The 72,089-nt window shown below is 41.5% G+C and overlaps 1 protein-coding gene across 3 annotated transcripts; it reads left to right on the forward strand.

The window, feature by feature from the left end:
• The first annotated feature begins 26,901 nt into the window (after positions 1-26,901).
• On the forward strand, positions 26,902-60,430 carry CD28 (CD28 molecule). Of its 3 annotated transcripts, XM_059891286.1 has the most exons (5): positions 32,125-32,985; positions 45,814-45,906; positions 53,308-53,661; positions 53,913-54,037; positions 60,086-60,430. In XM_059891286.1, the coding sequence occupies exons 1-5, from the start codon at positions 32,862-32,864 to the stop codon at positions 60,212-60,214; spliced, it is 825 nt and encodes a 274-aa protein (XP_059747269.1). In that variant the 5' UTR covers positions 32,125-32,861; the 3' UTR covers positions 60,215-60,430.
• The last annotated feature ends 11,659 nt before the right edge of the window (positions 60,431-72,089 follow it).

Genomic DNA, 72,089 nt, shown 5'->3' on the forward strand with positions numbered 1-72,089 from the left:
AAATAAAGAAGTCAAGATGGATAAAGGAAAAGAACTGTTTTCACAGCATCACCTTGCATTGAGAGAAGTATATAAAAATATCCTTCCTCCCATACAATTTTTAATCCTTAACAAATTTATTGAGCATCTACCGTGTGCAGGGCCTGTGTTTGTCATGCAGATATGATGGTCAGTAAAATGGACATTGTACTGGCTGTTGCGAAGTGTATAGTCTGATAAAGGAACATGGATAATAATCACTCAGGTATCTAATTCCTAAGTCTATTGAAAGAGACAATGGAGGTAAAAACATGGAAATACAAGGTTTTAGCTGAATATAGTGGTTAGGTTTTTGGATGCATCTCATGTTTTCTTCCCCTCTTCCTCCTATCCTCCTGTAATAATTAAGTTTTTAACTCAAGATTTCTCTAGCAAAAATAGCGTAAATTACTGTTTACTTTAGTTATTTTATTGCTTGACTTGACTCCATGGCTAATGGCAAAACCCATTTTGCGGTAAACACACATCTGATTTACCTCACAGTTGTTTCCCAGTAGTGCTGATGTTTAGTGAGTCAGAAATCCACTTTTGCATGCAAGTTTTGGAGCTCTGAAAAATTACCAACACTCATGATCAGGGGTGGGTGTTCTTGCATATTAAGAAAATGAAAAGACAAATAGAGACAGTGGTAGAAAATATGAGCAGTGGCCACTCGCACAGTTGTCCAAATGTCAGGAGGACCACTCTCAGGGACTTACGAAATAATTATACATAGCACAACATATTTTGTTCTGGCTTAAGACCTAAGAAAATAAAATAACTTTTTAGTATTAGAAAGTGGACACTGTAGGAGCAAACTAACTTCTTTATTACAGCAGGACAACACACTACTGTTCAGCGGATGTTTCATAGTCCTCTTTGAAATTTGTGGATATAAATTAGAAAAAAAATCCCAGAATTCATTTCTTTTCTATTTTTTTCTTGTTTGCCTTCCTTCTGTTTTCTTCTTTTTCCTTTCTTAGTCTCTGTTCACCTCCCCTTACCTTTCCTTCTTTCCTTCCCTTCCCTCTTTTTTCCTGAGTGCTGTCATGTGGACCTCTGAGCTGTGTTGCTAATATTCATGATACACATTCTATAGACAGTAAACAAGTATGAGGGTAAGAGGGCACACAATCCAGGGTAATGGTGTTGGAGAAAACTGTCACAGATGTGTTATTTCTTGGGTTGAGGAAACTGCTAATAATCTGAAAAGGAAAGACTTATTTACTACTGTTGCTTAATGTCATGCTCTTCTCTTTTAAATTTATCTTTATTGAAATACAGTTGATTTACAATGTTGTGCTAGTTCAGGTATATAGCAAAGTGATTCAGTTATGTGTGTGTGTGTGTGTGTGTGTGTGTGTATGTATATGTGTATGTCGGAGAAGGCGATGGCACCCCACTCCAGTACTCTTGCCTGGAAACCCCATGGACGGAGGAGCCTGGTGGGCTGCAGTCCATGGGGTCACTAAGAGTCAGACACGACTGAGAGACTTCACTTTCACTTTTCACTTTCATGCATTGGAGAAGGAAATGGCAACCCACTCCAGTGTTCTTGCCTAGAGAATCCCAGGGACAGCGGAGCCTGGTGGGCTGCCGTCTATGGGGTCGCACAGTCGGACACGACTGAAGCGACTTAGCAGCGTATGTGTATGTATATATGTATATATATATATTCAAGCTCTTCTCTTTCTTTTTTTGACAGAAGACTAACAAATTTTATTCATATCAACTTTTTTTTTGCTATATAGTAGGTCTTTTTTGGTTATCCATTGTAAATATAACAGTGTTGACCCAAAACTCCTTAATTTTCCCTCCCCCATCTTTCCCCCTTGGAGATGCAGAATCTAAAAAAAAATGATACAAATGAACTTTTTTACAAAACAGACACACACTCACAGACTTAGAGAATGAATTTGTGTTGTGCTCTTCTTGATGAAAGTAAGATCTTTTGTCCTAGTCTGACTTTGAATTGCTTACCATTTTAATAAAAATACTAGAGCTGAATTGATAAGAATAAACATAGAAAGTGAAGAAAGATGGAATAAAAGAAATGAAAAAAGAAAAGTGTGAAACACCACTGACATTGTCACCCCTAAAGCAGACACTTCCTCAAACCAATGCCCCACCTCTGTTCACCTCCCTGGCCGCAGATAACAGCCAGATAAGAACTGTATAAAGAAGCCGTGAGTATAACAGTGGTTACCACAGGTGGAGAAAGTGGGCAGATGTTGGTCAAAGTGTATAAACATGTATGTAAGACACATAGTCTAGAGATCTAACGCGCAGCATTACAGCTGTAGTTCATCATACCATATTGAATACTGAAAACTTGCTTAGAGAGTAGATTCAGGTGGTCTTACCACATGCACACAAAAGGTAACTGTGAGGAGATGACATGTTCGTTAGCTTGACACTAGTAATCATTTCAGTATGTATATGTATATCAGACATGTATGCCTTAAATATATATAATTTTTATTAAAAACATATATAAGATGCACTTCATGTGCTCTAAGTCATGTATTCTTGGTGGGATGAGTTCATCCCCAAGGAGTTGATGACTAGTTTACACCGAGTGTATCTATTGTGTTAACAGTTCATGGAGGAGGGGAGTGATTTAAATATGTCTAAAAAGGTCCTTCAGGGGAAGGCAATCGTGAAAACCAGTGCTTGAGAAACACTGCTCTTGATGGTATCTTCATAGAGGAGATAATTTATCTCTGGTGAAATTACTTAAATCTTAAAGAATTTGATATTCATATTACACCATCAACTAGGAAATTACCATGATGGGATGAAGTCAAAATAGTAGCATAGCTGGTAAGTGGTGGATGAGCTTGAGGCAAATTGATAGGCTTCTCAGTAAGCTTGTGTGCATGCATGCTAAGTGGCTTTAGTCCTGTCCAACTTTTTATGACCCTATGGACTGTGGCCCATCAGGCTCCTCTGTCTGTGGGATTCTCCAGGCAATGATACTGGAGTGGATTTCTGTGCTCTCCTCCGGGGGATCTTCTTGACCCAGGGGTCGAACCCCTGTCCCTTAGGTCTCCTGCACTGGCAGGCAGGTTCTTTACCACTAGTGCCACCTGGGAAGCAGTAGCTTTTCTGTAAATCTAACAAGCCAGGACCCAAACAGAGTCTTCACATTGGCCATAAAAATGTGGTAGGAGGTAAATCCATTTTTGCTTATTTACTGAATCTTCAGTTTTCATGTGTACATGTGCAGTAGCCATTCTTTTAATTAACTTGACAGATTGGCAGAGGTTCTCCACACTCTCTGTGATCCATCCTGGCTGAGGTCTGTGGCACTTGGAAAACTCCAGGCTAGTAGGCTACTCCCCATTACAGCTTATGCTTATGTTCTTCCTAGTTGAGTCATATGCTCACCCAGAGTCAACTTGGCTTGTTCCTGAGCCTGTTAATTTATCATTTGCATATGTTACTATCTTAGTTATTACTCAACAAATAGCAGGTAAGCCTAAGAAAGCAAACAGAAAGAGGATTATTGTTTCTACAAGCACCAAGATGAATGCTTTAGAAAGAACCAGTAGAGTCACAAATTTAAGTTGAGAAGAGTCAAGGTGGTTGAAGGCTTGTCCCCAGCCATGTTCGAGTTCAGGTACAAGGAAGGTACAGCTTTGGATTTAGCCAATTTGGGGATTTTATCAGAGGAGTATGAGGGAGGAAAAGAAGATCTAGAGAATTAAAGGTGTATGTGAGTTAGAGAATGTAGTGTTGGACATTAGACTTTAAGATGGCTAAGGAGGAAAATGGGAACATGAAGGCTGCGAGAGACACTGAAAAGAAGGTAGGCTTGGTCATATGCCGGGCATTGAGGGTAGGGGAGTCACCTGAAATATTGGAGGGTGTAATTGGGGAATGGAATGCCTGAAGTGGAGACTACAGAGGAGGTGTCATTCATGGTAATGGCTAGGTAAGATTGGTGGCTGTAGTGTTATAGAGGACAACTCAATAAGGGTGAATAAAAAGGATATGAGAGGCCAGGTTATACTGGGGATGGATATCGAAGCCACCAAGAACTATCCCAGGAATAGGATTGGAGGGGGACAGTGAAGTGGTTCAAGAAATAAAGAGTGACATGCGTAGTTAGTGGCAAATGTATAAAAGACAGAGAAGGTTGTGGGCTGCCATGGCTGGCAGAAGTGTTGTGGAGTAACAGGGTTACCCCTGGGCATTGAAGGCTGAAGAGTCAGGTTGGGATGGACAGAGGGGACAAGGGAAGGTGTTTCAGGCTGTATGGGTCACGGAATAAGCAAAGACCAAATGGCAGGAAGGCACGTAGTAGATTTTTGAGGTCACCGAGTTTAGCAGGAGTGGCAGCTTTGGATTGTGAAAGGTTTGGAATGCTGGACTGAGGATTTTTTGCTTCTCTGCTTTTCACTTTCTCTGTAGAAAAGTAATTATTGTTTGGCTGCCTTTTCAAATTCTCTCAAAGCTCTAATCTTTACTGATGTTATCCTGTGAGTCAGATTCATTCTCACTTCGAAGCTTTGAGCCTGTGAGAAATTGCCTATGCTTGTAACATAGGTAAATAGTCAAACACATTAAAATATAAAAGGCAGGTGGAAATAGATTAGAAAACAAAAATTTAGCGTGTACCCAAGAGGCTATATTTTCAGAAGCTTGTGTCTGGTAAACCTCAAAGTCTTTATCTTTGAACCCTGATCTTAGAACTCTTTATCTTAGAATGCCACCCCTTCAGATTTGTGTGTGTGCTTTTTTTCCATAGAACTAAAAGTAAACTAAGTTAATTCTGCCATTTCCACTTCCCTTTGGCTTTCCATTCACTATTTTTATAAAACACAATAACAATTTACTGATTTGAGAAGAGATATTGAACTTTCATGAGAACTTATACATATATATAGGGACAGTCTGACCAGGGTCTTCTATTTCTTAAGCTAGAACAAGATGGAAAGTCAAGTTACCAGAAAGCTTCTAGCTGAGGTGTAATCAGAATAAGGGTATTTTTTTTTTTTGATAAGACAAATATCTGATGATATCAGGCTATGTTTACACACCTTGTTCATCTCCAAAAAGGTCTTCCTATTACTTGTCATCACTTATTTGAATCAGGGTCCTGGTGGGAAAAAGATGGAACTGTCGGAAGTTTCAATGAAGAGACTAACAAAAGGACTCTTTACAGGGGTGTGGGCAGGGTTAAGGGACTAACAAAAACGACAAAGCACGTAGGGCACAGGCATTGCTGGATGCTATTACTGCTCCTTGGCCTGAAGGGACAAGGAGAGGGAGTGGAGATAGAAAATCCAGTATGAGCAGTAGCCATGGAGAGAAACCACCACCGTAGGTGCTGTGGCCCTGTGTAGAGGAATGTGCCACTGCCAGTACCTTGCAGTCAGGTGGAGCAGGCAGAACAAATACCCTGGTCTCTCTCTCTTCTCACCCTCCAGCCTTGTCCAGTTGGTGGAAGCCAACAGGAAGCCAGAAGTTAAGAGAGCCTAGAGTGGTCAACCTCTTATAGCAAGAAAGAGAAAAGCCAAGAATAGATCTGGAAAGGAAAAGAGAGCAACCAGCACGTGACTTTTTCAACTCTTTGATTCAATTAAAAATCTGGAAAAGTTCTTGTTATGAAGCCACTGGCAGGGTTTAGAAATGGGCTCAATAAGTAGAATATAGTGATGTTAGTCACTCAGTCCTGTCTGATTCTTTGTGACCCTACGGACTGTAGCCCGCCAGACTTCTCTGTCCATGGAATTCTCCAGGCAAGAATATTGCAGTGGGTTGCCATTTCCTTCTCCAGGGGATGTTCCTGACCCAGGGATTGAATCTGGGTTTCCTGCATTGTAGGCAGATTCTTTAATGTTGGAGCCACCAGGGAAGCCAAAATATCGTGTTTGTGATTGGTAAAGTTAGGCTGAAGAAAAGAGCTTGGTGGGAGGACCTATCAGTCTACCAGCCAAGCCCCAAATTTGATTTGTCAGTCTTCTCCACCCCCTCTCAATGGCACCAAATCATGTGAGAGAGAAAGTAGAGAATGTGTTCTTTCTTCCTTTTTAACAAATTTTGGCTGAGTGCAGCTTTCTCTAGTCGCGGTGAGCGGGGGCTCTTCTTTAGTTGCTAGGCACAGGCTTCTCACTGTAGTTGCTTCTCTAGTTGCAGAGCACCGGCTTTAGAGCATGCGGGCTTCAGTAGTTGTGGTACATGGGCCCAGTTGCCCCACAGCATATGGAATCCTCCTGAAACAGGGATCAGACCTGTATTCCCTGCATTTGCAGGTAGATTCCCAACCATTGGACCAGCAATGAACAAGCAAGAACTTGTGCTTTCTGTGGGCATGATGGGGAGCAAAAGGGCAGGCCCACCCACCAGGGCAAAGCTAGGAGCACACAGCCCAGACCAGGCCTGCTGAGGGCAGCTCACACCCAGGAGGAAAAGGGTGAGGCTGGACCACACATGCCTAGTTTCTCTTCCCAAACTTATGAGGCAGAGTCTCTCCACTGCCACACAGCAGAGTGAAGGAAAGGCATGGGACGGGACTGCCTTTTCTCCACCACCATCTCTCATTCATTGGCCCATTCAACTTAGATGCTTTTAGGAGTTAGGCATCCTATAGATGCTGGGGATGCCAAGATGAAAAGTACACGATTTATCCCTAGATGGGAATAATAAGAACAACTAACTGTTACTGAGGATGTTCCTTAAGGCAGGATGTAGTTTTCATTCCTTTCTCGTGAAATATTCACAGCCACCGTATTAGACAGATACTATTACTAAATTAAAATTACATTACAATTTGAAGAAACTGAGGCTTAGCAAAGTTAAGGGACTTGCTTAAAGTCACAGATGAGTTAGGGGTGGAGCTAGCATTTAAATCCTATAGTGTGGCTCCAGAGGTAGTGTTATTAACTCTTTTCCATGTCACAGGCCAGTGCTGGAAACAGGCTTGTGAACAAATAATTACAGTGTAAGGAATGAGGTAAGTGCTAATGGAGGGATGTACAGCGTGCTCGGGGAGCAGAGGAAGGAGTGACTAAACACATCTATGAGTACAACATTTGTGTGATTTCCCTTGTCCATTGCCACAGATGAACATAGTGATGTCTTTATTATTACTATACATGGAGTCAGATACAGAGCGCAATTCATGTGCTCTGCTGCCCCTCCCAAGCATAACAGCACTTAAAATAATTTCTTCCTGACCTCTTGGACCCCTTCCAAGAGTTCTGTTCCAACTTTTGGCCTAGGCAGAAACAGGAAGAGGATGTCCTAATGTTCCCTGACTAGAGACCCAAGTTGGAATTTGAAATAGTTTTGTGATTAATATCATTGCTAAGACTCTGTTGTCCTGTAATATGTATATGTGTGTGTCAGCTATATTATATAACAGCTGTGATACATGTGCTACCAGAAAATCACTAAAATCAGCTGTGAGGTTGGCTAAACTTCTATACTTCTCTCTCTCATAGGTCTCATGTCAAATGAAGATAATTTTCTCTTTATAAAGTGGAATTCTCTCACTTTTTTGCTATGAATTTATAATAATTTTATAGCAATAGATCAAAATGTCTGCTGATAACAGAAGACAAGTTTAATTTTCTGTTTTATACCTCCGACTAGAAATTGTTTCAACTTGACCCCCTTTGGTGAATCATCTCACAGGTCATCTTTGAGACACTGAACCTCCATATCTTTGTGTTTTTTCTTTTTTAATCACTTGATCTTAGAGGAGGTATCATTAGGTTTGTAGGACCAGACTGGATACTGTAAGCAGGTGCTGCCTGCTGCTGCCAAGTGATGGCCTGTTCATGCCAGGATATTAAGCACATCCTGCAATTCAGTGTAAACACCAGGTGGGATTCTAATCCATTCAGCACAGAGTCCCTTACTCTTCCCTCCTAATGAATGAAAGTCTCTGGGAAGTCCCTGCTCAGAAATTCTCCAAAACCTTTGAAGTCACTGAGTCTCACTCTAAAAGGACCCAGGAAGAGGGCTAGATTCAGTGACTCCCAAGCCTTCCCCTTCACCTTGGAGTGACTCAGAAAAACAAAGGAAAGTTCTACATTCACATGTAACCCTCTTTCTTGTACTAGGTCACACAGGGTTTCAGGGTTGGAGAAATCCTCTCTCCTTCCCAAACTTGAAATTGCCTGGGAGTTTTGTACTCCTGACTCAGTGTATTTTCCTTTTAGGGCTAGAGAGAAGACAAAATGTGACAAGCTAATCCTCACAACGATGGGATAACCTCTGAGTCTTAATCAAAGCAGTGTCTGTGGTCTGTAGAATAACTGGTGATGCTACGTAGGCCTACTTAGAGCCATCTTTGGGGAATCTTTCAGGAGGAGGTACAGCCCAGCTTACTGATCTGGTCAGATGTCAGCGCACAAAGGTGCATGGACACCATAGCTCTACTCTCCTGGCTTTTTCTTCCTTGAGCATACCAGTACATCATATAGGCCTAGGTCTGATACCTGGAGTAATTTTGGAAAGGGGCACAATGCAATAGCTTTGGAGGCAAACAGGCTATGTTTTATGATAACCTATCTGTTGTTAAAGGAATAATCCGAAAATTGACCATTTGTGGCAAAACACTGGCTGTCTCCCAATGTTTATTCTCCCCCTGCTTTTTTCCCCATGATTACAGAATCCCCAATATATAGCCAGGAACAGCCTTGAAGTTCTATTGGTAATATGACTAAGTTTTGGCCAGTGAGATACAAGCAGTATGTGTGTTCAGTTGCTAAGTCCTGTTTGACTCTTTGCGACCCCATGGACTACAGCATGCCAGACTTCCCCATCCTTCACCATCTCCCAGGGTTTGCTCAAATTCATGTCTATTGAGTCAGTGATGCCATCCAACCATCTCATGCTCTGTTGATGCTATTTCTGAGTTATGTCCTTAACGTTTAGAGGCAGGCCCTCTTTTTCTCCATCTTGCCTTCTGATTGGCTGGAATGTGAGTGTGAGGGTGATCTCTCCTTGATCACGTGGGTTCAATAATGGCAAAGCTACATGATATTAATAGAAGGCACCTGGGTCGCTGAGCCTCCAGCTGCCACATCAGCCCTGGGCTGCTTACCCCAGCTTTGCTCTTCTCAGAGTTGTGTATCTTCCAATTAGGGTGCTACCTTTTGGAGGGGGTGCGTTTCACAGAGAAAGAAAGGGCCATTAAATTAGGCCTCACATAGAATAGGGAGTGGAGATTTAGATTTCTCACTTAGACTCAAATATCCTGCCTAGAACTGTCACTTATTCCAAATGTGGCATATTTCTCTGGCACACCCCATGATTGATGTCTGTAAGGGCAGAAGTGCCTTCTCAGACATGACTACAGTGTTTGAACTTGTTGCTAGGACATCTATGAAATTTCCATATTCTATCCCAGGAAAAGAAATTTAATTTTTCTTTGATGCCACATGCTTCTTTAGCCAGCGACACAAGAAAACCACTGTTCGCTGTGGCTTTTTGGCAGAACTCTGAAGTGGTGCCTGGATCTGGGAACCCACAATTCAAGAATAAGTCACCATTTACATACAAAATTGTTGAATTTGGGAAGAAACTAGATCCAGCTATGCTTGTGAAGCCACTGTCTTTCAGGGTCAAAAAAGAGCTTATTTTTCAAGTAAGTGTGTTTCACTATTTACTGGCGACTACCAAAATAATTATTTCCTGTGTGGGTCACTGGGAGTGAGGTAATCCCGAAGAAAATGTTCCATTGTGCTTACTGGGCTGGGCAGTGCAGCAGCTCCAGACATTTCCTTAAAGGAACAGTAATTGTGCTGAATGATGAATCTGATGCATGTACCCCTTGGAGGGAGATCCATTTCCTACTTGATACTTTCAGGATCTTATGAGAGGCATAAAATGTGACTGTACACATGCACAGTAACATCTGTGGGTGCCCTTATCATGTTGGTTCATTAAATAGTTTTATAGATGTTTTAGAAGGAGAATTTTTACAAGACCTGAGATAATGCTGTCTGCCCCTATCCATGTAAAAGCAGAAACTTACTTGTACAAGTTGAATTGATTTGCCTGTCTGTCTTGAGCCACTGGAGGGCACGCTTCATTGGCCTTTGTCTTCTCAGCCCACACTAATGGGCCCATCACTGAATGCAATGCTCCCTAACCATCTGTGGGTGAAAGGATAGCTTGCCAAGGAAGTGAATTCCAGGGAAAGGATAACTACCCCGAAACTGATTTCCTTGGTACCATGACACTGAGATGAGAGTCTGCCAGAAGGCATATCTGGCCAGGCATCCCTAACTACCAAACTCCATGGTTCCAGAGGTTAAAACAGTTCTATGCTTTTAACCTCCATCTTCCCTGGAGAGATAGGCACAGAATTTTCCACACAAATGTGCTACAAACTGGCACAGCAAGTAAAGTGAACTGGGGCAGCTGGATCAACAGGAGACAGACAATCAGACAAGGCCAAATGAAATACCAATTCTGGTCCTGAAGCAGAGGAATGCTTTTTTATATATATATAAGATATTCATCTATTTATTTGGCTATGTTGGATCTTAATTGCATCATGTGGGATCTTTTCTTGCTGTGCACGGGCTCTCTAGCTGTGGCACAAGGGCTTCAGTAGTTGTGGCACATGGGCTTAGTTGTCCTGTGGCATGTAGGATCTTAGTTCCACGACCAGGGATCGAGCCCATGTCTTCTGCATTGCAAAGCGGATTCTTAACCACTGGACCATCAGTCCCAGGAATGCTTTTTAATATACACCATCTGATACTTCACCCTGCCTTACCTCCCTTTGCTACTCTGATTTAGGATCACAGCGTGTACATTGCATATTACAGAGCAGCATATCATAAAAGGCAATGCTCATGACGATTAATCCATTCACCACAGTTTTATTGAGTGCCTTCTCTGTGCTAGGCATTGTATTGGGCTGAAGTTTGGGGGTGAGCAAGCTAGGTGTGGTACCTGCCCTTAAGATTTTAGCCTCTAACAGAAGAGATAGACAAAGCACACACACTAAAAAAGAGAGAAAAATTACAGATTGTAGCAATTAAAGAAAAACAAACTGGATATTGAGGTAAGGAATAAAAGAAGCATCCAATTTACATGAAGGGGTCAGAAATGACTCTCAGGAGGAGGAGCAAGGCCTGGGAAGGATATGAAGGGGAAGAACTTTCTAGGCAGAGGAAAGAGCTCACATTAAGGACCTAATACCTAAAAGAAACTGGTGTTTTAGAGGATAAAAAAAACAATGCTCATGAGTTTGCAGCAGAGTGGGTGACAGGGAGAGGTGGCAGAAGTCCTTCAAAGACTTTTGGATTTACTACCATGGAGGACAGGATGTCAGGTAGAGGGTGTAGAGAATTTACAGGGAAGTCAAGAGGCTTGACATCACCAACCAGAGCTTGAGATCTGAGCCTGAGTGTGGTCCTTCCACTACATGTTCAAAGTCTTGTCTCAGCTACTGTATGTCTCATCCTGTTGAGTAATGGTGAACAGAATGGAAAATTGGAGTTCATCTGAAATGCAGGAGAAAAGCAAGTGCAGGCAGACCTGCAGAGCTTAGGATTGTCACCTGAGTATAAGATTAAAATGAGCCACCAAGTCAGGTCAGTGTTTGAAACTAGAGGCTAAACAGAAAACTGACATTGAGATCTACAATGTTACCTGCTCTTTCTGCTCCTTGATCTTATGTATATATCTGTCCAGGGTATAGACATGTGTGCTGTGCTGTGCTTAGTTGGTCAGTCATGCCCAGCTCTTTGTGACCCCATGGACTGTAGCCCGCCGGGCTCCTCTGTCCACGGGGATTCTCTAGGCAAGAATACTGGAGTGGGTTGCCATGACCTCCTCCAGGGGATCTTTCCAACCCAGGGATCGAACCCAGGTCTCCCACATTGCAGATGGATTCTTTACTGTCTGAGCCACCAGGAAAGCCCAAGAATACTGGAGTGGGTGGCCTATCCCCTTTCCAGGGGATCTTCCTGACCCAGGGATTGAACCAGGGTCTCCTGTATTGCAGGCAAATTCTTTACAAGATGAGCTACCAGGGAAGCCAGAAACATGTGGGAGGCGTCCTTTATAGGTGTCATTAAGATGCTGTCAGATTCTAATACTGAGATTTCAGGGCATGCATTGCTTCGGGGGTGTGTGTGTGTGTGTGTGTGTGTGTGTGTTCCATGTGTAGACTGATGAGATGCTGATGGCTGACTTAAGCAGGGTTCTTGACCAGGAATCTGATGTAATCTTGGACAGGAAAAAAATGATATGTTCATTTTCACTAACCTCTCTAACTGAAATTTACCATTTCAGCAATGTATTGAAGCAACCAATCACAGTAATTTTAGCAGTACTGGTGACTTTGCCATTAATAGAAATCACAGATATTTTCATATCATGGAGTTGTTGCAGGTATCTCAAAATATCACTTACACTTATCATTACTTCAAAATTACAGTTACCACACCATCGCTAGATCTTTTCATTTAATGTATTAATAAAGCAAAATTTTTACTATATCACATTTAAAAAAATATTAAAAAACTGCATTTCAATAATTTTGGGTTTTTTTTTTGCAGTCCTATGTGGTTTTGTTTTTGTTTTTGTTTTGCATTTCAGAATAGGATTGTGAGAAGAGGTTTTTAGGCTCCCAGACTGCCAAAGGGGTCCCTGACACAAAAAAAGATTAAGAATTGCCAGACTTATTAGATGATCCTGCGAGCTGGGTAAAGTAATAGGAATGTTGGGGACAAAATGGCCACATACCCACTTTCACATGAGGCATTTTTGCATTTAGACTGAGTAGAAAAGGGAAAGAGAAAATAAGTACTTGCCAGTCCTGTGTCTGTGCAGAAACGCATACGTGGCTTTGTTTGTTTTTTGGCCATGCCATGTGGCATGTGAGGTTTTAGTTTCCTGACCAGGGATCAAACCTGTGCCCTCTACAGTTGGACGTACAGAGCCCTAATCACCAGACCACCAGGGAATTCCCAGCACATACATATTTTTATGAAGCTTGTAGACCAACTCAGAGACTGAACTTCTCAGAAATAAAAAGACAGTTATAGACCCAGGGAGAACAGGCTTAGATCCGACAGAACACACCCACCATCTTGGCTACACAGGGTACATTTCCACAAATCTTTCCTAAGCAGAGATCTGGGAAAACAGACATCATTTTCATGAAACTCTGACCTCCAGGGCCTGGCAACAGTCCATTCAGTCAGCCTCAGCCCTCTCTATTCCTTTGGACTGAAGCCTCAGGTACATAGAGATGGCTGAGACAAGGCCAGTGCGCCTCAAGAGCCAGTTGCCACCGCATACTGCTCTCTCACCTGACGGAGGCTATTCTTAGGAAGTCTAATTTCTCAGCAGAGACATAGCACCAGCAGTGAAGCCCTGAGAAGTCAACCCAGTTTCCCAAAAGTCTGAGGTGGCATCCAGAGAAATGAAAATGCTGACATTAAAACGCTTCTACTGAAATTACACGCGTCTACTTCTGTATCTTGAAAGGAGGAAGAGAAAGAGAGGGAAGAAGAGATGTTTGTTCCCTTCTTCAGCGATTTTAAAAACTGAATTGAAACTTAATCACTCCAACCCTCAGGCTCCATCACAAAAAATGAATGATCATTTCTGCAGATGCCTGATTAATTCATGCAGTCTAGTGGAAGCTCCTTCTGAAGTGGCAGTTTATTGTCAAAGAGCAAGGAGTCAGACTCAAGGAGTTTGTCTCCCCTTTCCCAAGAGAACTGTCTCAGAACTGAAAGAAGTGTGTTTCAGTCCTTTTCTGTTACTTACTAGGTCTTCTCATCCATCAAATGTACCAAAAATAATGGCTCCTATAGAAGATTTTTATGAGATAATGTGCGTGACTTGAAACGTGCCTGGCCCACGTTAGTTAATCTCAACTAACTTCCATTTTCCTGGACAAGTGGGATGACCTCAAAGTAGTTTCCTTCTTTTTCATCAATGCTAAGGTGTTAGCTTATGTCCTAGGTGTATTCCTATCATCTCCTCCACTCTCCCCCTCCACACACAGATTATCCTCTCCCTCCTATTTCTTCAGCCTTTCTCTCTGTGATGTCTTCCATGCCTGAGCATGAAAACATGCTTCCCTCTGTCTTCTCACAAACAAACCCTACCTTGACTTTTCCTCTTCCTCTGGTTCCTGTTGCCTCCCACCCCTGTTTTTGAGACCTGCTTTCCTGCAGGGAGATGGTGTTCTGATCTGGGCGTCATGGTAGCTGAATGGTAAAGACTCTGCCCTTGTGGGTGGAGGCTGTGGATTTCTAGCGATGCCTATGATTGGTGGGTAAGTCTGTGTGAGTCTGGGGTGTTAGTTATGGCCACACACTTAGCCACATTCTCCAGTAGTACTTTATTGGGGATCTAAGCATTTCCACCATCATGACTCCTTTGTCTTTCCTAGTCTCTCTGATTTGATTTATAACTGAATTATCGAGGGCGTGGATGTGTGCAAAGTCCCTTCAGTCATGTCTGACTCTATAGCCCACCAGTCTCCTCTATCCATGGGTATTCTCCAGGCAAGAATACTGGAGTGAGTTGCCATGCCCTCCTCCAGCGGATCTTCCCAACCCAGGGATTGGACTCAGGTCTCCCACATTGCAGACAGATTTTTTACTGTCTGAGCCACCAGGGAAGCCCAAGAATACTGAGGTGGGTAGCTTAACCCTTCTCCAGGGGATCTTGCCGACCCAAGGATGGAACCCAAGTCTCTGATGTCTTCTGCATTGGCAGAAAGATTCTTTACCACTAGTGTCACCTGTGAAGCCCCAAATTAGCAAGTAGAAGGGTGTACTTTGTGAGCCTCCTCAAATCTCAATGATGGAAAAATGCCAAGATTCAAGGGACAGGTGGGGAAGAGCAGCCTGCAATCTGATCCACAGTCATGCTCAGGGAGCCAGAGAGCTTTTCCTGTCCTCCCCCATGTCTTTGCCATGCTCCCATCAAACTGGTATGAGGGCTCAGAAATCCCATTCACTGTGATTTGGGCAGTCGAGATCAATCAGTTGGAGTTAATGAGAGAGATTAAACCTATTTGAAAACCGGGATCCCATATGCTGATGTCTCCTAAATCGGTAATACCATTCCTAACCTGCTCTCTGACCCATACAGTGAGGGGTCCTCATTGTCCTTAGTACAAAGGGCAAACTTCTTACCATGGCTTGGCCAGCCTGACTGCCTGTCACCTCCCTTGCCTTTCCTCTTTGTTGTTTCGACTCCAGCCATACCGTGCTCCCTGTGTTTCCCTCGGCAAACCATGCATACACTGTTGTTCAGGTGCCCAGTTGTGTCTGACTCTTTGTGACTCATTGTGACCCCATGGACTGCAGCATGCCAGGCCTCCCTGTCCATCACCATCTCCCAGAGTTTGCCCAAATTCATGTCCATTGCATCTTGAGACTCCCTTGGACAGCAGGGAGATTAAACCCAAAAATCTTAAAGGAAATCAACTTTGACTACTCATTGGAAGGACTGATGCTGAAGCTGAAGCTCCAATACTTTGGTTACCTCATGCGAACAACCGACTTATTGGAAGAGACCCTGATGCTGGGAAAGATTGAAGGCAGGAGAAGAGGGTAACAGAGGATGAGATGGCTGGATGACATCATCAATGCAAACCATGCATATGGGCTTTTGCAAATAGTGTATGCTTGGCCTGGAAGCAAAGTCCCATTTCCCCCCACTGCTGGTCTGGCCAGTTTTGCTCACCCTGCACATCATAGCATTCCTGCCCTGAAAGCCGCTCCTGGTAAGGTAGGGGCTTCTTCCTCAGTGCTTTTCCAGACTTGGGTTCCCTGGGGACAAGGATGCTGCTTTTATCTCCCCTGACTCCTCAGGGTGCAGAACAAGGTCTTCCCTATCATGGGCCTGGAACCCAGGTTTCTTGGATGAATGAGTTCATTTTCAAGGGTGCTGTAGACTTTCCTCCTCTTGTTAGTTCTGCTTTAAAGCCCGCTAAACAATTTCAGTTTTTTTAGAAGGTCCTTTTTAACAATTTTGCATAGCAAAACTGGGAAAATTTCATACAGTGAAACCAGAATAAATTAGATTTCTGATGTGGATGAGATTTCCTTGTGTTTCCGATGTCGATTCTGGTCCCTCAGTGAAGTAGATTTTAGTTGCCCCAATCCTGAGCAGTCTATATTATGCTGTTGTGGTTGAGTTACTAAGTTGTATCCGACTCTTTTTGACCCCATGGACTGTAGCACCCCAGTCTCCTCTGTCCTCCACTATCTCCTGGAGTTTGCTCAAGCCTGTATTATAACAGAAACTAAATGCTCTGAGGACAAGTTCAGTCTAGAATTTTCCTTAAGACCGTGAATATAAGACATGACATGCACTGCGGTGTTAATGGATGCTTCTGGATGAATTTCTAGACAAATCCTAGATTTGTGGGGATGGTGGGCCATAGCCTCTGTACTCTTGTTCTGTACTCTTACTACTGGGCTTCTTGTAATATCCCAGTTATAGTTTTTCCCCTTCGCTCCTTAACTTTCTTTTTTTCCCTTCCAATATTTCCAGGAGAAAATACAAAATCCTCAATTTCATTGCCTCTACACATAGGAGGTTAGTAAAGGTTTTCAGTCTCTCACTCTTGTGTGTATTAAGATGTGCAAGTAGAGAAAGAGAGAAAAATACTACTTTTCCCAAAACTTACAAGAAAAATTAAGGCCTAAACCTTGGGTTGCATCTAACTTTGTTCTTTATCTTTAATATAGCAGATGCTTAATAAAATTTAGCTGCAGTTCTCTTTATAATTATCAGTATTATTTTTAGTAGTAATAGGATCCAGGATTTGGAAGCAGGTTGTCTTTATAACAAAGCAAGTGTGGGGAACATATTGCCCTGGACCTACCTTCTCAATAGGAAGTGGAGATTGTATATATTAGCTGGAGTTCACCCAAGCTACTTTTGGGACAAACAGATCATGTGTTCTGAACAGAGGTCAACAGCTGTTTCTCCTCTGTGGCTTCCAGAAATGGGGACAGATGTATTCAGACTGACCTTCCTTATTCACTGAGTGTGGGAACGGTTGGAAAGGGTAGGGGGGAGGGAGATAAAACAAGAGGGAGGGTGGGAAGATTCCCATGGGGGCCCAGTAATATGAGAGAGCATTGAAAGCAATGTTCAAGTTAACAGTTCTATTTCCTGGAGGGTCTGTGCTAAAACACATGTGAGGGGGAGGAAGGTCCTTACATTTTTTCCGAAAGGAGGAAAACCAGGCATGACAGTTTTCCCAAGGCCCAGACAAGCTCGCACTTCCTGGAGAGGTCAGAGGTCATCTCCTTACCATCCCCCTGATTGCACAGCAGGGAATAGAAGAGGGTCAGATCAGGTTCAAAACAAGATGTGAAGTGAAATACATTCCTCACCTTGCCCTCCCAACCCCAGTCGTGTTTAATTAACATTCCCCTTTCTAGAAAATATCCAAAATGTCCCAGTGGCTTCCAAAAAAATTAAAAATTCGGCCGACTCAGGGCCCTAGGTAACTTTGTATAACGACTGCCATACACAGGCGCTGGTCTGCTGAGGTCGAAGGAACATGGCCCCATGAGACCATTAGATTTCCAGAATGAGAGGATTGGCACAGTAGACTTCCCTGATAACAATATCTTTGGATCCTAAGACTGTCAATTGTCACACTGTCACAGTGGTTTAGCCTGGGTCTGATTGGTAATAGTCTCTCAATCTTTAGTGACAGTGACGATGCTTTCAGTAGCTACCCCTCCGCTTCTGCTTTTTTTCAGATGACCAAGTGGATGAGCTTGTTGTCACAGAACCGTCCTAAAGCTCAGATCAGCATTGCCTGGGCTTGTGATGTATCCTTGTTGACAGCACACAAATTCCAGGTCTCATCAGGATTAAATCCTCTAGGATGATGTCACAACTACAAAAAATTTGTTTTTTCCTCTTGATTGGGTGTGCTTGAATATAGGATCAGCAGAGAAATATGGGCTTCCCTGGTGGGAGTTGGTGATGGACAGGGAGGCCTGGCGTGCTGCAATTCATGGGGTCGCAAAGAGTCGGACACGACTGAGTGACTGAACTGAACTGAACTGGTGGCTTAGATGGTAAAGAGTCCATCTGCAATGTGGGAGACCTGGGTTTGCTCCCTGGGTTGGGAAGATCCCCTGGAGGAGGGCATGGAAACCCACTCCACTATTCTTGCCTGGAGAATCCCCATGGACAGAGGAGCCTGGTAGGCTACAGTCCATGGGGGTCACAAAGAGTCGGATATGACTGAGCAACTAAGCACAGAGAAATATGAGAACCCCGTACTGCTGACTGAAGGAAGGCTCTGCACATCCTGTAGAATTCTTGCTGAATTTTTATGAAGTTGGTGCTGAAGCATAGATGTGTCCATCAGGAAGATGCATGCCTCTTTACAAACCTTGCTCTTAGCCACTGCCCTGTCAGTAATAGATTCAAGCTGTTGGTTTTTCTATTTGGGATGGTGTCTTCCTTTCCCATGATGTTCGAATCTAGTTCAAATCCCAGCTTTGCTACTTACTGTGTGATTATGGGTAGATTACTTAACCTCTCTAAACTTCTGTTTCCTCACCTATAAAATGGAGATATTTTATATCTCCATTTATAACAACACCTTGGGTTGTTGTGGAGATTGAGGGAGATAATGAGTACATGATGCTGAGCACATACCTGCTAGCAGGCAGCTCCCAGGAAATGTCATTCTAGCTACTGCTTTTACACGTGGAGAGACAGGACTGCCTCTGTTACTGGTCAAAAGATTCTTTTAAACTTTTTATTTTTATTGGAGTATAGGCGATTAACAATGCTATAATAGCTTCAGGTGAACAGTGAAGGGACTTAGCCATACATATATATGTATCCATTCTCCTCCAAACCCCCCTCCCACCCAGGCCAAGTGGTCAAAAGATTTCTGTTGTTGTTGTTTAGTCATTAAGCCATTTCTGATTCTTTAGCGACCCCATGGACTCCTCTGTCCATGAGGCAAGAATACTGGAGTGGGTTGCCACTTCCTCCTCCAGGGAATCTTCTTGACCCAGGGGTTGAACCTGCATCTCCTGCATTGGCAGGCAGGTTCTTTACCACTGAGTCACCAGAGAAGCCCCTAAAAGATTTTTAGGTAATTGTTTTTCTTTCTATCTTTAGAGTTTTTTGATGTAGACCATTTTTAAAGTGAATTTATTACTAGATTGTTTTCTGTTCTCTATTTTGGTTTTTTGACTGGGAGCCATGTAGAATCTTAGTTCTCTGACCAGGGATTGAACCTGCACCCCCTGCTTTGGAAGGTTAAATCTTAACCACTAGACTGCCAGGGAAGTCCCTAGATAATTGTTTAAAGTTACTTTTCACTGTATTTTTCATGAAATCCTTGATAAAGCCCCCCAGATTCTTTCTGCAAATATATCATTCTTAATATTTCTTTACTTGGGATTAGTCCATCAATACAGCAATTATTTCTTGGTTTTTGTTTCTTTTAGTGTTTTTTAATTTCTTCTAGTGGCAGTATAATTTTTTTTCAGGTTTTGGTTCTGGTGGCTTGTGGTAATATACAGGTTTTTAAACCTCATTTTTATCTGCTTTTTTGAATAAGATTTTCATACAAATAGCTGGAGTGATACCCCATAGCTCAAAGGGAGAATCTCAGGCCTCATTACTTCCCTACAACCACCACGTGAGCATTTGAACCTCTGTGAGGCAGAGGTTTGGGAAAAATTAGAAACTAATATGAAAGACAAGCTTCTAGCAGGAATTCAGATCAAAGAAGATATTATCTTGGTAGGCTTGCTTTATATGAGTTAGAGATGGCCAAGGGTTTCCCACTGACTGACTTGGCAACTCTGATTCTTGAAGACTCTTCAATGATAATTCATATAGTTTATATCGGTTTATGTTATTGTTAAAGAATTGCCTGGCTAAGAGGAGTACTATGCTGATTTCTGAAATGATTCTGGTAGCACTGTTGCTATGAAGTAAAGTGAATCCACAGAAGTAGATCAAACAAACATTCAATGATCTTTTGGTTGATCCAATAAATATTTCTTCATCCCTTGTAATAAACATGACATGGAGGTTCATTAAATCTTATTTCTATCTTTAGAGTGGGCTCTCCAGATGGCTCAGATGGTAAAGAATCTTCCTGCAACGTGGGAGACCTGGGTTCGATCCCTGGGCCGGGAAGATCCCCTATAGAAGGGAATGGTTACCCACTCCAGTATTCTTGCCTGGAGAATTCCATGGACAGAGAGGAGCCTGATGGGCTTAAGAGTGGAGAGATTCACTCATTGTGCGACATATGCACCCTATTGAGGGAGGCACTTTGATCCTCATTATACACATGAGGAATTGACATTATGACTTTCTAAGATTATATGGCTACAAGGTGACTCAGATGGAGTTTGACTCCTACGACTGTGGGACTTCATGTCCTTTGCTTTTTGCCATTGGAGTTCCCAAATATGTGATTCTTGTCCCCCCAACTCCCAGCAGGGTGTCCTACAATTCAACTCAGTTCTGACACTATTTACCTGGAGTTAGTGTCAGATCCATCGGAGAAGGCAACGGCACCCCACTCCAGTACTCTTGCCTGGAAAATCCCATGGACAGAGGAGCCTGGTGGGCTGCAGTCGATGGGTTCACTACGAGTCGGACACGACTGAGTGACTTCACTTTCACTTTTCACTTTGATGCATTGGAGAAGGAAATGGCAATCCACTCCAGTGTTCTTGCCTGGAGAATCCCAGGGATGGGAGAGCCTGGTGGACTGCCGTCTCTGGGGTTGCACAGGGTCAGACACGACTGAAGCGACTTAGCAGCAGCAGCAGCAGCAGTGTCAGATCCATAGGTTAAGGGCTCAGTCCAGTAAGACCACCTCCATTTCAGAAAAGTGAAAGTGAAGTCGCTCAGCTGTGTCCGACTCTTTTTGACCCCACGGACTGTCGGAAGGCAACTGCAAGTCCCTGGTTGTCACTTGTTCTTCTGACCAACGGGCTACAAATTTGGTTCCCACAACCCCCCTTGGGTTCAATAATGTGCTAGAGTGGCTCACAGATCTCAGAAAAATACTCATGCTTCCTGAGTGTTTATTACACAATAAAGGACTTGATAACTGAACAGCCATGGGAGGAAATAGATGTAGAGTGAGTTCTGGATTCCAAGTGCTGGAGCTTCTGTCCCATGAAATTGGGGTGCCCTACACTCCCTGCTTATGATGTGTTCACCAACCCAGAAACTCCCCAAAACCTGTAGTTCAGGGATTTTATAAAGTTTTTTTTTAATCACTTAGGCATGATTAACTTTTAACTCAATCTCCAGCCCTTCTCTCCTCCCCAGAGAATAGGGGATGAGACTAAAAGTTCCAAGCTTCTGATCATAGCTTGAACTTTTTGGTCGCCAGCTCACTTCCGAAAGCTCTCCAGGGACCTAGCAAGAGTTACCTCATTAGAAAAAAAAATGTTCCTATTATCCAGGAAATTCCAAGGGATTTAGGAGCTCTGTGTCAGGAACTGGGGCCAAAGACCACATATTAAAACAAAAGATCCTCCTAGCATTTTTATTGGAGAAGGCAATGGCACCCCACTCCAGTACTCTTGCCTGGAGAATACCATGGGTGGAGGAACCGGGTGGGCTGCGGTCCAGGGGGTCGAGAAGAGTCGGACACGACTGAGCGACTTGACTTTCACTTTTCACTTTCATGCATTGGAGAAGGAGGTGGCAACCCACTCCAGTGTTCTTGCCTGGAGAATCCCAGGGACGGGGGAGCCTGGTTGGTTTCCGTCTATGGGGTCGCATAGAGTCAGACACGACTGAAGCGACTTAGCAGTAGCAGCAGCATTTTTATTGATTAGGGAATTGAAAAAGTTTTAGGAGATCTTGGTAGGAGCCAGGGATGAAGACCAAAATACATATTTCTTATTATATCACAGTATTACATACCCTGAGACTTTTTTTTTTTTTTTTTTTAAAGGATCTTACCTCTAGGGTTAGTTCCTATTATGTTTCAAACAGCCTATAGAATTTGGTCACTTGTATTTTTCTCTGACGAGCCATGTAGTGTGGACTTCAGTATACCTGTTGATTTATTAAGGTCATTTGTTCCATCATAGAGCGTATGTCCTTGAATTGTAAGAGTGTATGTGGGTTTAAGGAATCTGGAATTTCTTCAGAAAAATACAGGTGAATGTTTATGAAACACTGTTTAATTAAGTCTTCCCAGTGCCATCTTGGGTCACTATTCTCTTTCTTCTCCACCCTCTGGTCACACATGTCTAATAAGACATCTTGTTACTATTTTTCTAGATTCTCTATATATGTATTAATGTATGATATTTGTTTTTCTGACTTCACTCTGTATAATAGGCTCTAGGTTCACTCACCTCGATACAATGGACTCAAACTTGGTTTTTTTTAATGGCTGAGTAATATTCCATTGTATTTATATATCGCATCTTCTTTAAGTCTTTCTAGGTGGCTCAGTGGGTAAAGAATCTGCCTGCAATGTAGGAGATAGAGGAGAATCGGGTTCAATTCTTGGTTTGGGAAGATCCCCTGGAGGAGGAAATGGCAACCCACTCCACTATTCTTGCCTGGAGAATCCCATGGACAGAGGAGTCTGGCAGTCTATAGTTCATGGGGTCACAAAGAATCAGACACAGCTGAAGCAACTGAGCGTGCACACACCAGAAAGGCAATGCATATTCCCTATCCTTAGTTCTGAAGGAGTTTACAGTCCTGGAGAGGGCTGACAGTAGGGAGGCAGTACGGGGCTGTGATTATGGCATGGTAGTTCAAGTTAGAAAGGTCTAGCTTCTAATCTTGGCTCCACCACTTCCTGAGACTTATTAACCTGCTCTCAGGGTCAGTCTTCTTATCTGTACAATGGGGATATAAAAGCATGTTTCTTATATAGATTGTGTAAGTATACTTTGAGATCAGGTGTGTAAAGTGCTTGGTTCATGAATGCCATTATTATTATGGGAAATGTCATCCAATCCTTTGGCCACCTGAGGGGAAGAGCCAACTCACTGGAAAAGACCCTGATGCTGGGAAAGATTGAGGGCAGGAGGAGAAGGTGGTAACAGAGGGTGAGATGGTTGGATGGCATCACTAACCCAATGGCCATGAGTGTGAGCAAACTCCAGGAGACAGTGAAGGACAGGGAAACCTGGTGTGCTGCAGTCCATGGGGTCACAAAGATTTGGACACGACTTGGTGACTGAACACGGAGAAGGCAATGGCATCCCACTCCAGTACTCTTGCCTGGAAAATCCCATGGATGGAGGAGCCTGGTGGGCTGCAGTCCATGGGGTCTGGAAGAGTCGGACACGATTGAGCGACTTCACGTTCACTTTTCACTTTCATGCATTGGAGAAGGAAATAGCAACCCACTCCAGTGTTCTTGCCTGGAGAATCCCAGGGACGGGGGAGCCTGGTGGGCTGTCGTCTATGGGGTCGCACAGAGTAGGGCACGACTGAAGTGACTTAGCAGCAGCAGCAATAGCAGTGACTGAACAACAACAGCAAGAAGGATGGTCTCAGTACTCCATGCATTGATAGATTGAAAGTCTCTTATTTCATCTCTATCATTTCTCCTTCTTAGGGTATGTGAATGCCATTGAATTTCAAGAGTAAATGTGAAAGGTCTGTAATGAATTGATTTGTTTCTTTAGTATGTTAAAAAAGGAAGGCAAATGCCAAAGTTTGTGTTTCTTTATATTCTAAAGAGTGAACATCAAATACCCTTAGTCAAGTAATAAAATCAAGTGTACTTAACTACTGTTTTGTGGGTTTGTGTAAATCAGCTAACCTCTCTGGGCATCAACATCCTCTTTCACAAAATAAAGGAGCTAGTCTATATCACTGCACTCCTTTCCGACTAAGGTTGATTCAATTAAGCGCTACCACATACATGATATCAACTAGATGCTCTATGCTTGAAGCATATTTCTTTTCTATGCTGCTATTAATTTGCTCTTTAGTCTTTTGTTATTAATCACAGAAAATATGGGGGAGTCTTTGTTTCTACTGTACATATTCTTAATCTCTATGGTGAATTTTAGAGTCCCTTGTTCTAGATCTGGGTGGTGTGGGGACTCCAGAATAGGGGTAAGCTTTCAGAGAAGGATATCTTGACTTATTTATTTATTTGACTGTGCTGGATCCCAGTTGTGGCACTGGGATCTTCAGTCTTTTTTTGCAGCATGCACACTCTCAGTTGCAGCATATGGAATCTAGTTCCCTGACCAGGGATTGAAATGAGGCCCCCTCCATTGGGAAGGCAGAGTCTTAGCCACTGGACCACCAGGGAAGTCCTATCCTGCCTTTTACAAATTGTTGCTAGAAAGACAGTAGGGTAAGATAGAAGTTCCTCTATATCTTCGAGGAACTAGGAATACTGGGTCAAATTTGAGAAATGAATCTTCTCTAGAAGATGTCCCCCTCATGACTGGGGACATGACTTCATCATTTTCCTTTAGTTCAAAGGTGTAAGTGAATCATTTCCAAGGACAGATTACTCCAAAGGGCAGAAAGATATATTGGTATAGGAGAGCGGAGGTCATAAAAACTGTGTGAGAAAATTAAAATATGGACAAAGAGGGTCTACTAGAATGGGAAATATTTTTGATTTGTCATTTGCCAGACAAGAAGAATGGAGGACATGAAGTCTTCTTGCACTTATAGCTAAATCATGAAAGATGTTCAATATAGTACTTGGAAATAGCAGAAATTTGTTAATTCCATCAGGGGATTGTTAGACAACTTATGGGCTTCCCAGGTAGCTCAGATGGTAAAGAATCTGCCTGCAGTGTGGGAGACCTGGGTTCAATCCCTGGGTTGGGACGATCCCCTGGAGAAGGGTGGCAACCCCCTCCAGTATTCTTGCCTGGAGAATTCCATGGACAGAGGAGTCTGGCAGGCTACAGTCCACAGGTTGCAAAGAGTTGGACATGACTGAGCAACTAACACTCACAGACAACTTATGAGGTGATTATAGAATGAAATATTATTTATCAGTTTCAAATAATGTTTATAAAGAATGCTTACAGGTCATGGAAAAAATGCTCAGGATATAACCGATAATAGTATAGATCTGTTGAAAACTATAAATAAAACCAGATATTAAATATGTAAAAATCTTAATAAAAAAGGACCAGAATGTTAACAGTGTTTATATCAGAGTGGTAAGATCATAGATGAATTTTGTTTTAGTGATTCTTTTGACATTTAAAAAAGTAAAAGTATCTTTTTCTAAATTTTCTATATGAAATATGTCCTCTTTTTATCGTTGTTGTTGTTAAGTCACTCAGTCGTGTCTGACTCTTTGTGACCCTATGGACTGCAGCATGCCAGGCTTCCCTATCCTTCACCATCTCCCGGAGCTTGCTCAAACTCGTGTCCATTGAGTCAGTGATGCCATCCAACCATCTCATCCTCCGGCATCCCCTTCTCCTCCTGCCTTCAATCTTTTCCAGCATCAGGGTCTTTTCCAATGAATCAGCACTTCGCATCATGTGGCCAAATTATTGGAGCTTCAACTTCAGCATCAGTCCTTCCAATGAATATTCAGGATTAATTTCCTTTAGGATCGATTGGTTTGATCACTTATAGTTAGAATAAAAATCAATATACAAAACATTATTATTATTTTTTAAGACATATACATAAACTTCAAACTAAGTTAATCACATAAAGCTTAGATTTTTCAAGAAACCAGAAAAAAGTTACTGGAAGGTTTTTGAACAAGCTGTGGAGTACAAGATCCTGAGACCCAGGCTCCCAAAGAGGATAGTGGGGCTGGCCATGACAGGGGAAGGCCCCTAAACACAGAAGACTTTCTCAGAAGGTAAGGCCTGCAGAGGCGTGACTCCAAGCAGCCTCCTTTCATGCCTGTCACTTAACCTCTAATTTCCTTGAGGAACATACAGACCACGAGACACCAAGAGGCTTTTGTCACCTCACTGCCCCCTAAAGACACAGGATACTTTCGACTCCCCCTTTGCTTAGGGAACCTCCTCCAGATATTCAGTAGGTGGGGTGCTTGCAAGTGAGGTGTCTCTCTCAAAGTTCCTTGAAGTGAGTTGGGAAAAGTTTGGCATAAACTAAACAGTTTATGTTCCACGCTCCATGGGGCTGCCTACATCCAACACAAACGTTCAATTCCTCATATTTATAAGTTTCAATGCTGATAACAAGTATTTCCCAAATCTTCAATATAATCTTTTTAAAAAAATTATTTACTTATTATTTTTGGCCATGCTGTGTCTTCATTGCTGTGATTGGGCTTTCTCTAGTTGCAGTGAGCAGGGGCTACTCTTCAGTATGGTGTGAGTTTCAGTAGTTGCGGTGTGTGGGCTCAGAAGTTGTGGCACACAGGCTTAGTTTCTCCACGGCGTGTGAGATCTTCCTGGACCAGGGATCAAAACCATGTCCCCTGCCACGGCAGGCAGATTCTTAACCTCTGGACCAGGGGGGAAGTCCCTCAGTATAATTCTTATTGGTGTCTTTTGGACACAGTCTATCCCCATCTTATGAAAAGCTCTCCTCTTTTAGAATCGTCTCATCTGTCTACCCTTACATTTTAGATTTCAAGCACAGCACCCGTTTTTCACAGCCCTGACACCCCTCTACAGAGCATGATTTCCATGAGACCATCATAGAGTGACTGATACTCTTTCAGTGACAAGAAAAGGTTTGCCTTTAAAAGAAGAGGAAAAGTCAGAAGTCATCAAAACAATGTAATATCCTGTGTGATATGTTTGAGGTTTGAGTCCCTTGATCATGTGCCCTGAGACAAGTAAGTTGGCGGTGGTGGCCGCGGATGACGAGTCGAGTCACTCAAGTGTGTCTTCGGTTCCCCTCACACTTGGGCTTCTCAGGGAGGAGGGGCTGGAGCCGTGGCCCACCGTCAGCACCATGATCCTCAGGCTGCTCCTGGCTCTCAACTTCTTCCCCTCAATTCAAGTAGCAGGTAAACAGTTTTGATTTCTTTCTTCCTCCAGCGTTTTCTTTTGAGGCTTTCGGTTCATTTTATTTCATTTATTTTTCAGGAAAAAATGTTTTAAAATCATGCACTCTCTATTTGGTATATTTCAAAAGGTGCAATACTTTTCTTCATTTATCAGTAAATGGTTCATTTTAAATTTCGAAGAACTCAGGACATTTGGGCATTTGAAGTGTAGTTTTTGCTATGAAATGGCAACCTGTTATTGAAGAAACTCATTGATTCTCAGACTAGAGCCAGCAAAATACTTAAATAAGCATTCTTTGGAATGAAATCAGATTTATTTAACTATTAGTTGGTAATGTCCCAAGAATTTTTAGCATTTGTATATACATATATATTTTTAAATGTAAGAAAATTGCTGTATATGCAGGTTGGTTCTGAAAGCCCTGGATTTAGACTACCTGGGTTCATATCACAGATCTATTTCTTGATAACTGAGCTTAGACTAGTATTTAAACTCTCTAAGCCTCAGTTTCCTTATCTGTAAAAAGGGAATGATAATAACTTCATCTCAAGGTCATTGTGAGGATAAAATGAAACAACCATGTGAAATGTTTAGCACAGTCAATGCTTGGCCGGCAAGATAAATGTTGGCTATAATTACCATGTCTTGTTGTTTAGTCACTAAGTCCTGTCCGACTGTTTTGCCATGTCTACCTGAACTGAAAGGGTGCCAGAATGAATTCTGGAGCTGTCACACAAGCTGGTGCCATACAGATGCTAATAAATTAGTTTCTTTAAACAACTGGTTGATATCTATTTCAAGTGGTTGAAATTCTTTAAGTTTTCAGTGATGATGGGGATGAAGATGAAAAGCTTGATGTGATCACAGTTAACCCCATTTCAGATAAAGATTTGGGGGAAGGAATGTTAATTTGGCTAAAGATCTATATGTAGGAGTTGTTGGAACCAGGGTCTGAACCACCTTTGTCTGACTCTAGGGCCTGTGCTCTTATGCTACTCCATCTAATAGGATGTGTTTTATAATGTATTAGCTCCAGATATGTCCAGGGTTAGATCATCTTTGGTAAATCACAGTTCCCAACAGAAAGAGTTTGTTGCTTACTTGGGTGGGCTGGAGTCAGGTGTTCATTCAACTTGTTCTCAGAGTTAGAAAATGGTCCTACTTGGCTCGAAAATTGGACAGATAGGGGTTAATTGGCATATTGAAGTAAGGGTAGTTATTTTTCCATATAAGATACAATGAAAGGCCAGCATCTTCCATTTTCTTTCTCACTTATGTTGGTAGTATGGGGATTGCATGATTTCTTGCTGTCCTTTAAATACCACGTTCCAAAGAGTGTAATTACCCAACCTGTGCAATACACCCATCCATTGCATTGTTGAGGTGCCAGTGAGCACCTTAAAAATTCTGTGTACTTATAAAAGGTGTTGATATAATAAAAGACATGAGCTAGTGATGAGATAGGTTAATACCCAGCACTATGAGCTAACAAACATACTTTAAAAGAATCTTCAATGTCTGTTTTTTAAGGGATCTCTAAAATTTATTTTTAAAGACTATTTAAAATCTCATAATTTATTAGGCCGTAAAGAATGGGCAGAAAGGAGAGAGAAGCCTCACTCCAACAGAAAACTATTTAAAACCGGGAACTGTGCACAGCCACCATCATCAATTCATTCACTCCCTTTTGGAGACAAGTTTTGTAAGACTCAAGGCTTTATATGTTTCCTTTAGCACATTTACTAAAAGGGGGATAGCGAGAGAAGCAATGAAAAGATCACACACATGGAAACTGTCTTTGACTTGAGGTACATCTATGTTTCAAATGCCAGTTCATCCCCCATAATCACTTTTAAGATTTGGTGCTGAGTGGCCATCTAATGAAGTAGGAAAGGGGTAGAGAAGGCAATTTCTTTCTTTCTCTCTCTCTTTTTTTTTTTTTTTTTTGAGAAGGCACTTTCAAAATGCCTCTTTCAGTAAGAAAACTTATGAGAAAAAATAATTACAGGATATGAAAATGTCTGGTCCCTTCTAATCAGTGGTGCAAAATCTTCCGTGTGCTTTTTGTTTCTCTCCTCTTTACCCTCCATGAAAAAGTTACAGTTAAGGAAATTCTCTGGTCAAAGTGGAGCCATCCTCTTGAGGACTGTGAAAGACTAATGCTATCTCTGTGTTGAGATGTGTGCCTGCGTCTATGTGTGAAGGACAGTTTTTTTGACCAATTTAACAGTTCTAACTCTTCGTCCCAAAGCATAGCTTTAAATATTTATCCTATGAAGGTCAAAGCTGAACCTGATTCTTCATGATTTTAATGACATTATAAAAGATCTTTAGAGTAAAATTAAAAAAGAGTGACTCAGGAAGCATAAGAAAACCTTAACTGACACAATTCCTTTACTAACATGACATGTCTTTTTTTACTGGATAATTATGCAGTTGAGATCCGAAACAGAGGATTTTGTTGACTTTGTAATATGAATCCAGCTTAGAACTGGAGGCCCTTGAAAGGGAAATAATTTGTGGTTGATGATAGAAGGAGGGTACCTATAATACATAGTATTGTTCATTGATGATTTTTCAGTCAATATTGGTTATTTTTTCCAGCAAGCTAATCATCCAACATGAAGGCAAAAATCAGGACAACACATTTTTTTTTTTCAACGAGAGCTTTTCTTTTCATTTCTTCCCAAACCTTAGCAAGGAAACTGTCCAAAATGGCCAATTTGAACACGATTGATTTCTCTGGTGCTGCTCTATTCCCCACAGCATTTCTTTTTCTGACTGAGGCACAGAAGGCAGGAAAATGATTGATATTTAATGAAAAACCATCAGCAAAGCAAGGTAATTAAAGGCTTTATTTTTAGTTCAGCAAATGACCCCTCTGAGGTAGCTGTACACAAAAGTCATTGACTTCTCTCAGGAAAGTGTTGCTCTGAGGCTGGGCTTGGGGAAGTTAGGTAGAAAGATGGACATGGAAAATGCAGGGTTGCTATGTCTACAGGACAACCAATACACAGTAGCCAGTTATTCTGTTAAAAATTGACTGGGTTTTTTGTCATTTCAAGTAAAATTAATGGACATTTCCAAAGTGCAATTAAGAATTTGCTTTAAATTGAGAGAGTAGCACTGAAATATACACATTGCTGCTAAGTTGCTTCAGTCGTGTCTGACTCTGTGCGACCCCAGAGACAGCAGCCCACCAGGCTCCCCCCTCCCTGGGATTCTCCAGGCAAGAACACTGGAGTGGGTTGCCATTTCTTTCTCCAATGCAGGAAAGTGAAAAGTGAAAGTGAAGTCGCTCAGTCGTGTCTGACTCTTAGCGACCGCGTGGACTGCAGCCTAACAGGCTCCTCCGTCCATGGGATTTTCCAGGCAAGAGTACTGGATTGGGGTGCCATTGCCTTCTCCGGAAATATACACATTACCATGTATAAAATAGATAGCTAGTAGGAAGCTGCTGTATAACACAGGCAGCTCAGTCCGCTGTGACCACCTAGAGGAGTAGGATGTGAGGTGGGGTGAGAAGGAGGTTCTAGAGGAAGGGGACACATGTATACTTGTAGCTGATTCATGTTGGTGTACAGCAGAAACCAACGCACCATTGTAAAGCAATTAGCTTCCAATTAAATTTTTTTAAAAGTAAGAATTTGTTTTACTCTGTTCTTACACCCAAAGATACTCCTTTTATTTATTTATTTTTTAAAGGCAACCATCCAGAAAGAACTTTTACAGCAAAGATTGTAAAATTAATGCCAATATATCAATACCAGGAAATAGGATGAGTCATTTTCACAGGTAGATTAGAAAAAGAAATGAATCTGTAATGGTTATTCTGAAGCTCCCACATTCAAACCTTTACTATGGGGAGGGGGAGGACCTCACTGTCTCTCCTTTAAACATACACCATCCTCTTTTTTAATATCCTTATTCTATTCTCGTGTCAAAATGCCACATGGCTACCATTCAGCTTTTATCATGTATGGCTATCTTTCTCCAAGTATTTCCTGCTGGCAATGTGCTGACATTTACAAAATGAAAATTATTATGCCACCAACATCCCAGAAGAAAACGCCGTTTGTGGTTTATCATCTTTAAAACAATAGCTCTTTATTCACATGTATTGGCTTTGATAACAATACACAATTTTCACTGCAGACTTTCTTGTCTAAAAATCAGAGGGCAGGCCCTCTGAAAGCACAGTTATTTATCCTTTTTCCTTTACATCTTGGTTCAATTTTTGTTTGCCTTTTTCTAAAAGAAATTTCTTGTTTATGAAAGTTCACAGAGGCTGGGACTTCTCTTCTTAGTAGATGGTTAAGCTAAACTTGAGAAAAAAAATTAACAGCTAGGTGGCTATGTGACAGACTGAAGGGGTCTCTGGTTTTCTAAGATGTGTTAAGGAATCTGTGTCTCTTTTGGTAATTTCTTTGACTCTTTTTTGGTCAATGACATGGTGTGGTCATAAAAAAAAAATGTACCCAGAGTTTTCGGTCTGAGAATCATTGTATTGGTCCCTGAAGCCGGAGGTAAGGTAACCCAGGCCCCACGGAAAGTAGGTACCTAATTGCTTGTTTGTTAAATTCTCATTTTGATGACTCTTAGCACTAGAAGAGAGGTGGGCTGGATATGTTCAAGGGCTACTCAGCCGCTTGTTACAGGATATGAGAAAGAGTTTAGACTTCTTGGACATTAGGATTTCAATACTAATTTCCTAGGCATCTTAATTAAGTCTATGTGTGACCATTCAGGTTATTTTAGCTTAAATTTTCATTGTCTAAAGAGAAGTGAGTGGTTGTGGTAAATTTCTTACTTAACTGAGCTGTGACTTTATCTCTGCATCACCATTACCGTCATCTTTTTCATGTGTCATCATCTTCATTATCTTGGGGACTCTGGTTGCCAGGGTAACCAGGTTTATAGTTCCTGATGGTGTCATAAGAGTCACCCACTCACAATTTACTCTGATCTCTAATCTAATCATGAGCCCCTTTCTGCATATCTGAGTCACCTTGTTGGGTCACAATCTACCATGTAATGTATTGATTATAAGAGTAACTGCTAGTCATTACCCACTCACTCAAACAGGAATATACATTACGGACATATCTTACATTTTTAACAGTGACTTAGATTCCCCTGCTAAGAGCTTAGGTGGGTGATTTTTTTTTTAACTTGAAAAGATAGACAGTTGTGCTTTTCATTGCTTAGGGATATTTGACGTGTGCATTACTTTGCCAACAAAGGTCTGTCTAGTCAAGGCTATGGTTTTTCCAGTAGTATGTATGGATGTGAGAGTTGGACTGTGAAGAAAGCTGAGCACCGAAGAATTGATGCTTTTAAACTGTGGTGTTGGAGAAGACTCTTGAGAGTCCCCTGGACTGTAAGAAGATTCAACCAGTCCATTCTAAAGGAGATCAGCCCTGGGTGTTCTTTGGAAGGACTGATGCTAAAGCTGAAACTCCAATACTTTGGCACCTCATGTGAAGAGTTGACTCATTGGAAAAGACTCTGATGCTGGGAGGGATTAGGGGCAGGAGCAAAAGGGGACGACAGAGGATGAGATGGCTGGATGGCATCACGGACTCAATGGACCTGAGTTTGAGTGAACTCCGGGAGTTGGTGTTGGACAGGGAGGCCTGGCGTGCTGCAGTTCATGGGGTCGCAAAAAGTCGGACACGACTGAGCGACTGAACTGAACTGAGCTGAACTGAAATGTCAGAACATCACTGTGGCTGTATTTGCAGCTTCTGTGTAACCCCGATGACTTGCTTTGAAATTGAACAGGACTAATAATAAGGGTACATAATTTAGACCAGCTTCAGGAATGTTGAGTCCAGGAGGATTCCGTTTCTGATTCACAGACTCTATCCTATAGAAAGTGGGTCAGAATGGAATCTTAGGAGAAGAATGTTTCCTCCCACCACGAGGTTCTTGGGGACACTAAAAAGGGTGTTAGTAAGTTACTCTTCTCTGAAGTGCCTGCTCCTTCTTATGCCTTGGGAAGACAGATCTTCATGTCATCATTCAACAGGTATTTATTAACATCTTCTATGGCTTCCCTGGTGACCCAGGGGTAAAGAATTCGCCTGCCAGTGCAGGAGACATGGGTTTGATTCCTGGGTTGGATTGATGCCCTGGAAAAGGAAATGGCAAGCCACTACTGTATTCTTCCCTGGGAAACCCCAGGGACAGAGGAGCCTGGTAGGCTACCGTCACGCGGTAGCAAAAGGTTGGAAACAACTTAGGGACTAAACAATAACAACACATGTTTTAGGTTCTGTGACTGATACAAAACCCAGTTTGAGCTTCAGTGAAGTTACAAATGAGAATTGTGAAATCTTTCCAGAATTTTTTTTTCTCTTTCAATTTAGGAACACTGTGAATGATTTCCTATCTATACTAATTGATTTTAAGGAAAACAGTTATAAGCTGAAGCATCCATAGAATTGCTGAATTCAACCACAGACATTTTTTAAAGATGGGAGGAAACTTAGACATCTCTGAATTTATAGAAAAGGAAGTTGTGTTGATGGTTCCTAGAAGATGCTACTAGAAGATGACATTGCAATGTTTTCTGGCACTTTGGGATGCTTTTAGCCTGGACCCATTTTACTTACCTAATCTATCTATCTCCTTTCACACCCTAATATAAGATCCTTAACCCTTTCTTATATTGTGGCTTTCTTCACTGTCTCACACACCTGTACTCATGTTTATGACCTTTCTGATGCTGTTTCCATTTTGGATTCCCTCTTCCTTTCCATGGGTGTCTTAGGTGGAAAAGGCAACCCACTCCAGTATTCTTGCCTGGGAAATCCCATGGACAGAGGAGCCTGGTGGGCTATGGTCAGTGGGATTGCAGACAGTCAGAAGCGACTTAGCGACTGAGCATGCATGCCTCCTTTCCATGCATCCAAACCCTAATCGACTTTCACTTTAAGTCTTTAGTGTAAGATCCATCTCCCCAAGGAAGCATTCCCTTGGTATTCAGTCTTTCCTATGATCTTATAAGAGGAGTCCCAGTGGGAGTGTAACTCCATCTAACATATCTATTAAACTTCTCTTATATTTCAGCTTCTATTGGGATCTGAAGGAATATAAAAACAGGAAAAGAGATATAGACTTAATTAGCACACAAGAATTGCTTCTGTAATTAAGTAGTTCTCTGTGCTTTTAGAGACTTCAGCTCTAGTTGGAAAGACTATATATAACAGGATATAACAGCTGGAAACAGATAAATAAAACTTGGCAGTTTCCTACTTCATCATGCTATTTTGATGCTATAATGGATTTGCATATATTATTTTTGTAATCCATTATGTTCCCTACTCCTCTCACCTAAGAAGTTCTTCTCTGAGACCCTACATGGCAAACTGAGGGACTTCTTTCCTCATCAGGATTCCTAAAATTATTATTGTGTGCTGGTACATCCGTTTTTTTCCTCTAGACTGTGAGCTCCTTACAGACAGGATTGTATCGTATCCATCCTTATAACCTCGAAACTATGTGTAGTGCAGGATGTGTTGTGGATGTTGGGCAAATATTTGTTGAAGAAGGAAATGAATGAACTAAAAAGAGGAAGTGTAAAATAATTAGTAACGTTAATATAGAAGCTTTTATGGAAATCTGGGAGTTAAGCTGGACTTTAAAGCTAGATGAGATGTGAATGCATGATGTTATAATAATAATTGCTAGCTAATATTTATTTTACACTTATATACACTGTTTTATCTGGCATTCCCTGTATTAAATCATTTATTCTTTCCCTAAATCCTTTGAAGTAGTTACAGTGATTATCTTGTCCGTAAGATGGGAAAACTGAAGCATAGAGCGGATAGAACAACTTATCTGTGGTCACACAGTCAGTGAGTCAGTCCAGGTGCTCTTGCTCCAGGGTTCATGTTCTTACCAATGTTATGTTGCCTCAGGATGGAGAAGAAATACAAATGAAGAAATTATACCAGGATTATCATCCCATGTTCTTGGAATAGATGGCCAGTCTGAAGGTATAGAGGCTTGGAGTGATGGGTTTGAGTCAGGTCAAAAGGATTGAATGCTCATAATGGAAATTGAAACTTCATTTTCAAGACATTGGGAAGCAGCTGAAAGTTTGCAGAAGCAGGATGATCTAGAATGTGTGGAGACTAGTGACCAGGAGATCATGTCACTCTGTCACTTTGTCAGGAAGAGGGTCATAGGATTTGGGCAAAGGTGGAAATAGAAAGAAGTGACTATTCTGAGAGATGTTTTGAAAATAGATCTTTCAGGGCTTAGTCCCTGGCTTGTGAAAGGGAAGGAGGGAGAAAGAATGATGTCAAGATTTTGGCTTAAGAGGAATGCTGGTATCACCACCTGAAACCAAGATTTTGTTATTCAACTGAGTTTTGGAGGAAAACAGTGTTTAAGTTTAGATGTACTGAGTTTGAAGTAAAGACTTGAGATGTCAGAAAAATGTCCAGTACATAGCTGAAGATATGGGAACCAGGTAAGAAGAAAACATTTAGGAATCCTCAACTTTGGAATAAAAGTGAAGTGATGGAAATTGATGGCTAGTAGAAAGGAGAGGGAACAACTATAGAAAGGCAGAGAGTTGAATGAAGTTTGGAAAATAGGTCTAGTTAGGACTTAGCTGAAGAAGAGGCTGAGCTAGTGAAGGGGACACAGAGTGTGTTGGAGAGAGAAGAGGGGAACGAGGCTCATGGAATGTCACCAGAGCCAGAAGAAGAGTTTCAGAAAGAGGCAATGGCTAATAGCATTGATTGTGTAAGGGAAGGAAGAGTGCATGTGCACACACACACATGCACAAAGTCATTGTTGTTGCTTAGTTGCTAAGTCATGTCAGACTCTTTTGTGACCCCATGGACTGTAGCCTGCTAGGCTCCTCTGTCCGTGGGATTTCCCAGGCAAGAATACTGGAGTGGGTTGCCATGTTCTTCTCCAGGGGATCCTCCTGAGCCTGGGATTGAACCTATGTCTCCTGAATTGGCAGGTGGATTCTTTACCACTGAGCCACCAGGGAAGCCCTGGAAAGATTATTGATTTTGGCTGAAAGGAGACCATTTGGGGTTTTTCGAGTTTAGGCAAATTGGTGAAGGAAGATAACTCTTCAAAGGGTTGAGAAAAGATGGAGGGGGGATAAAAATGAGATAGTGCAAAGGAGAGGAAATTTCTAGATAAAGTGAAGACCATGAGGGACTTATATCACCTATAGAGTTTATCATAGTAATTTGTACATAGTCCCCATGTAATGTTTGCAAGCCAAGTGACTTAATTACATTTGACATGTGGAAGGAGCCACGTGTTGGTCTTGAGTGTGTGTGTGTATTGCATGGGTAGTAGGGAGAGAGGGCTATTAAGAAAGAAAAGAGGAAGAGAGAGAGAAACAAGAGAATGGAGGCAATTTTCTTTGAGGAGATGGGGATGGAGATTTGGAGAATGGGAGTATCAGAAAGAGGAGAAGAAAGAAGAATGGACTAAGAAGAATGGTCTAAGAAGAATGGGAGGAAGGGAAGAGATTTATAGAGGTAGAGATGTGTTAGGATGAAGCCAGGGTAGATGAGTGATTCCACACTGGCAAACCTGACATGGAAAACGTTTGTGAAATAGATATATGTGTGTGTGTGTGTGTATAAATATAATTTATATATATATATATATATATATATATATATATATATATATTTGATTTCTTTCAAGATAGGTCATTGTGTTAAACCTATCTCAACAATGGTGAACAATGGTGACTGGGACAGTACATACCTTAACTTTGAAGAGTTAGTTGGTTTGTACCATAAATTTGCTTGAGTCTTCAAAACTGTACATGTGGCTAGACTTGGCCTCAGCTCACAGCTTTGATAACAGTATCACAAGGTTCAGACCAAGCCTGCCCAGCATCATGGGCAGGGCTCCAGTTTCCAGTCAGGGATGTTAATCTTGGCCTCTGCATTTTGTTTGTTTGTTTGTTTGTTTTTTTCAGAGGAAGGACATGGTGGGTTGCCCTTGGCTTTAGGGAGAATGTGACTGTTATTCTTTTTCCAAACTCAAAAGCTAAAACCCATGATTTATCAAGAGAGGGGAATATGATGAAGCGTTTTAATTTGTTACACTATGACTTAACTTTTCTGGCCTTCATTTCTTCATCTGATATAAAACGGGATTGGGACGAGAAGACATCTCAGGTCTATTTCTGGGTTAAAAAATGCTTCTTAAATGGGATAAAACGTTTAGCTTTCATCAGCTCTAGCAAGGCAACCAGATCACCCCACCCATTTGTGGATGCTCTTATAATAGAGAAAACACAAGAACTGCAACCAGTCACCTTGGAAATTGGAGAGATTGTGAACCAGGGTCTTAGATGCTAATATGCTTAGAAATGACTGCAGGGTTTTGGGGAACAATATTGCCTTTGTTCTCCCCATCTTCCTATATAATGTTAAGGTTTAACACTAATTATTTTTCTAACTTCCAGGTGATGACTTACCTAGAAGATTCTGAATGAGTCAAGGTGACCTTAAGCAGACTTCTCAAAGGTGTAGACTTCCTGGGTGGCACAGTGGTAAAGAACCCGCCTGCCAGCGCAGGAGACACTAGAGATGTGGGCTTGATCCCTGGGTCGGGAAGACCCCCTGGAGTAGGAAATGGCAACCCACTCCAGTATTCTTGCCTGGAAAATTCCCATGGACAGAAGAGCCTGGTGAGCTCCGGTCCATGGGGTCACAAAGAGTTGGACACAACTGAGCACACACACCCAAAGATTTAGGGAGAAAGAAACAGGAAAAATATACTGTTGTCTTCTTTACAGAGTTGTTTTGAATGAGGACTCAGAATGACGGTGGCTCAGGAGGAAAACAAGTTTCCGAGATTTGGTTACCGGGTTAAAATATGTATTTAGAATACAATATATTAATACAGCCAGCATTGACACCTATGGGCATCTGTTAACTGAATTACTGCCATAATATTTATGTAGAAAGTTATAAAATCCTGGTTCCTACCACTTGAACTATAAGCAACCTTTTGGGGTAACAGAATTTGACTTTTAGATTGGTCTGGTGGCTTTTCCAGTTGTGCAGCTTCATGGACTGCAGCCCACCAGGCTCCTCTATCCATGGAATTTTCCAGACGAGAATACCGGAGTGGTAGCCATTTCCTACTCCAGGGAAGCTTCCTGACCCAGGAATTGAAACTGTGTCTCAAACACTGTATTGGCAGGTGGGTTCTTTACCACTGAGCCACTGGGAAGCTCCAGCTTTTGTTATAGGTAACTCTTTCATATAAATTAAGATGCTCTGTCATGTTCTCTTAGATGATCTTTCCAGCATTAGGAGCTGAGAGGATAATGCAAAGCCTTGATGGTGGGGCCTGAGTCCCACCATACTCAAGTTTTTTCTTTTTTAAGATTTTTTGGTGTTGACCATTTTTAAGCGTCTTCATTGAACTTGTTACAGTATTGCTTTTGTTTCACGTTTTGGATTTTTGGCTGCGAGGCATGTGGGATCTTAGCATTCCGACCGGGGATTGAACCCACACCCCCTTGCATTGGAAGGTGAAGTCTTAACCACTGGACTGCCAGAAAAGTCCCACCACTCAAATTTCTGTTGCTTTGTATGTATATGGCTGGGTAGTGTCTCTGAATGGTAGGGATGGATTATGGTACAGGCAGTGTTTTCTTTAGCAGGTTTAATAACAACTATTGCCCTAATATAGATGACATTTCAATGTATGTGTCTATCTCTGATTTTCTTGAGGTCTAGTCCAACTAGTCAAACTCCTGGACTTTTCCTCTATGATGTCTTACCTACCCTTCAAACACAACATATGTAAAACCCAACAGCTTTTTTCCAAACAAATTTCCTCTCTTCATTTAGCTAATTTTGTCCCTGGTCTCCCCTCTAGTCCATGAGCTACACGTCATTTTGATTCCTGCTCACCATCACCAAGCATAACCCAACACCAACACCTCGCCCATCCTTTCTATCCCAGCTGCTGCCTCTGAGCCTCAGACCCTAGGAGCTCACAGGGATGCTGTTGGCTCAGATCTTACCTGTCTCTCCCTCAGCCCCACCCTCACTCCTAGCTAACGCGTTCCCTGCTATTGTGCTAACCTTGCCAAAGGAGAGCTTACTACCTTAGTATCAGCTCAGGTGTTTTCAGTGCCTCCCATTGCCTTTCTAGTAAAATCTATGTGCCTTTTTCTTGGCATCAAAAGCTCACCATGAGGCACCAGGCATCTTCACTTACTTTCCTTCTATGTAGATACAATGTTCAGCTGATCCCCAATAAACCCCTACACTAAAGGGCATTTCCTTCACCTTAGCCTGTCTAAATCTGCCCAGAAGTTCAGGGCCCAGTTAAAGCCCAGTCTTCACAAAAGCAGACTCATGTCTGGAAACAAGGGCTCTTCCCGCACAAGTGTCAGTAACCCTCTACAGGCCTCACACACCATACCTGGCTTTGGAGCATAGCTAATTGTGAGCCTGCCTTAGGATCTCTCCTAGAAGGAAGAGACTGCATCTTTTACATCTTCCCATCTCCCAGAAACCTAGTACAGTAGGCCTCATTACTTAATTGCTGAGTGAAAGCTTGACATTGTCAAGGTAGAAGTCGGAATACCAAAGAGTAATTTTCTGACACATCAAAATTTCTTTTCAGAAAGTATTCATTGATCGTATTGATAATTTTTCTCTCTCAAGAATTAGTGCCTTAGATCTAGGTGCTTGGATGGGACTTTTTGTCCCTCTCTGACCTCTGAGTTACTTTCTGACAATTGCCTGGAGCATAGCAAGTTTTTAAAAGGCCAAGGACTATTGTCCTCTACAGTACAGTGTCTGGCTGTGTGAAAACACAGATCAAGGCTAAAGGTGGTGCTTAGACTGGTGAGGGCCAATAGAAGCTTCTATTTCTGTTGCTATTATTATCTGTCATTGTAGGTACTTGTTTGAACTAAGGTCTCTTTAGGTTTTGTTTGAAAGTCACACTTGCTCTTGGTAAGACTTAATGTACATATATAACTTGACAGTGATGCTTACACAATCCTGGGCAGGGCTGGTGGCTTGACTTGACTGTTTTTCCCTACAGAAGTCATTGCTTCTGTCATGGTGGCCTCCTTTACATGACTCTCTTTTCCTTCTGATTCTGGGAACCTTGCCCTCCCCTTGTCCCTTTAGATCTGGGGGTGGTTATAACTCTGCTGCTTTTAGCTACGGTTTCTAGTATTGGGTTGGCCAAAAAGTTCATTTGGGTTTTTCTGTAAGCTGTGAACATTTTGGCCAAACTGATATATATCTTGTGCTTCCAAACCTTTGCCAACAGTCTTTTTCTATTATTATTGTAAATAACTCACCTCCTATTGCCCAGTTTTGAGTGTGCTGTTCTCTGAATGAGACAAAGCATACATACATGGACTATGCTTTCTCAAAGCCCTTTTGATGGGAGGGGCTTCCCATCAATATTTATTCCTTATGAAAATGAGGAGAGTTTCAAGATGACAGTCAATAGAAAACTAGATGAAATGACACCAAAGTTATTTTGAAAACATCGTGTGAATTACCCCTTTTTTAATTTCCCTGTTTTAATATGGATTTCAGAGAGTCTGGAGCCTTTCAAAGTTTGATAGCTTTGTTTTCCTCTTTGTTTTCACTGAAAAGGATGGTGAGAGACGCTGTAGCCTGAATGTTTTGTGTTCTTTCTCACATCTGTGTGACACCAAGCCACCAGCTAGAGTTACCAGAGCCTAAGATGGCTGGGTGTCCCTGACCTCCAAGGAAGCACAGTTTGTCTTCTAAGTTCCTGAGCAAACACTGGGCTGGACTGTGAGCCACCTGCCCCGTGTGGAGCCTGAAAAAGGAGTCAGTGGTCAGATGGCCACGTGTGGAAGGGTATCCCAGGCGTGAACAGGAAATGTGCTTAGAGGAAAGTTACGGTAACTTCGTCAGCTCTGTGTGCCAGGGGAACCAGCGTCACCTTCATAGTTTGTTCACAAACATCGCAGGGCAAGATGGTTGAGAAGAGAAGGATTTCATTTTTTTTTTTTTTGGTTCCCGCCTAACATGCTAAATTCTGTCCAGTTAGAATTTTTAAAAAGGAAACAAGGTGATTAAGATCTTTACAATCTGATTGTTAAATGGCAGAAGAAATTCTGATTGTGATGTTCAGAAGAAAAGTATTAGTTGCTCAGTCATGTCTGACTCTTTGTGACCCCATGGACTATAGCCCACCAGGCTCCTCTGTCCATGGGATTTTCCAGGCAAGAATATTGAAGTAGGTTGCCATTTCCTTCTCCAGCGGATCTTCCTGACAGAAATGGGCCCCAATGAAGTTCTTAAGAAGTTCTGAAGAAAAATGATGTTGGTAAAGAAACATGTATGCTGTATAGCACAGGGAGCTCAGCTCTGTGCTCTTTGAAAACCTATAGGGATGAGATTGCAGTGGGAAAGGGGGGAAGCTGGGAGATAGGGAGGCTCCAGAGGGAGGGGATATATGTATACATATAGCTGATGTGGTTTGTTGTGCAGCAGAAATTAACACAACATTGTGAAGCATTTATACACCAACAAAAAAAAAGTGAAAAGAATGCACTATTTACAAACGACCAAAAAAGAAAAAACCCAACATGTATTCTATCTTCTTTAGTGCTTCCTTAACTTCAGTTAAGGAATACAGCCTTCAGTCTTAAGTGCTGTCTGCAACCCACTCCAGTGTTCTTGCCTGGAGAATCCCAGGGACAGGGGAGCCTGGTGGGCTGCTGTCTATGGGATCGCACAGAGTCGGACACGACTGCAGCAGCCTTTATTCCCATTTTGGTTCACCAGCCTCTGCATGCCATTGGATTTCTCTATGGTGCTATGGTAAAGAAATGGGAAGATGGAATATTGTAAATTAAACATGACAAATAAGTATAATTCACAAAGGCCTTGAAGTTAGGATTTGCCCAGTGACGTATAGACTGAAAGTGACTTTGTGTATTGACCGATGTTTGTCTTCAAACTCTCTTGGACATTTGAGCAAGCTGAAATGGAATTGTTTCAATGGTATAATTATCGCTTGTGGATCTGAAATAACTGATAAGAGATATTTCAGTGACAATCCTGTCTGTAGGCCTTATCTGGGCTCTATCTATGACCTTTAGGAAGTCTCTGACATTGTAAGCAAGATCTTTTGTGTAGAGACAAAGTGAGTTTGGTGACAGACTTTTTCTAAATATGACCATAAAATCAAGTAAATCTTGCTAAATGTACAAAATTGGTTTTCTATTCATTCATGATTTAATACATTACTCCTAGAATCCTGAATACGTAAATTATATCTTAGCTCTTCTAGAATTTGTGTGACCTTGTTTATAAAGCCATTTCCTTCCTTGGTTTTCAGTTGCCTCTTCTGAAAATAAGGGGTTGGCTGAGATCACCTCCAACTTTCCTTCCAGCTGAACACTTTTTGTAGGATGGTGCTCCGGGAAAATAGGGTAGAAAATGAAACTTATCTTGGTCCTGTCCTCTTCCCACTCCACCGACTCCTCTACTCAACAGTATTCTCCTCCCTAATTCTCACTTATGTGCCATCCAACTATCAAGTCCAACTTTGAGAAGGTCTAGAAACAATCACTGGAGAAGGCAATGGCACCCCACTCCAGTACTCTTGCCTGGCAAATCCTATGGATGGAGGAGCCTGGTAGGCTGCAGTCCATGGGGTCACAAAGGGTTGGACATGACTGTGTGACTTCACTTTCACTTTTCACTTTCATGCTTTGGAGAAGGAAATGGCAACCCACTCCAGTGTTCTTGCCTGGAGAATCCCAGGGACGGCGGAGCCTGGTGGGCTGCTGTCTATGGGGTTGCACAGACTGAAGTGACTTAGCAGCAGCAGCAGCAGCAGAAACAATCACTGAAATTATGTTGAAATTTTGATGCAAACTAGTGGAGGGAATAGAACATGGAAATTTACAAATCCATATGTAAAATAGATTGCCAGTGGGAATTTGCTGTATGACTCAGGGAACTCAACAGGGGCTCTGTTACAGGCTGAAGGGTGGGATGGGGAGGGAGATGGGAAGGAGGTTTGGGAGGGAGGGAACATGGCTGCTATAGCTGACAAGAATCCTATAGCTGATTCTTGTTGATGTATGACAGAAAACCAGAAAATTCTGTAAAGCAATTATCCTTCAATTAAGAAAAAAAAGAACACTAGAAGTCATGAGGCATGAGCCAAGTCCTCAGGGTCACATACTTGTCCGGAAAACTTGGGGAAGAATTAGACCTTCTGGACCTGTTTCCTCATCTATGAAATGGGTGTAAAGATGACTGTCCTGTATTTCACAGGTTAATGTGGAGCTCATATGAGATAAAATAGGAGAAAGCACTTTGTAGTTGTATGAATATAGACCCTAGGTACTAATTTGTCAATATGTTTCTCACATTGCATTTTAGGCTTCACTTTATTTTGAAATCAAAGCATTAACTGAACAGTGGGGAGTGTCCTTTTAGGGTCAGGGTTCCTTCCCTGGTGTTTGGAACCACACCTTAGAGATGGTTATCCACTCCACCTGTTCAGAGCATTGTTTATTTTTATAGTAATTGGCCCATTTACAATAGGCCAAAAGGGAAAGTTTTGTTTTGTTTGTTTTTGGTAACCAAGCTCCCTTCCTCTCTTTCTCATGGAAGCACAAGCAACTTTCAATTTTCCAGAAGTCAGCTATATCACAAAATTCACAGATTATCTGTGGGAAATCTTTCAATTCTCACTGCCTTGCTCATAAGCAGCAGATAAGTACCTTCTCACCTCCCATCTTAACTCTTCATGTTGCCTGTTGTCAAGGAGGAGTTGTGAGGGAAAGAGGTTTGAGGTTACTGCTTCCTGTCTCCACACCTTTAGCTGGGTTAGCTGCTAGGAAAGGCTTTGAAAAGCAAAGCATTAAATTCATCATCAAAACAACTTGCCAATTCAATTAGAGACATGTCAGTCAAGCCAATCTTTTGAGATCAGAAGCCAATACAACTGATGGATTGACAATGTCTCTCTTTTAATCTAGTAGGTTTGACCTAGGTAGACCTTATCTAACTACTCACAAGATGGAAGACCAACTATTTCCAGGGAAAAGGGTGGGTCTGCTAAGAAAAAATTAATCTGAGAAGGATGTTTTCCACTCCTAGCACTAACTGGAAAGCAAAGAGGAATCAAACAGAACTTAGTGTGGGGAAGCTAAATATTTCTCTGGTTTCTTCTTCTGAGTCTAGATAGGTCCTTGAATTTTATAATATGTCCTAAATTATTTGAAGTACTGTGGAATCCCTAAAACTCAGAGAATCAAAATGTGTATCAAATCCAAATGTCATTTGGGGTTCTGGTTTTTGGTTGCTTTGATGGATCCATGTTATTACTTTAGTATCACAGAGTAAGGCGTGTGCATTTTTTACACATGCTCCATTTTAAGAAAAAAGTAAGAGGAATCAGAATTATTGTGTCTACGGGAAGTCATAGTGATGACATATATTCAATATTACTTAGAACAACTGATTATCTTTTTCTAGCACCAAAAGTAATCTCCTTCCTTTAGTGTTTCTCTAAAGCAGATGTAGATTTTGAAGTCCTATGAACTGGTTTCTCACTTAGGCTTCTCTGAATGATGGACATGAATAAACCAAGGTGGGACGAAGTACTATAAGACTATACATATTGAAAAACAAGAGGTTCTGTTGGCCAGAATGAATTCAACCTGAACCTTAAACTGGGAGGCTGTTGTCCACACTAGTACATATTAAATGAACTACTTCAAGCATAGCTGCTAATTTTAAAAAGATATGTGCTGATATGGAAGAGAGAGGAAAGTAAACCTTGACAGATAAATTGGATAGCTCTTTTCCCTCAAATGGCCATTTAACCATTTTTTGAGCTTTTTCTCAACAAAATATTGGTAGAAAGGGTCATGCAAGAAGGCACTTTTCCATCCCTTGCTCAATTGCTGGATAAGCCATTAGCCAGGAGAATACTGATGGTAACAGCCAGCCTAAATACTAGGATCTTGGGTTGCTCTTCCTTAAGTAGTACTGGAGGAGAGTGGGCTCAGGAGAAATCTGATTGATCAGTAATAACACCGCTGAGGTCTGAATTGGAGGTTTCATGATGAACAGAAAGAAAATATATCTTTCAGTTCTCTCACTGTATTATGCTTTGTGAAGGAAAGCAGAGGATGACCACTGCTCCTCCCTTCTGAAAAAAGAGCAAATACTGACTAAGCTCCATGGAGTTGACTGTGGGCCTGGGAAGCTTTGAGGTAATTTGCTTTTTCTTTGCAACGATCCCCTAGGCTGGAAGAATGTCTTCCTCACAGCCCACATGTCCAAAGGTCCCCTCAGTTTCTGAGTTGTCTATTCTGGTCATGTAATGAATGAAGACATAGGCAAAAGGAAAACAGGGTTACTTACTGGTTGGTCTGTGTGGTCTGAGGACAGCATTTTTAACTCCCTCACTCACCACATCTAAACCCATGCTGAGTTCTGCCAATTTTAGCCTGTAAGTGTTTCTTGAGTTCATCCACTTCTTTGTAACCATAGTTCAGACCCTTATCATCTCTTGCCTGCTGCTGCTGCTGCTAAGTCGCTTCAGTCGTGTCCGACTCTGTGTGACTCCATAGACAGCAGCCCACCAGGCTCCCCCGTCCCTGGGATTCTCCAGGCAAGAACACTGGAGTGGGTTGCCATTTCCTTCTCCAATGCAGGAAAATGATCCTAGACTACTGCAATTGCATCCTAACTGGTCTCCATATTTTCACTCTTGTTCTCTTAAATTTACCTTCCACATTTACGCTACAGGGATCTATATAAAATGAAAACTTGTATGTATGACTCTTCTGCTTAAACTCCTTCAGCAGGTCCTCATCATCTGCAGGAGAGAGCCCAAGCTTTGAACTGTGCTCACTTTGCCAACCTTGTCTTTAACAACTCAGGTGCAGCAAATGGGGGTAGGTGCAATTCCCAACACCTGCCTTCCTCTGTATTTTTCTCTTTGTCTTTATCTTTCCCACAGTCCCCTACCTCCTCCCTAAAACAAAGACTCAGCTAGGAAACTTTTACTTAATAAAAATGTGCTGAATCAACATATGCATAATCCTTAGAAGACTCAGGTCAGCAGTCACCTCGTCCAGAAATCTTTAGCTGGCTCCCTCGTTGCCCCCACTAATGCAGATCACTGTGCCACTGTTTTTAGAGTAGCTGTCTGTTCATAGCGAACGGACTTGTGGACACAGTAGGGGAAAGAGGGGGTGGGATGAATTGAAAGTAGTATTGACATATACACTCTACCATGTGTAAAATACAGCAGCTAGTGGGAAGCTGCTGTACAGGACAGGGAGCTCAGCTTTGTACTCTGTGACAACCTAGAGGAGTGGGATGGAAGGTGGAGTGAGAAGGAGGCGCTAGAGGAAGGAGATATATGTATACTTAGAGCTGATTCACATTGTTGTACGGCAGAAACCAACACAACATTGTAAAGCAACTATCCTCCAATTAAAAAAAAAAAAAGGAGCTGTCTGTTTATGTATCTTTTGTTCCCCACCAGATTCTGAGCTGTCCAAGGACAGAAGCTGAGCCCTGCTCCCCTTTGGGAAATTGGTTTCTCTCTCCCAGTGCATCTTGGATGGGTGTCACACCTGGGTTATCAAGATGCACTAAGCAACTCCTGGAGTGTAGATGCTTGAGCTTCTCTTCCTGCTTCCCTCTCCATGTCACTGTGGGTGCTGGAGGAGGAAGCCAAACTGACCAATGACCCAGGATTTCTCTTTAGCCTTACTCAGTTTTCTTGCCCATGCGCCCACCTCTGCACCCTCCTTTTAAAAAAATCTCTGCAAAGAAATTATATTCTCATGTTTTTTTCTTACATCAGCTTTCAAAGGAATATCAGGAAGAATATGAATGCTCATTAGAACAAAATTCAAGTAATTAGTCATGGAACCACACTTTCTGGGGTCCTCAATAGGCAGAAATACAGATACCTAACCTGAAAAGGAGTGGCAATGCTAGCATTTCTTGCTGGGGTTGATTCTTCCAGTCAGAACCAACCCAGTGATTCTTTCTAAATAAGCAAAGAAAAAGGCCATGGAAAATAAAACAAAAGATGAGTTGGATTTCCCAGTCAAGACAAGCTGAACTTTTGGAGTCTTAACATGTTAACTTCTCAGTGCTTTTAGAGAGTATTTGTTAGGGTGAATAATAAATGAAGTTAAAGTTGCTGTTGAGACAGATTTTGAATAAGGACTTAATGAGATGCTAGGCAGAGTTAGCTGCTAAGAATGGTACAGTCCTATCACCGTCTTTCACTTGTCAATTATTTAATGAGACTCCCTTATTCAGACAGTATTGTACAAAAAAGTGTAACCTCTTGTCCTTGCTCAAAGGAGACTTGGAAACTAGGGGTGTAGAGAAAATACATGCAGATCAAAAGCTAAACAACTGGAAGCCTCTGAAACCAGAGATATTCAAAATGTAGAAAAGAGAGTAATAGTTTGGAGACCTAAGAAGGGAGAGACACTGTAGGCCAAGGAGTCACTGAGCAAAGTACACAGAGAGTCCTGGGAAGACACACTACTCACAGTGTGTCCTGGGGAGGTACCTTAGATGATCTGGCTAACCTGGAGGGTTTTGGTTTGAGGAAATGAGGTTGGAAAAGCTTGTGGAAGCCCATGAATTGGGGGTAAGAAATGAGTTTCAACTGTTAAGCCACTGGTTCTTCAACTTGACTGCACATTAGAATCTCCTGAGAAATTTAAAATATACTGATGTCTGGGTCCTATACCCAAAGATTCTGATTTAATTGGCCCAAGAATCAAGAGTTTCTTAAGCGCCCAGGTGACTAATGTGCTGTCAGCTTGAGAACTCTGTTAGGCTATAGCGGTTTTCAATCCTGACTGAATATTAGAATCACCTGGGGGAATTATTAAACTAATACCAAAGGCGACACAGAATCAGGAGAAAATATTTGCAAATCACATATCTTGATAAAGGACGTGCATCAAAAACGTAAAAAACTCCGACAACTCAATACTAACAAGATAATGCAGGTAAATGGGCAAATGATCTGAATAGACGTTTCACTAAAAAGGATATACAGATGGCTAACAAGTACATGAAAATATGCTCAGCATCATTAGTCATCAGGGAAATGCAAATCAAACCATAAAGAAATACCACTTCACAACTCTAAGATGGCTATAATAAAAAAAGATGGACAGCAACAAGTGTTGGCAAGCATGTGGAGAAATTGGAACCCTTATACGGTGCTGGTGGGAATGTAAAATGGTGCAGTTGTTTTAGAAAACATTTTGGCAGTTCCTTAACAAGTTAAATATAGAGTTTCCATAATGACCATCAGTCCCACTCCTGGCATACACCCAAGAGAATTGTTAAGGTTCATCCACACAGAAACTTGTGCATGTTCACAGCAGCCTTATATAAGATAGCCAATTAGTGGGAACAACTGATCCATGAAAAAACAAAATGTGGTATATCCATACAGTGGGATATCATTTGGCCACGAAAAGGAATGAAATTCTGATACATGGTACAACAGAGATCAACCTTGAAAACATGCTATGTGAAAGAAGCTAGACATAAAAGAACACAGACCGTATGATCCCATTTATATGAAATTCCAGAATACGTAAACCATAGAGATAGAAAATAGATTAGTGATTGCCAAGGGCTGGAAAAAAGAAGGAATGCAGAGGGGTGGCTAATGGGTATGAGATTTTTGGGGGGAGTAATGAAGTATTTTGGAATCAGTGATGATCCATTCACAACTTTGTGACTGTAATAAGTCATTGAATTGTATACTTAAAAGGGTGAACTTTTAAAAAAGGTGAGTTTTATGGTATATGAACTATATCTTGAACATGAAAGTCGCTCAGTCATGCCCAACTCTTTTCAACCCCATAGACTGTTCAGTTCAGTTCAGTTGCTCAGTTGTCTCCGACTCTTTGCAACCCCATGAATTGCAGCACCCAAGGCCTCCCTGTCCAACACCAACTCCTGGAGTTCACCCAAACTCATGTCCATCGAGTCGGTGATGCCACCTGGCCATCTCATCCTCTGTCTCCCCTTCTCCTCCTGCCCCCAATCCCTCCCAGCATCAGAGTCTTTTGCAATGAGTCAACTCTTCGCATGAGGTGGCTAAAGTATTGGAGTTTCAGCTTTAGCATCATTTCTTCCAATGAACACCCAAGACTGATCTCCTTTGGGATGGACTGGTTGGATCTCCTTGCAGTCCAAGGGACTCTCAAGAGTCTTCTCCAACACCACAGTTCGAAAGCATCAATTCTTCGGCGCTCAGCTTTCTTCACAGTCCAACTCTCACATCCATACATGACCACTGGAAAAACCATAGCCTTGACTAGACAGACCTTTGTTGGCAAAGTAATGTCTCTGCTTTTGAATATGCTATCTAGGTTGATCATAACTTTCCTTCCAAGGAGTAAGCGTCTTTTAATTTCATGGCTGCAATCACCATCTGTAGTGATTTTGGAGCCCAGAAAAATAAAGTCTGACACCGTTTCCACTGTTTCCCCATCTATTTCTCATGAAGTGATGGGACCAGATGCCATGATCTTCGTTTTCTGAATGTTGAGCTTTAAGCCAACGTTTTCACTCTCCTCTTTCACTTTCATCAAGAGGCTTTTTAGTTCCTCTTCACTTTCTGCCATAAGGGTGGTGTCATCTGCATATCTGAGGTTATTGATATTTCTCCTGGCAATCTTGATTCCAGCTTGTGCTTCTTCCAGCCCAGCATTTCTCATGATGTACTCTGCATATAAGTTAAATAAGCAGAGTGACAATATACAGCCTTGACATACTCCTTTTCCTATTTGGAACCAGTTTGTTGTTCCATGTCCAGTTCTAACTGTTGCTTCCAGACCTGTATATAGGTTTCTCAAGAGGCAGGTCCATAGACTGCAGTCCATGGAATTCTAAAGGCCAGAATACTGGAGTGGGTAACCTTTCCCTTCTCTAGGGTATCTTCCCAACCCAGGGATCAAACCCATGTCTCCTGCATTGCAGGCAGATTCTTTACCAGCTGAGCCACAAGGGAATTCTAAGAATACCGGAGTGGGTAGCCTATTCCTTCTCCAGTGGATCTTCCTGACCCAGGAATTGAACCAGGGTCTCCTGAATTGCAGGTGGATTCTTTACCAACTGAGCTATCAGGGAAGCTGAATTATATCTAAATAAGTTATAAAAAATAAAACATGAAAAGAATCAATCCATCCCCCACCAGCATTAGCCAATTAAATTAGAATTTCTGGGAATGGGAGTCAGGCACGTGTTTTTCTTCTTTTGTGACAAATTTTATTTTTTTGTTTATTTGGCTGTGTTGGGTCTTAGTTGGGCAGGTGAGATCTTCCATGCATCATGGAAGATCTTTCCTTGCAGCGCATGGACTCTTTAGTGGTGGCGTGTAGGCTTCGGGGCACTTGGGTTCAGTTGTTCCTCAGCATGTGGGATCTTAGTTCCCCAGCCAGGGATCAAACCAGAGTCCCCTGCATTGCAAGGCAGATTCTCAACCACTTCTCCCTGGGAAGTCCCCAGGGACAGGTTCTAGGTGTACAACTAGGACTGAGAACAATGTAGTGGCACAGTGGTAAAGAATCCATCTGCCAATGCAGGAGATGCAGGTTCAATCCCTGGGTTGGGAAGACCTCTGGGAGTAGGAAATGGCAGCCTACTTCATTATTCTTGCCTGGAAAATTTCATGGACAGAGGAGCCTGGTAGGCTATATAGTCCATGGGGGTCACAAAAAGTCGGCCATGACTGAGCGTGCAGACATGTGCAGGAGATGAAAATATATTAGTGATCTATGCAGCTTTGTTTTCCCCAAAGCAGAAACAAAATACTTGAGTTCAGTTCAGTTCAGTTCAGTTCATTTTAGTTGCTCAGTCGTGTCCAACTCTTTGCGACCCCCTGAATTGCAGCACCCAAGGTCTCCCTGTCCAACACCAACTCCTGGAATTCACCCAAACTCATGTCCATCGAGTCAGTGATGCCATCCAGCCATCTCATCCTCTGTCGTCCCCTTCTCCTCCTGTTCCCAATCCCTCCCAGCATCAGAGTCTTTTGCAATGAGTCAGCTCTTCGCATGAGGTGGCCAAAGTATTGGAGTTTCAGCTTTAGCATCAGTCCTTCCAATGAACACCCAGGACTGATCTCCTTTGGGATGGACTGGTTGGATCTCCTTGCAGTCCAAGGCAATCTCAAGAGTCCTCTCCAACACCACAGTTCAAAAGCATCAATTCTTCGGCGCTCAGCTTTCTTCACAGTCCAACTCTCACATCCATACATGACCACTGGAAAAACCATAGCCTTGACTAGACGGACCTTTGTTGGCAAAGTAATGTCTCTGCTTTTGAATATGCTATCTAGGTTGGTCATAACTTTCATGGATTCAAATCCAGTTTCAACTGTAAATTTCATTTTAAGAGATTATTTTATTGACCCTTCAGTATGGATATGTGGGTGTATTGCTTCAAATAACCCTTTTCAAAAAATGCAAATAGGTAGACAATTGTTAGTATACCTCAAAGCAATAGGAAAAAAAATGTATTTTGTGTTGAATTTTAAATCAAAGACACCAAGTGATTTATGACTTTAGATAATTTTGGAAAGTCTTGGTTGCAAAGTTGACTCTCAGTGCTTCAGTGGCCTCTTTTTCAAGTGATAGTAATTTACTTGGGATTTAGTCTTCACTTTGCTCACCATCTGCTCAGTGATACCAGGTAGATCATCCAATGTTTCTAGGCCTCATATAGTCACTACTAAAAAAGGGAATATAATGTCATGTGCTAGGGAATGGGGATATAGTGGGGAAAAAAACAAGCTAGAATAGATATGCTTTCTTTCCTTAAGCAGATTTCAGGTTCTTTGCTTAAAAGAGACAGAACTAGGCGGTCTCCAAATTCTTTGATCATTTACTGAGGATAACATAAAGGTAGAAGACAGACTAGAGAAATAACTCTTGTGGGCCTCTTGGGCCTCTTCCATCTTCTGTGATTTAAAGAAATAAATATGCAAGTGTCTTGGAAGGTTGCCTTCAGAATTTGCTATAGAGGATAAATTCGTTGGGTGACATTTTTGTTACCTCCTTATCCTATTCTTGGAATGGACAATAAAATAAAAATGTTTCAAAACACTTACATTCCTTCATAAAAGGATGAATCATAGCTTAAAATATCAATACAAATCTACTTGTTTATCTATATCAGGTGTTAAAAGCCACTTTCAAGTAAACCACTTGATTAGTAAATTAATACAATTAAGCATGATTAACATGTTGGAAATCTCAGCATAGATTCAAAAATTCCAAATGCATAGCTGTGGTGTTCAATACCAACAGAAGGCCACTTTCTGCCTTCCAAGTGCCTTCCAACATACTCCACTGTTCCATTCAAAGGAGAATGAAAATAATATCAAAATGTAAACATTCAGTGTAATTATCTCCCAAAGAGCTCCTGTGTCTTTGTCTGCCAAGAGAAAGTCTTTGTTGGAGATCTGTTTGTTAATTAACGTATCTTGATTTCAGGAAAAAAAAAAAGTTCTTATATTCTTTTTTCTGTGTGTGTTCCATTACTTTAATTACTTACAAATTAGAAAGTTAGCATGGTTTGTTAGAGTCAGAGCTAGTCTTTAAGTCCCAATTCTACTACAAAGTAGCCCTGGTTTTCAGTTTCATCTTATGATACATGCCCTCCTTCCTTATGGACCTGAAGGAAGAAAAAAATGAGATGTTATATTGAAAAGTGCTTCAAAATCTAAGAAATCACACAAAGATACTATTATTAATTATTAATACTGGTTATATATGTTACCTATATTAACTTTTGAGTAACCTTAACACCCCATTTCTCACCCATTTTTCACTTAGAGAAAGTTAATAAACCTAGAATTTTTATTTTGCTCAGCAGTCACCATGTATTAAAAAATTGAGGCTAAAGAGAGGAAGCAACTTATGAAACAAGCTGTTGTTGTTTATTCGCTAAGTCATGTCTGATTCTTTTTCAACCGTGTGGACTGTAGCCTGCCTATGGGATTTCCCAGGCAAGAATAGTGGAGTGGATTGACATTTCTTTCTCCAGGGGATCTTCCCAACCCAGGGATCAAACCTGCATCTCCTGTGTTGGTAAGTGTATTCTTTACCACGGAGCCACCTGAGAAGCCCATGAAGCAAGCCAGTGACAAATAGAACTTAGGATGGAGTCCAAACTATCCATGCTTTCTTCTCCCCTTCTGTCTCTCCTCCCATCCCCATCTCTCTCTCCCTCTTTATCTTTCTTAAGTCTTTATACTCTTTTTTTAAACAAATGATTTTCTGCCCCTCCAGAAAACAAGATTTTGGTGAAGCAGTCGCCCATGCTTGTGGTAAACGACAATGAGGTCAACCTCAGCTGCAAGTACACGTACAACCTCTTCTCAAAGGAGTTCCGGGCATCCCTTTATAAGGGAGCAGATAGCGCTGTGGAGGTCTGTGCTGTGAATGGAAACCACTCCCATCCACTTCAGTCAACAAATAAGGAATTCAACTGCACCGTGAAAGTAGGCAATGAAACGGTGACTTTCTACCTCCAGGATCTGTATGTCAACCAAACAGATATTTATTTCTGCAAACTTGAGGTTCTTTATCCTCCTCCTTACATAGACAATGAGAAGAGTAATGGGACCATTATCCATGTGAAAGGTAATGTACCACTTGGCCAATGTCTGCTCTCAAGTAACGGTTTTCAACTACAGTCTTGAAAACTAGGTCATGATCAGTGGTGGGGGTTGGCTAACTCCCAAAGAGGAAAACCAGAGAGGAGGTCTACACATGTTAAGCTAGTGATATTTTGCGTATTTTGTTTCCTCTCACATTCTGCCCTGGGAAGAAGGAAGGAAATGTACTCAAATGCCATTCCCATATCATTTAATGTACTCTATTCTATTTTTCAGAGAAACATCTTTGTCCATCTCCCCGGTCTCCTGAGTCTTCTAAGCCATTTTGGGCCTTGGTGGTGGTAAACGGAGTCCTAGTTTTCTATAGCTTGCTAGTAACAGTGGCTCTTTCTAACTGCTGGGTAAGAGAAGCAACATTGCTTTCATGTAACTTTTCTATTGCATAAGCAATTGGACATATTCAAGAATTTTGCCTATGTGGCTTATTTTCCATTTAACATGTGATTATTTTCTTTTTCTCTGCTAGGTTTGAGTAGGTTCCCTGCTAGATTCTCTTTTAGACTATTCAGTTTTACCTGAAATAAAAATCTGATGTGAGTTTTATGTTCCAGAAGCCATTGATTAGGTGGCCAGGCAAGTAAGAAGCTAAACAGGCAAATTAGGGTGGGGGACAAATTAAGGTAGAAAGTTACTTTTCTTTGCCATTTTGCAATGTCATTATGACATATAAAATATGTATAAAAACATAAGTGACTTGGGAATCTAAGCAACTGAAGCTAATGAACAATTTTTGTTCATAGTCAAAAATCATGAGAAATTTGACTACTGAAATTACACATTCAAACCTAGCAAAGAAACTAGGTCTGTTTATCTGAGTCATATTTTTATCTCTTCTGAAGCAGTTAAATTTTGTGAGGCCAAGTATGGTGCTGTCATTATGAAACTATAATGGGAGTTAGACTGTTCTGAGCTCTCACTGCTGAATTGGAGTTTACAAACTTTTGCAATTGTTCATGCAATTAACTTACAGTGTTTTTCTCTACCTTCAATATTGAAGTTTTGGCCTAGGTTTGAACACATATTGATAACCATATATACTGTGAATCAGGGACCTCCTTATTTTCTTTCCTTTTCTTACTCAGAAGCTTGCTGTTCTTGTGTACATGGGGGCACTATTCCATATTGTCTTTGAATTTTTTTTTCTAGAAGTCAGATGCATGCATGAATCATTTCCTCAACAAGAGATGTATGTTCCTCAAGGATAAAGACTATTTCTCTTGATATTCACCATCCATCTGGTAGTAAATACATTTAGTTTAGTGTTTCTAGAATATCTATGAATTGATAACTCCTAGAGAGGCCAAACTAAGGACTTAAATGAGTATGCCTGGAGCACCATACTCTTCTCGAAGGCACAGTCCATACATCTGATTTGTTCATGGACCAGTGATTTCTGGGAGTCATGTCACGTTGAAGCCACCCTGTTTACTATAGCCTTGGTGCTGGGCAGGCATGAGTAGAGGGGGAGGACAGTTGGGTTCACAGTCATGCCCAGGATGAATTCAGCCTGTAATCCTTTTAAACTCTTGTTGGTCTGTGGCCAAAGTTTGCCTCTCCCTTGTTTCCCACATGCTTCTCCCATTTGGGGAGACTAAGGGGCAGATGGACATTTGTCAGGCAGCCTGTTGCCTAACCTGTACCTCCAGCAAGATCTGTAAGCACCAAAGTGGCTGCTTGTTCCTGGAAATCCTTTATACCAGATATTATCTTGAGAATTTGCCTGCCTTGCCTTCTGCAACTTGCCCAGCCCTGATGGGGGCCTTTTATGTAGTAAAATATTGCTCAGGTTCTTCCTCTGATGTTAGTTGAGTCCCTTCATCTTTGTGGATCTTGCTATCTTCATCCAAGATACCTTCCATCTTTGAACCTCTGTGGAGTTTGTCAGCAATATAATTTAGAAACTCAGTTCCTGTTTTTATCTTGATCCCCTTAAAATAACAACTTCTTAATTAAAATCCAGGTGCAGTGTCTTTGGGGGTACATTTTCAGGACAGGTACTCCCCTGTACCATGCTGACCTAGGTCAATGTACTTTCCTAGCTTTGTGAAAAGTAATTTTGGAAACTGTTTTAACTTTTTGAGGCCAGAAGGGTATTGCTCACCATTTAAAATGTATTGTCAATATGCAGTAGAGTATAACCAGGTTATATATTATATAACTAATTATATAACTATAATATATAAAAGTTATATATTATATAACTATAATATAATTATATATTATAATTATATTATATAACTAATATACTAAGTGGCTTGAATTACTCAAAGGGACAAAAGTGGCTTCTCATTTTTAATGTGTTTAAAAAGTAGATTTTCAACTTGGAAATATCATAATGCAATACATTTTTCTTTGGCAGCACTACTAATTCCTAGGGCTTCCCTGGTGGCTCAGATGATAAAGAATCTGCCTGCAATGTGGGAGACCTGGGTTTGATCTCTGGGTCAGGAGGATCCCCTGGAAAACGGAATGGCTACCCAGTCCAGTATTCTTGCCTGGGAATTCCATGGACAGAGGAAACTGATGGGCTACAGTCCATGTGGTTACACAGAGTCAGACATGACTGAGTGCCTAACACTAACTCCTAGTGAGGTTCATCTTGCTTTGTCTTGAGCAAACTTATTCTGGTCTCTTTCTGTCTCATGAGCTCCCTGAAAATTGGGAAGTCTCGGTGCTTGGTATACCTTATCTTCTTCTGTGGCCTCTTGTGGTTAATGAGGTTACTCCATAAGAAGTAACTTTTATTTGCATCTCAAACATAGGTGTTTGTACTTTCTGACCAAAAGGGGATGAAATAAATATATCTGTATACTTTATTGAATAACACAGGATTTTTCCCTGGTCTTGTCTTTTCCCAATACTGTTACTGTTCAAGTAACCAGCACCTTACTGAGACAGGCAGGCGGATCATTAGGAGTCCCTAGAGTTTAGCCATTTCGGGGGCACTTTTCTAGGATCCTACTTTTGGCTGGTCTGCACTGTGCCTTGGTGTAAGCTGCTGTTTTCCAGAACTTCCCGAGGACCTGTGATGTACTGCCTTAAGCAGTTCTAGGCTGAGTGGGTTTTTGGGAGCAGCTGCAAATGCTATCTCAGTTCTTGACCTGTTGCTGACATTTGAGTCAACAAAGAGCTCCCCTCTGCCAGGCAGCCACAGACCAGCACCTGTTACCCTCACTCAATCCTCCATTTGCTCCATGGAGCTGGTAAGCCCATTCTCCTTCTTAGTCTAAAGGAACATTTGAAAAACAGTTTTCTCCTCTATAAATCACACTGTGGGGAATGTGGGGAATGTGTGTACAGGTAGTATCTGTCTTTAAATCCAGTGGGTGTGCTTTTAAAAATCAATTATTAATAATGAATTAATTTGGCTGCAACGGCTCTTAGTTGCATCATGTAGGGTCTTACATTGCCGCACATGGATCTGTAGTTTGGGCTTCAGTACTTGCTGCACCTGGGCTTAGTTGCTCAGCAGTATGTGGGATCTTCAGTCCCTGACCAGGGATCAAACCTGTATCCCCTGAATTGCAAGGTGGATTCTTAACCACTGGGCCACCAGGGAAGTCCCTCCAGTGGGTTCTTGAAGACCATGTCTTTTAAATACATTGTCTTATGTTTACCTGTGTCTTTCTGCTGCTTCCAAGAAATGAATGTGTAAGGATTGGGTAGGAGGAAGAGAAAGGGAGGAGTGGTCCTGAAATCAAAATCACATGTCTGTGGCAGAGAGTGAATGGTGAAGTGTTGAATGACTTAGTCACCCAGGCATGTAAAGTCAGTGCTCTGCACACATTTACACATATGCTACATGCTCATGGACACTGTGGGTTCTGTTTACTGTTCCCAGCCATGCATGTGTCATTTCTATCCCACTGTTGTATTTACAGTTAGGGTGAAAATGACTAAATCTGCTATCTGATAACAGCAAGAGGGTAAGCATGGGAGCGGACTGCAGCAGATTTTTCATAATTTTGGTGCACTCCAGAGAACTTCAGAATCAAGACATCTTCATTATGGGGATCCTTCTAATTGGCTATAGTTTAATTTGAGTGTCCAGAGGCAAAAACTGTCCTTAGAACTCTGGCAAGAGGAGTCCTCAAAGTTAGAGTAAGTACTAACTTACTAAGTAAGTACTATCCTGCCTCCCAGGATATCAGCAGCAGCCTTTCACATTTATTTCAGGGCAGTTCCTTGCCTCACTTCTTCCCTGCCATAACCCTGTACTCAAGAGGACTCTAGTCTTTTATTTATTGAAAGGATGTAGAACCAAGATGTTTCAAGGGCAACTTCCCTCACACACTTGGTTTCCATAGCTATCTCTCTGAATGAATCCCCCAGTTATGTCTGTATAATGCTGTCCTCTTCTTACTTCCAGCTAGATAATCCATCCATCATCTCAAATCCCAAATAACCAAAACTGAATTGAGAGCCGCTCTTAAATCTACTTCACCTCTCTTCTTGCCTTATACCAGTGGATGGAACACTATCCTCCTGGTCACCCAGGCTCTGATCATCAGTCATCTCTGAGTATGAGCGAGAAGAAGGACCCAAACAGTCTAACAATACTCATTCTAACTTGATGATGTATTTGTATCCATTGCTTCCTTTTCATTCCTTTCTTTGTCATCATCAGACTTTTCAGATCAGGATTTCTTGGTCTTGGCACTACTAACATTTTGAGCTGGATAAGACTTTGTCATCAGGAGCTGCCTTGTACAATGTAGGATGTTGAGCAGCATCCTTGGCCTTGACCCACTAGAGACCAGTAGCACTCGTCGTATTTGTGACAACCCAGAATGTCTTCAGATGTTGTCAGATGTCCCCTGGGACAGGGGATAAGGGAACTGGAGGTGTCAAGGATGAGGCTTAGGAGGTCTAGCTTGGGCAACTATATGTAGGATAGTGTCACTCATTGGGATGGGAAACACCAGTAGGGACCAGCCTTCATGCCTTTGACCATGTTGAATTTAAAGCACCTTTGAGATCTAATCCAGAGATATAAATTCAGGTGAATAGGTGATAACTGAAGCTGTGAATGTGCATGAAGTTGCCTAGGAGAGAGGATGAGTAGAGGAGAATGCCTAGGACTATGAGGAACTCTAACACTGAATGTCTAGTTAGGGAAGAATGAGTTTGCAAAGGAGGCAAGGAGGCAGTGGCCAGGGAGGTAGGATGAAACCTGGATGGTACCATCTCACAGAAGGCAAAACAGAAGCGTTTCAGAAAGGAGAGAGTAGTGGATCATCTAGAATGCAGCTGAGAGTTCAAAAGATGAGGCTGAAAACAAGTGTTTTGCCAACCTTCAGCACTTAACTCATGGCCCTTTGACAAAGAAGATGGGAAGGGCTCAGGTAGGAGTGCATGGAAATAAGGCCAGTCTTTCGCTTACTTATTCAGGTGTTCATGACATTTCTGTCAAACGTGTTTACTTTTGTATCAGGCCTATGCCAAGAAATAGACTTTTTTTTTTTTTTTTTCATTTTAGAGAACTCTGAATCCAGAAATCTGGATGGCTTTCTATTTTTAGAATTTTTATGGGTCTTTTATCAAACAAGTAAATTTTACCAGCACATTGATCCAGAAAAGATGTTCTTAACCCTCAGTCAAAACTTTGCTAAGGTTCATGGTGTATATAGCTCTTGTTCCAGGGTTAGTATCATGCCTATTTCCCTCAGCCCTGGTAGAACTTCATCCAGAGGGAGCTGAGTCTGAGGAACGGAGATGAATGATGCTGTTGTCTTTAACGGAGTGGGTTGCCATGCCCTCCTCCAGGGGATCTTCCAAACCCAGGGATTGAACCCAGGTCTCCCACATTGCAGGTGGATTCTTTACCATCTGGGCCACCAGGGAAACCCTAATGGAAATGTACATACACACAAAGGAACAGGAATGTAACAAGTTGCCTAGAATGTAACACTCAATTAATCTGGACTCCACTGCTATATATTTGTGACCATTCCAGACTCTTGTGGGCTGACGGTCCTCTGGTTAATTATGGGGAAAAATGGCTTCTTTAAGCAAATGGTGAATGTAAGAAGATTGCCATGGGGACACTTAACCTTTTCAAAGGAGGAAGGACCTTTAAGAATATTCACGTATCAACGGTTGATATGTTAATTAGACATGCTTTTGGAATTCATTCACATGGCTGCATTGAGAATACACAGGTGCCTTTCTCTAAAACACTTTCTTCGATTCAAAATTTTCAAGTTAATTTGGAAGAGTCCAAAGTAGTTGGGTTGGATTAACCATCCAAGTCCAAGGTGCTCAGTGAACTCATGGCTTCATTTGACTGGCCATGCTCTGAGTGGTTGTCCCCAAATCTTAGAACTCCTCCCCAGACACCTCTCTCTGTGTCCTGCCCCCTTCTCAATGACACTTCTTTTTTTTCACAGATGAAGAATAAGAGAAACAGGATGCTTCAGAGCGACTATATGAACATGACCCCCCGCAGGCCAGGGCCCACCCGGAGGCACTACCAGCCCTATGCGCCGGCACGGGACTTTGCGGCCTACCGCTCCTGACACGGACGCCTATCCAGATGCAAGCCGGCTGGCCCCTCTTCACCTGCTCAACACCACTGCTCTGGATAGGAAAGGCCTGCCTTGTCTTCAGCCAGCCACCTTGGCCTCCGGTTAGGCCACTGATGCCAAATTTTCTTGAATGACTAGACCGAAGAACGTCATTTTGAGACTCGGAGATGAAGCGAAGGAATACTAGTGCCACAGTCCAAATTCAAACTCACTGTGTATTTATTGACTGGATTGAGAGGTTGGGGTGGAAAACCACAAGTGAGTGCATTCTGTTAAGCCTAGAAATCTGCCTCCAGTTCCACTCCTTTCTAACTCACCCACACGTTGTGGTCAAGCGAAGTGTGATGTCGAAAGACGTTTTCGATGGAGAAGAAGTTAGGGAATCACTCCCTTTGAAGAAATGGGGATTTAAGGTGGGGATAGGTTAGAAATGGGGAAGGAGTGGTGAGACGTAAACATTTTTAAAACCATTAAAACACTGTCTCTCACTCATGAAATGAGCCACTTAGTTCCTATTTAATACTGTTTTAGTTTGTAAAGATGTAGATACTCTTTTTGAATTCTGGTCCTATTTGGTCATTTTGACCAAGAGATTCTCTTTAGTCATGGGAGGCAAACCAACTTGCTTTATTTACTCCCTATGATGCGAACTCAATGTAGTCTTCACAATATGATTTTGAAAGAATAAAGTAGTCCTCCCACACCAAGGAAGAATGTGTCAGGAAATAAGGTCACTTTAGGTCAAAAATTATTTGAATACGATGAAGGGCTATTTATTCAGCAGCTCATTTCAGTCCAATCATACAGGGGCCCCTTCTGTTTCATGTATTTTAGATCTGCACAGTTTGTTTCTTTATTGTCTGCATGGAAATCTAAAGTGGGATGCAGAGGGCGCATCCGGAGGGAGAAGTAAAGATGCTGTGAAAGAAGGATGTTAGCATCCATTAGAACAGGAGGATGAGTCCTGAGAAACTTCTGAAGGAGGCAGAACAGAAGGGAATGACACAGTTCTTGCCATGTGCTGAGGGGATGGCCAACATTTGGTGGGAGTTTTCCAGAAACAGCAGGCAGAAGGAGCCATGATGAGAGCTCCTTTCTGGGATTTTTGGGCTTTAGGGCTCAGAGCTCCAGAAATCTGTGGTTCGGCGCCTGTTTACCCTGGAGATCCTTCAACATGGAAAAATATTTGATGCTTTTGAGATAGCATCAAAGTTCTCAAGACACTCTACAAGGCCAGACTCTGGACACACTATGGATATTTTTCTGGTTCCAGTTTGAGTCAACTGGAGTATGTCTGGGGACCTTGAAGAACAGCTTTACTGTTTCCATTATAATTTCTTCAGTGCTTTGATTCATTCAGATGTTGGAGAAGTCTAGGTTTTAGAGGCAGGTAGACCTGGTTCGTGGAGAAGGCAGTGGCAACCCACTCCAGTACTCTTGCCTGGAAAATCCCATGGACCGAGGAGCCTGGTAGGCTGCAGTCCATGGGGTCGCACAGAGTCGGACACGACTGAAGCGACTTAGCAGCAGCAGCAGACCTGGTTCAAGTTCTATTGCTAGCTGGCCTCAGGAGAGTCTCTGCCTTTCTAAAACTCTGATTCTCCAACTATAAAATGAAGACAATGATCAAAAAAGTTTATTTCTATACTATCCTTTCCATGAGGGCATGTCCCAAGTTTGTCTTTTTTTCCCTGCTTGTCCCTGACAAGTAGTACCATGCCTGACATACGTTAGCTATTATTATTGTTGTGTAGATAACCTATGTATAAAAATTAAACTGGGCAATGACCTGAGAAAGAAAAGACTGTTATAACACAAATTTAAACCCACTACCCAGGGATGAGGTGCTACAAAATTTGAGAGCCTCTAAACTCCCTCACATTCCCTGTTTCAAAATACTTTAGCTTGTAATAAAAATGTACAGCGTTCTGCCTCCCACTTTTATGTATATAAAGAGGTCTCCTCTAACTTTTTTTGGTAACATGTGGAAGAATAGAAATCTTATAATTCCAGATAGAGGATATTGTACTTCAGTTGATTTTAAAATGGGTTTCCCTCCCATAAGTTTAATTATTTCAAAGAAGGTCAAACCTAGCGGTACTTGGGTGAGGAAGAACTGTTGAATTTATGTGACACATGTGACACATTGCCAGGCTCTTGGCATACAGAGTTCCTTAATCCAAGTGATCAGATTGAATTAGAAAAGGATAGAGCTAGAGAATTTTTAGAAAGGGTAATGACAAAAAATAATTTAAAAAGTGGAAAGATTTGCTCTTTGGTAATAAATGGTTTTATTTTCTGATGGGAAAAATAGGTCTACTGAAGATGAATCATACTTTAGATTTCTCTTACTCACTCTGAACAGAACCAAAGTAGAAATGTTAATAGGGAAGTCCGTTTTCACTATTACTATGAACCAAGAAATGGTTTAAAAACAGTGGTTGGAGCAAGGCTTTTACAGTTTCAGATATGGCAGTTGTGAAGAAAACAATGCCATTTGCTTCTATTTTTATAAGAGTCTTATAATTAACAGTGTTTCTGTAATTTTTGATTGTGAGCTCACTTATTTGGGGATGAACATGCCAATTTAAAGAGACTTAGTGTACATGATGTTCTGTGTTCAGTGATAAAATTACTGAACTACCATGTACCTGTTTTTAAATTTGTGCTTTAACTGTGTAGAGCAGGTATGCTTTACTTTTGGTGATGAATCTGGAGAAAATCTGTTATTTAAAAAAAGTATGGGATAAACCCTTCTAGTAAATCTCCAGTTTAGTCTTTAAAAAATTCCAGACTTTTAAATATTAGTTTTACTTCAAAGGGAAGTACACTTTTGGATTGTTTGCATGGCTTTAGTCACAGCTTCTCATCAGAGCAATGGTTTATGTCTCTGAGATGTCAGGCTGGGCTTACCTGTGCATTCTGTGTGATGTAAACGCTGAATCCGAAAGATCAAACTTCAGCCTTGATTCCGTCTGTTCCTCAGGTTAACTAACTGAGCCACTAGTTCTCACGGTTAATTCAATGGGGATGTTGGTGGTTAAATGGATATCAGATCCCTCATCTCAGCCTTCTGTACGGTTATAGAGGAACCATAGCAGGCCTGGGGACTGACTCCACAGTGCTAACTTTAACTACATGCTGGAGGTTGAGATGGTGGCAAGAATGCACCTGGAACCAAGGGCATCACTGCTGTAGACTTGTTACTATACAGGGCTTGGTATCTGCAAGGCCACTTGAGGCTCAGGAAATCTCTTTCTTCTAAGTATACTTTCTGATGCACTCCTCCTCAAATATCACAGACATGTTCCAACCTCAGGGCCTTTACACATACCGTTTCCTCTGTCTGAAACGTCTTCCGCAGATATCTACCTGGCTTCCTCCTTCCTTTTCTTCAGGTTGCTGCTCAAGAGTCACTTTCTACCATTGTGAAATCCCTCCAAGAAACACCTGATTTTCTTGCTTGTTTTTTTCCCATAGCATTTCACAATTTCTTACACATGATTTTTAAACTTATTTGTTTACTGCCTATTTCCCCAAACTAGATCTAAGAGGGATGGTGCTTTGTCTGTTGTCACATCTCCAGTGCCCAGAACAGAGCCTGGTGTTTAACAAATATTGATTGACTGAATGAATGAATGTCACCAGCTTTTATGAATTAATGGCTAGTCTAAAGAAAGTAATCAGACTCTGAGAAGAGAGCCAGTTCTGTTTTCTACTTTCCTATTAGTAAGCTCAAAAATCTACTTTATTCATGAGACAGGAAGTAAAACATATACATAGCCAAACCTGGTGAAAGAAAACCTGATAGCCATAAGTTCATTTACATTTTAGAAATATTTGTGCAGTGAGAAAAACCAATACTGTTAGAGTCATCTTAAAAAGTCATGCTAAGTCAAGATTAAGTCGATTTCTCATTGAAGTCTCCAAATTGCCTCTTAATGGAGAATTGACTGTTTTAAACATGCATTTAGTATAAATCATCTGAAAATGTTGGCTTTGCTGTTAAAATCCTATCCTACTACAAAATCACTGCTCTTTCTTTTCCTTTTTTCTTGACCCACTGAATTCTATAAATGCTTTGCCTGGCTGTGATTCTAAAAGAACTCAAGGATGGGAATGCTGAGGATAGACAGTTTAAGCTTCTCCTGTCATACTCTTGTCTTAACTGAACAGGCCAATGGCATGCGATAGTTTAAAAGAAGAACAATAAACAAAACTGTCACATTTGGAGCAAGTTGAAAAATTCAAATAGGTATATTAATCACCACACACAGTGCTATCCTCTTGGGGGTAGGGAAAGGCCCTTGCACAAGAGACACAGCTATTACTTCATGTAATAGCTACCATTACTTGATTACAAATTGTGCTTTGAGTGTGGCCTGGAGTCACCTGGGTGTGCTATGACTTCATCTCTAAATAGACTATTTTCTTTGTGGAAATGGAGCTCATTAAACTTAAAGATAACCAAAATCTCCTACTCCAAGAAAGACTCAAGTTAGCTAGTAACTCATGAATTTGATTGCATAAACCAAATCAACCAGAAAAGGATAAGTTGGTAAAAAAAAAAAATCAAGCATTAAATGAATAGCCTTAATAAATATTCCTTTACTGGGCTAATAAAACTAGTGTAATCTGGTTCTGTGAAAAGGTTTCAGCCCTTTGAAACTCAAGTGCAAAATGAAATAAATTGCAAACCTTTCATGACTTCACCTAACAGACCTCCCACCCTGTTCTAACTATGTAGCTAAGAGACCAGTGTGCCACAGCCCTGACTTCACTTTTTAAAATCCAGTCTGATAAGAGATTGATTCCTTTTAAAGCAGAACACTTTCTCCTCTCCTTGTCTGGAACAGAGATAATGGATGAGTGAGAAAAAAATCAAAGAAACTTCTGGATCAATCATAATAGGGGCCCTAACCCCTACCCTGGGCTTCCCTGGTGGTTTGACCACCAACCTAAGCAGTAGTAAATGGGATGGTTTGGGAGTTATCAGAAACTAGTTGGTCATCTTATCTGTGTCTCTTTAGCTGAGGCACCAACTCTTAGCTTTTCAATAGTGGTGCTCAGAAGTTTAGCTCTTCTGGAATTAATCTCAGTGGGTGGTTCTCGGATTTGGCATCCCAAAGGAATGTGTGGCTTTCTCTTTGAAGATTCCCAGGCTCTCAGCACTTAGAGATCCAGGCCACTGTCCAGGGCAAAGTGGAGCTCACTTCCTCAGGGTGACTTTTGTTCCTTTCAGAGTACAGACACTGGGCTCCATGCTTGAAAAACACTAAGGATGAAATATGGGTGATCCAAGAATATGTCATCTGTGTCGAGCTGATCTCATTATTGAGGCCATTCTAAAGGCCAGAATGTGTGCTTCCTAAGCCCGTTTCCTTATCTTATTTGCCTGTGTAAACTCAGTGAAAAGTTTTGGAATGCTGGGAATTTGAAGGGACAAAATGTCACAGAAAGGTGAATTTATCTTTGCGTAAGGGTGGATTGGATTCTACTTACACTTCAACAGGCAGAACTATCTCAATGATAGATTGAAACACTCCTCTGGCTCCAAAGAACAAATTGTGAGAGCTAGGTGGAAATGTCAGTTGAGACAGAAGAGCAGCAAACAGCTTTGTTTTCCTATAGTTGTGGTTTTGCTTGGTGATGATGACACACGCCGATGAAAATGTGTAGCATGAACTCCAGTTGTTATCTGAGTGAGCATCTCTGCCAACACTGAAGGATATGTGTGGGTGTCACCTGCAAGCACAGAGAGAGGGAGAGAGAGAGAGAGAGAGAAAGAAAGGCCTTGGTTCGGAAAGAAGAGCCAGTTAATCAAAGATCAACAGTGACAAGTGGTGCTGTTTATTTCGTGAGCGTCAGATTTGACTTCCTTCCCCTTGCTAATCTCCAAGTCTGAATTTAGTCTCTGGACTAAATAGATGAGTGTCTGGTGACTGAGGAAGTGGGTGGGACAAGGTGGGCTTGAGTAGGCGTCATGGCAATTACCATGGTTACTTAGTCATATCTTGGTCTTCTGGGCACACACTTAGTATTAGATATGTTAGCTTCCAAAATGTGCATTCTTGCTAACTTTCAAGAACCTGTTACATATTCCAAGAGGGTAGACAAATCTGAGGTTTTCTTGGGGTCCCCTTTGCATTTCCAACCCTATGCAACTCTTGTTTCACTTGTTCTATATCTCTTCCTCTTCTCTTTTTTCCCATCCACTTTATAACTATTTAATGAGCACTTGCCCAGCTCTAAGAAGTAGGCTAGGATGGAGACGTGGCAGCAAGCAACACAGTGTTACTATCTTGATGCTCAGCAAGTACAGAGTGTAGATGTTGTATGTCTCTTCTTTTTAAAAATACCCTAATCAGGATAACCACTTATTCTTAATTATGTGTTCAGACCTGAATGTGGCTATTTGATTTCAGGTTTGCTTGAAAAAATTTTTTGAGATGTTCTTATTTCCCATCTCTAACATGTTTCACATCTTAGCTCAGGATTGACAATTTTTTTTCCTGGAAATGGCCCGATAGCAAATATTTTAGGCTTTGTGATCATACTGTCTCTTCCAGTTAGTTCTGCCACGGGAGTCCAAAGGCAGCCACAGACAAGATGGAAACTAGTGAACATGTCTGTGTTCTCATCAACCTTTATTTGTGGATATTTGAATTTCATGTAACTTTTGCACATCACACAATATTAATATTCTTTTGATTCTGCCCTCCCCCACCCCCAGCCACTCATAATGTAAAACCGACTGTTAGCTCATGGGCTGCTCAGAGGCAGATGGTGGGCTGGATTTGGCCTCTGCTGGCTCTGGACTTGGATCCAAGCCACAATTTTAGCTACAAGCTTGTCTTTGAGTTCCAGTCACTCTCCACACTTTTAGAGCTGGAAGGAGTTAGTTTGGATGTGTGTGAACTTGGGAGTGGTGAATGGTAAGTATCTGTTCTGAAACAAGGACCTGGATCAGTGGAAGAAGAAGAGGAAACTTCCTCTGAGGGAAAATCACTTTTGACAGAGATGGGAAATTATAAATAGGGAGAGAAGCCAATTCGGGATGATAGTGTCCCCTGTACATTATGGCTAAAAGCTTACCAATCTTTGGAATTATGGCTCCTCTTCTCTCAAGTCCTGTTTGCCCTTTCTCTTCTTTTCTCAGCATCACATCAGTTTAATCTCCAGGGGAACAAAGCACATTTTGAGTCACAGCACGAAGAGGCAAAAAATGACCTCTGTCCTATGTAATGAAAGGGAAGGACCATTTTCCTGTTAATTCATCCATACCCAGCCCCCTCAAATCCAACTTCGGATGGGAATGACAGAGATCAGAAGCAGCTGGCACAACATTGGCCTCCTATTTTCTGTCCATCACATTCTTTCAGTCTGCACTTGGCTGCCATTTAATGGGTGACCGAGAGTGACCCCTCTGAAATTCAAACTGAGACTCAGCATTTCCCAGGTAACTGGTGAAATCACTTGTACTCAGATAAGAAAGGCCCTGACCTGACCCTTACCATTCCCTCACCTCCATTCCCTTCTCCTGTCTACAGCTGCTGGTTACACCCAAGGTACAAATAGTCCTTGGAAGTAGCCCAGCCTGTGTGTGGACCCTGAGCCACACACCCATTCACACCATCTGGGCAATTTAAAAATAGGGCCAAATGTAGCATTTAGCCTGATCTATCCAGCCAAGATGAGGAAATCGCCTCTAAAAGGTCAGATGATTAAGATGATTGTGCCAACAGTCAAGGATGCCAGTAATGAAAACAGATTCTGGTAGACTGGATTTATCCTCACTTTGTACATGGCATTCAAGTTCTGGGTCTGGATGAACAGCCACAGGAATTCCAAGAGTTTTCTTCTCCAGCACGCAGGGCCACTGTGAACTCTTATGTGTTGTGTGCCCTGTTCGAGGACTCTAGCCAAAGGGATGAGGAGGCTAAGACACAGTAAGGATCTGATCAAATCAGTCAGTCCTAAAGGAAATCAACCTCGAATATTAATCCGAAGGACTCATGCTAAAACTGAAGAGCCAATCCTTTGGCCACCTGATGTGAAGGGCAGACTCACTGGAAAAGACCCTGATACTGGGAAAGATTGAAGTCAGGAGGAGAAGGGGATGACAGAGGATGAGATGGTTGGATGGCATCACTGACTCAGTGGACCTGGGTTTGAGAAAACTCTGGGAGATAGTAAAGGACAGGGAAGCCTGGCATGCTGCAGTCCATGGGGTTGCAAAGAGTTGGACACTACTTAGCAACTAAAGGACAACAAAATAAGCTACTCCCCTAGAAGAGCTATGCCCACCTGAAAAGTGTACCTTTCTGTAATGACAACATCTAAGGGTTATTGAAGTCCTAATAGAACGCTTGACTTTCTGAAGCTTGATTACTGAGTTCTTTATGGAATAGGTTAGATCCCTATCTCAAAACAGGAATGATCCAGGATGAACAATAGTTAAAACAAAAAACATGGCATACCATAACAATTTCTCTCTGGGGGCCCTTCTCTAGTCTTCTCTTTCCTACATTTCTACAGAGTTTAATTCAATTGGTTGGTTTTTCTTGACATTCATCTGGTGGGGTTGTCTTTTAGGAGTAATGTGAGAAGAAACTTCCTGGTTCAGATTTCAGAGGAAAACAAATTTTTGTGACCTGGAGAGTATCAGGATTGGGGTTTACTCTTAGGATGTCCCTGAAATTTTTCACTTAATGGCAGGGTCTTCTCTTATTTCATGGTTATCAGTAGGTAAAGGGGCTAGACCAAATAACCTCAAGTTTAATTCCTATGAGTTTTCAAATTTTTTATTATAACTCTTCCAGGATAATTTCCCCAAAATAAATGCCATTGTTTTGGCTTTTCTCCCATCATCACATTCCCAAGTTTTACAGATATAAATATTTTATGTTTGATATTTGTCAATCAGGTTTATTGGAATAAAGCTAAAATTTCCTATAACTTTTAAATTTAATAATTTATTAAATAAATAGGAAAGACAGGCCTTAGAAAGTATAAAATAATAAGTATTTTAAAAAATATATTAGATTTTTACATTAAACATGTATGAAAATATAAAATAAAAAATCACATTGTTAATTTAGATCAGTGGCTTAAACTTTTCTTTCCTTTTTCTTTCTTTAGTGGCTTCACTGAGTCCTCACTGTGGCTCACAGGCTCTTTGCTGCTGTGAGTGGGTTTCCTCTAGTTGCGAGTCTAGTGGGGGCTACTCTTTAATTGCTGTGCACAGGCTTCTCGGTGTGATTGTTTCTCTTGTTGCAGAGCATTGGCTCTAGGGCACGTGGGCTTCTGTAGCTGTGGTGCACAGGCTTAGTTGCCCCAGGGCCTGTGGGATCTTAGTGCCCTCACCAGGAACCAAGCCCAGGTCCCCTGCACTGGTAGGTGGATTCTTAATCACTGGACCATCAGGGAAGTCGCCCAATGATAATTTTTTTTCCAAGTGGCAGAATCTTTCTCCATTTTTCTCCTGATATAATCTTATCAGAAAGTCACAGTCAGTATACATGGCCTGGCACCCTCATCTTTTCAGTCTCTCTTAGCTACTTGTAGTGGCTCCCCAGGCAAAACTCATTTTCCTTGGGGTTCTGATTAAATGAAACAACTTATTTGTATTCATTGTCATTCTTAGTCTCAACTGAGATTGTGTCTTTATCTCAAATGGCCAGAAAATAGTCCCTAGAGGATTTAGCTTCAGGATTATTTATATGTGAATCTTTTCCTTCATATCCACACAAACAGTTTTGCTTTTTGTTCTAGTTTCTTTATATTTTGTTAAAATGCCTCTTTTTTTTTTGCATTTGCATTCTTTTCATCTAGAAAAATAATTTACTCTAAAATGAAAATACTTTAAATTTGTTTTAAAACATCCATGTTTTTGTAATAAATGATAAGTAATATATCATGCCAAATAACCAGAACAAGTACAGAATTAATCTCATTTTCTAACAAAGACCACAATCTGCTCTTTACTTGAGGATCTTCTACTGTTTCACATAATTCTTCTAATGTGTTATCTATTTGAGATTTACCTATTTGCTTCAGTGCAATGTTAATAGTATTTAGTCGCCATTCTCATCATATACTCAAAGCAGTTATATGGTCGAATTTGCTATGTATTTCATCAAGATTTATCTCTTATAAGTTAAGTTTAGTCACTCAGTCATGTCTGACTCTTTTCGAACCCATGGACTGCAGCACACCAGGCTTCCCTGTCCATCACCAGTTCCCAGAGCTTGTTCAAACTCATGTCCATCAAATCAGTGATGCCATCCAACCATCTCATCCTCTGTCATCCCCTTCTCCTTTCCAGGAGGGCTTCCCAGGTGGCTCAGTGGTAAAGAATCTACCTTCCAAGCAGGAGACCTGGTTGGGAAGATCCCCTGGAGAAGGGACCCGCTACCCACTCCAGTATTCTAGCCTGGAGTCGCAAAGAGTTGGACACGACTGGGCGACTTTCACTTTCTCTCTTTTAGAACATCCATAAAACATTGTGCATAATCTTTGAGTTTTTCCAAAGAATGTCATTATTTTCAGCGCATTTGAACTCACAACTCACAGTGCCAAGTATAAACAGTGAGACATATGTAATTTTTGTATTTTGGGCCAAAATTCTGGCTTGTACACATTTTTATTTTCAACCACGTTAGTGTCACTTTCATAGGCTTTCCTTTTACAATTAAAAACAAAGAACAAAATAAAGCTAAAATTGTTTAGTTTTTTGAAGATTTAAATATCACACACACACACACACACACATATATATATATATATATACTTTGTATAAAATAGATAACTAATGAGAACCTACTATACAGCACAGGGGAAAAAATCTGTTTGTAGGACATATACTGTGCTATGTTGTGCTTAGTTGCTCAGTCATGTCTGACTCTTTGCAACCCCAATAAATTGTAGCTGGCCAGGCTCGTCTGTCCATGGGGTTTTTCAGGCAAAAATACTTGAGTGGGTTGCCGTGCCCTCCTCCAGGACATATATTAAGTTAACCTTAAAAATGTAATCCCATATACATTAGGTGCAGACAATAGTGTTTGATTCCACTTTTTGAGATACCAGAATTGTCAAATTGATAGCATCAGAAAGTACACTGGTAGATGTCAGGGGTCAGGGGAGTGGATGAAAAGGGGGACTGGGGACTTGGTGTTTAATGGGGACAGAGTTTCAGTTTAGGAAGGTGAAACATTCAGGAGATGGACAATAGTGAGAGTTGCACAGCAGTATGAATATACTTAATGCCTTTGAACTATACAGCTAAATATGGCTAAAATAGTTTGTTTTATATTATGTGACTTTTATCACAAAAACTTTTAAATTTAAATATTTAAATAGATAAGAATTTGCAATTCTACCATCTAACTTCCATTTAGTTGCCATGTCAACATGATGGACACAAAGATGTGCCATCCAGACTCCATGCAGGACTGAGGCTTCATTTCTGCAGCTGCTGTGTTTGCTTCTTATGGTCCCCTCTCCAGGAATTGCTCTCTCCTCCAAGGACCTGAGTCACCCTGGGTTATGCCTTCTCCCCAGGAACAGACTATTCAGCGCTAGGTCAGGTTGGCGGTACCACCATTGGGATAATTCTAAAGGACCAGCCATTGATGTTCTGAAACTTGTGGTAGTATTGACCAAGGCTCTGTTTTAACAGGGACTGCACCACAGTTCAATTTCTCCCTGGGCCCCATCCTGCTTCCTTCACTGCTCCTTTCCACTGAGCATTTTTTCCTTGTAAAAACTCTAATAAATTTCAGGCTCTCAGAGTTTGGTCCCAGGAAACCAAACCTATGATAGTAAAAGACCAGCATCAGTTTTCGTGTATGCTCTCTAGGTTTAC

The sequence above is a fragment of the Bos taurus genome, chromosome 2 (genome assembly GCF_002263795.3).
Source record: "Bos taurus isolate L1 Dominette 01449 registration number 42190680 breed Hereford chromosome 2, ARS-UCD2.0, whole genome shotgun sequence".
NCBI classification, from domain to species: domain Eukaryota; kingdom Metazoa; phylum Chordata; class Mammalia; order Artiodactyla; family Bovidae; genus Bos; species Bos taurus.

Excerpts from the sequence above, each read along its gene's own strand:
- CD28 (XM_059891286.1), top strand. The coding sequence starts at position 32,862 with ATGTTTCCTCCCACCACGAGGTTCTTGGGGACACTAAAAAGGGTGTTA. Across the intron at positions 32,986-45,813 it reads TTCATGTCATCATTCAACAG|CAGGTCCTCATCATCTGCAG; the intron begins GTATTTATTAAC and ends AAACTCCTTCAG. Across the intron at positions 45,907-53,307 it reads CTCAGGTGCAGCAAATGGGG|AAAACAAGATTTTGGTGAAG; the intron begins GTAGGTGCAATT and ends CTGCCCCTCCAG.